The 72,089-nt window shown below is 37.7% G+C and overlaps 3 protein-coding genes across 8 annotated transcripts in view; 2 read left to right on the plus strand and 1 right to left on the minus strand.

Moving 5' to 3' along the window:
- Positions 1-4,175: 4,175 nt before the first annotated feature.
- LOC137093168 (C-terminal binding protein 1) lies at positions 4,176-50,138 on the plus strand. 4 transcript variants are annotated; one of them, XM_067457912.1, is made up of 9 exons: positions 4,176-4,251; positions 23,944-24,098; positions 36,766-36,910; positions 37,037-37,243; positions 41,340-41,554; positions 41,643-41,773; positions 43,635-43,762; positions 43,962-44,076; positions 48,902-50,138. In XM_067457912.1, the coding sequence occupies exons 1-9, from the start codon at positions 4,245-4,247 to the stop codon at positions 49,086-49,088; spliced, it is 1,290 nt and encodes a 429-aa protein (XP_067314013.1). In that variant the 5' UTR covers positions 4,176-4,244; the 3' UTR covers positions 49,089-50,138. The 4 variants fall into 4 exon arrangements, with proteins under 4 accessions (XP_067314013.1, XP_067314014.1, XP_067314012.1 ...); XM_067457913.1 differs by lacking the exon at positions 4,176-4,251 and adding an exon at positions 4,310-4,471; XM_067457911.1 differs by lacking the exon at positions 4,176-4,251 and adding an exon at positions 20,019-20,283.
- A 1,474-nt stretch (positions 50,139-51,612) lies between these two features.
- ppp2r2cb (protein phosphatase 2, regulatory subunit B, gamma b) lies at positions 51,613-63,523 on the minus strand. The gene is made up of 10 exons (XM_067457914.1): positions 63,113-63,523; positions 62,624-62,722; positions 60,478-60,575; positions 57,717-57,858; positions 57,510-57,622; positions 57,262-57,439; positions 55,953-56,117; positions 55,243-55,412; positions 52,834-52,925; positions 51,613-52,721 (listed from the first exon to the last, which is right to left on the minus strand). The coding sequence occupies exons 2-10, from the start codon at positions 62,679-62,681 to the stop codon at positions 52,394-52,396; spliced, it is 1,344 nt and encodes a 447-aa protein (XP_067314015.1). The 5' UTR covers positions 62,682-62,722; positions 63,113-63,523; the 3' UTR covers positions 51,613-52,393.
- A 4,558-nt stretch (positions 63,524-68,081) lies between these two features.
- The window catches only part of si:ch211-175m2.4 (uncharacterized), a 6,592-nt gene continuing 2,584 nt past the window's right edge, over positions 68,082-72,089 (plus strand). For 2 of the 3 annotated variants that reach the window (XM_067457918.1, XM_067457920.1), the window contains exons 1-7: positions 68,082-68,166; positions 70,698-70,793; positions 71,176-71,259; positions 71,338-71,394; positions 71,493-71,573; positions 71,774-71,872; positions 71,956-72,089. The exon at positions 71,956-72,089 is cut by the window's right edge and continues 160 nt beyond it. In XM_067457918.1, coding sequence (XP_067314019.1) covers positions 70,698-70,793; positions 71,176-71,259; positions 71,338-71,394; positions 71,493-71,573; positions 71,774-71,872; positions 71,956-72,089 — 551 coding nt within the window. In that variant the 5' untranslated portion in view covers positions 68,082-68,166. Of the gene's footprint in view, positions 68,167-70,448; positions 70,794-71,175; positions 71,260-71,337; positions 71,395-71,492; positions 71,574-71,773; positions 71,873-71,955 lie in introns of those variants that run through there. The other variant, XM_067457919.1, reaches the window with a different exon arrangement.

Raw genomic sequence — 72,089 nt, forward strand, 5'->3', positions numbered from 1 at the left:
ATAGTATACGAGCAAGACAGTCCAACTAACGAACATATTACAATTATGACAAGATTAGAGTTACAGCAATCACAAAAACACACACAAACCGTTCTCATGAACAACTTGATAGTAAACAAGCACACAGTCCAGCTAACCACATATTACAATTATGACAAGATTAGAGTCATAGCGATCACAAAATCACAAACTGTTCTCATGAACAACTCTATAGCACGAGCCGACAGTCCAACTAACGACATATTACAATTATGACAAAATTAGAGATAGCGATCAAACTGTTCTCATGAACAACTCGATAGAACACGAGCACAACAGTCCAACTAACGACATATTCAAATTATGACTGGATAAGGGTTATATACATCATGAAAAGAGTAAACAAACATATATTAGGAGAGTAGTATCTTACTTGTCGGAGACATTGTGTGAGCTGATGCTTGAAGCACACAGTGATGAGATTTAGATGCTCCATACAGTGTGAAAATGAACGGGTCTTTATCATCGCTGAAGTGAGACACAATACGATCGCAAATGGACTAACAAGTGAACATGACACACGAGCATAGTCAAGCAGCATATATTAGGCTAGTTCTCGGCTAATGTCTGTCATGTGTGACTCGTGTGTTTTGAATAATGATGTGCACAGAGCGAGAGCGAGCGCTCTTCTCACCATCAATAGTAGACACGCCCCTTACCTGCTGATTGGCTACAAGTTTGTTATTCCACTCGGCCCGTGTCCTAGCCTGACAAGCCAGACCCACATCAAGATGTTTGGTCTGGAAACTCACCATAGACAGGGCTCAATCCGAGGGGCGGGATAAACGGTTGTCTTTCAAACTCCCTCTGCACGCGATAGGATAGCGCTAAACCAACCAGAGCAACGAAGGTGAAACAGAGCTTGTTGATAGATTAAACATTCGCCGTATCCGGTCAGCAAAACCCCGAACACATCTTCCCTTTTTAAGAAGGACTTCAGTGCCGTTCTTTGTCTTTTTCTCAGATAAACTCAACTCAAAGTCTTCCAGAGTCGCGGTCAGAGCTGATTCGAAAGACTGCCGTTTGCCAGTTTCTGTGTTTACTAGAAGCACGCAAACGCAACTCGGCCTTAGTCATTATGGCCCCGCCCACCGACTCTATACACAATGTGATTGGGCCGACAAGAGTTAGGGGAATACAGCTCAGAAGGGTATTGAGAGTTGCTAGACGGCACTTGCGGGGCAGATTAAATTTGCTGCCGCTAGGGTGCGTCTAGATTTCTAGGCTACCCGTGTCCTTTTTCTAAAACGGTTTTGAAATAAGACATACCCCACCCTTGGGTAATGAGTGGAGGACAGAGGAGCCTATTAAAGAAGAAGTTACAGGTCTGTGAGAGCCAGAAATCTTGCTTTTTTTGTAGGTTACCAAATACTTATTTTCCACCATAATTGCAAATACATTCTTTAAAAATCAGACAATGTGATTTTCACTTTTTTTTCTTCTCATTCTGTCTCTCGTAGTTGAAGTGTACCTATGATGAAAATTACAGGCCTCTCTTATCTTTTTAAGTTTGAGAACTTGCACAATTGGTAGCTGATTATTTTTTATTTTTGCCCCACTGTATTCTGATGCTTTTGATTGGTTCTCTGGCTTGAATCCAATTACTTCAATCCACATTGCCGCTGAAAGCTTTTAGCTACAACCTATTTGAGAGTTGCCACCATGAGTGATAAAAATGTGTTCCATTGTTGGAAATGTAAAAAATAACTTTAATCCCGAAATCAGAAAATGGCAAAAATATAACCGTTCAGTGCAAAATATGTTTGCTAATTATTAAAATGCTACCGACATCCAAGGCTTAATTGTCGAACCTGAGGAAGGATCTCCTGTGGTGAATGTTAACCTTAAGCACCACCTAGTGGGCAAATCTCTTTATTAGGTTTTCACATGCAAAATAGAGATACTAACACAATGATTGATCTTTGAGTCTAAACAATAAAAATTACTTTATATATATATATATAAAAAATACCATAAAAAATATCGTAATAATACCGGCTTCACTGTTGGGTCTGTTTGGGTTGCCAGTGAGTATGAAACTAGAATCTATTCTTTCTTCTGTTAGTAAGAAAACAATATTAGGCCTTATAGGGTACAATGTTTTCCTTTCACACAAATATAGTGTTAAAAAGAATAGTATGCATATTTTTATCTCTTTTTTATATCAGTAAGAAGAAAAACTATACGTTTTTTTAACTACAGTGTAACAAACTAATTGTGTGTTTTTTCCTAACTATCTCTGTTAATTAGAGCTTAACCTGCCAGGTTTAAATGTTTGAAAATGGTTAACAGTTGAAAACATTCTCAGAAATGAAAAGTAATTAAATGTAATGTTACATTACTTTAATAAAGTAACTGAAATCGTTACACTTATTTCATTTTAACTTGTAATATGTTACATATTACATTTCCAAAGTAACCTTATCAACACTTTACAGGATAGTAACCCAAAAGTAGACCCTTCAACAACCAGGCAAAGCATTTATAAAGGTGACAACCCCAGAGGATGAATCGAAAATGTCAGATGAGACATTTTAAATGTATTAAACCATCGCTTCCAAATAACTTCATATGTGCGATCTTGAGTAAATTTTAGGTGTAAATGTCAGCACATTCTGAAGCTCATATAAAAAGTGACAGAGGACTGCTTGGGCTTCTTATTCTGATTATATGAGGTCTGATTCTTTATAAAGATTTTACCAGAAATTGTCATAATGAAATAATTGCTATTTAAGATTTCAGGTGAATGCCAAATATGATTTATAGCACCACCAAACTGCAAAATCACAATAGGGTTTAGACCTTTTAGACCAAGTTTGAGTGTAGCATTTTGGGACATGTGGTCTTCACCTCACAGCCGGTGGAAAATAGGACTCAGGCAGAAATCATGTTCATGGATGCAGTTATTAAAATTACTTTAGTATGAAGCAGAGCATGACGGAGTGTTGTGGAGCGGAGCACGGTGTGTTTAAAATGGTGTTATGACGTTCCTCTGTGTGTTCGCTCAGCATCTGCTGTGATACTTGTTCACACTGCTAAGAGTAAAGCATTTCTGCCAAATAAAACCGGAAACCGAGGGTAATGCAGATATGACACAATTGACAGACGACTCCCTTAGACACTATGCTTAGACATCTCGGCTTTTTAGTTAATATAGCAATTTTCTCATAATTTACAAATAGTTGAAAAGATTTGGGATAGTACTCAACTGAACAAAATATATAACACTGGCCTGGTGGTTTTGGATATTTTACTGCAAAAATACTACATAGTGAACTTTTAAGGGTGGGGCAACCTCTCACATCAGATCCACCAAGATAAAATCAAGCTCCACCCTATGTTCTTGTTCGAGCAGCCATTTAACTGATATACACCACACTAGGGAAAAAAAATCTATCACAACTTCTGTTTCATGCTGATTTTAAGTACAAAACTGAGGACAAAACGTGTCATAAGAAAATACATTACAAGGGTTTCTGAGACGCAAAATATAAGCGTGAAAAACCCAGCATTGTGTGACCTATGACCTCACTGAGAGTTGTCAAGGCCTTCAAGATAATGCATATCTTTGATTTAGCTAACTTTTTGCAGTTTAATTTTATTTTTGAAAGCTGACAATGTTTGGAAAATGTATGGACATATCTGTGAAATTTTATAAAACATTTAAGTTTAATTAATTAATTAGATTTATTTTAAATATTATGTATGGAGTATTGAGTTATGGTCTGATAACAGCTGGGTTTAAGGGGTGATAATCTAAGTGATATATATATATATATATATATATAATACTTTATGATTTCAAAATGTATTTTTTAAGTAATGGTTGGAAAAGTTGTGCGTCGTGTGTCGTGACGGCATCTCATTCTCAATAGTCTCAATCGGGTCTCAATAATCATGTATTTCAGTTCGATGCGGTATTAAAAAAATCCTTTCCCTTCTTCACCCACTCTTCACCTCCTCCACCCTCACTTTCACCCCCCATCGCGCTCACATTTCTCTTTCCTGCACGAGCATGCGAGTGAACCCTCCCCCACCTCTCTGTGTCCGCTGGAGCAAGGAGTCTTGATATGATTGGCTCTCGTTCAAGCGCAGTCTGCCCTGATTGGTTGCCTCAACGACCACACGTCCCTGATTGGTCACATTTTCGTTGCATGTTTTACCTGAATCCCGGGCACATTCAGGGACTTTAGCCTAAGCGGGTGATGCAAGGTTTGTGATTGTTTTGCTTTTCTCTTCGAGCTGGGTGTGTACTTGTCAGAAGAGGCAAAACGGCGTTGCTATTATCTGTTTATATTTTCGCTTTTTATTTCTGTCGGGCAGATGAAGGCGGCTGTGGACTGGCTTCGGAGGGACTGGCTGTCTTAGCTAACACACTTGCATTTAAGGGCACTTAGTTGTCAACACTGTGGCAGAGTTCGGGTTACTTTGAGTAAGTGTGTTCACAGCCACTTGATATTTTAAATGACTTTAAATAATTTGCGGTAACAAATGAGATACGGAAGCTGGAATTAGGACGTGGTAGATAACTATAAGGGTTTTGCAATCCAGTCTTGCATTAAAGTATATATATATATATATATATATATATATATATATATATATATATATATATATATATATATATATATATATATATATAAACAGTTAACGTTAACGTTACTCTCCAAATTATTTTTGAAACAACTTAAGACACTAACTGTTTGATGTGTAATATGTTTAATATTGTACTGTCTTTTGAATAATTGTCGGTACCACTGATACTAATACAGCTACTGAGGTCTTTATGATCTTTTTTGAAACATTAATGATAGACATTCAATATTACAGAATAAATGAAAGCTATATAAATTTAAACAATTTACATAAACCCATTATAATAAATGTCATCTGTCTGGAAATACATAAATTGAATGAAGTTATTAAACAGTCTTCACTGCATAAATAATAAATTAAATATAGATTAATCATTATTACAGCCATCAGAGCAACTGGTTTATTAGGTTGCTGTAACTTTAAGATAATTTCATTTTGTCGCAACTCTAAATTAATTTAAGATGTTGTTTAACTAATTTAAGAGACTGCTCTTATGAGAATACTTGACAAAACTGTCATTTTGGCACAATTCTGTGTGTTCTTGTTCATTCAAACGTGAAATAGCTCGATTCTGGCACACGTCTTTCTGTGCGTCTCCGTGTGGCAGCTCGTCTTCTTTTGTCTTGTGGTGCTTGAGTGGTGTAAAAGCATGAATAATAGTGTAATCATATTATGAAAGGCCAAACGATGACAGACAAATAAATAAATAAATATATATATACAACATTGCTGTCAACATTGAACATTGAAAATAAGGGAGATTTCCCGGAATCCATCCCCAAAATAAGGGATTTTTTTTTTACACGATTCTTGTCCACAAACAAAAAAAAAGAAAGAAAGAAGCACTAATCATAACAGTCTAAAGAGTTTATAACTACACAATATATATTAAGCATAATGTTATTGACATTATGCCAGAGCTGCCTTGGTCTATTGTCTGTAATGTTTGTTTACTGTAATATTTACCAGTAAAGAGTATAGCTTTTTTTATACATGATTCTTATACATGATCCCACAAACTAAAAAAAAAAAGCACTAATCATTAACAGTCTAGAGTTTATAACTACACAATATCTATTAAAGAATGACAGACCAATGTATATGTTTGAAGTGCTTTATTTAGGAACAAATTAACATTACTCGGTTTTGGTTTTGGTTGGTTAAACCTAGGGATGGGTATCGTTAAGGTTTTAACAGTAGTACTCTTAACGATACTGCTTATCGGTCCGGTACTTTAACGGTATTCTTATCGGTACTTTTTGAGATTATATATATATATATATATATACACACAATTAACAAAGATACACATTATATAGGCCTGCACAGTGCTTTAATTTCAGGAAGAATTCTAGTAGGCTAATCAAACGTAAAATAACACTGCATAGTTTATCATAAATAGCCAAAATAATGCTTATTAAAGCTGGTTATTCATTCAAGAGCTGTGAGTGATTTTATCTTTGCATTTGGTTGTTTAATTCGCAGTAATTCGTCATCATGTTTATTTACACCGCTGCCTCTTTAAGACAGATGTGCAGATCTATAGGCGACTGATAATAGGCAGATACATTACACTTTCTCCCGACTATCCATAATAACCACGTCCATTTTAGACACAAACTTTGTTTAAGAGACTCTCTAAGCCGGTCATTTTGACATAGATGTTTGAGTACATTTGATCGTTTAGACGCGAGTGTGAAACCGAAAGTGTGATTTGCTCGTCTCGTTGCGGCTGTTTCAGAGTGCGCGCGCCGACTTGGGAACAATCTCTTGCACACATGTTTGTGCTTTTAATCGCTCTTTTTATTATTAAACGCGTCCCACAATTTACCAACAGTAGCTAGACTGCATTTTACAACAATCACTGATCGTGCTTATTCTGTCATTGCGTTTGAGTTATATGGAGAAAAAATGACAGCGTAGGCAACTGCTGCAATGGGAATTAAGTTGCGCTAGATATGAATATCAAAATTATAATCTTTGCCAAAGAAGCCAAAATTTAAATTAAATCACATTATCACAATCTAGTGTAAAGTGAAACTAGGCTATTTGAATGTTTAGTTCTGTCCGTGGGCTGTCGTTTTGTTCTCTCTCTCTCTCTCTCTCTCTCTCTCTCTCTCTCTCTCTCTCTCTCTCTCTCTCTCTCTCTCTCTCTCTCTCTCTCTCTCGTCACGTGCATTTTCAAAAGTACCGACAGCAGAACCGATAACGTCCGAGCTTATCGATACAACGGTCTTTCAAAATTCAACCCCGGGGCCCGTTTAATACCGGGTTTCGGTACCCTTTTCCCTCTTTCTCCCGCCCGCCGCTGCAACTGTCTTCTTCTTCGATAGTAAGCTACTGTCTGTATACTGCCACCTGCTTGACTGGAGGTCTAGCAACCCAAGTGCAAAAGCCACTTCACACAGCATAGACCGTTAAAAGCTTCAGACACAGATGTAGTTGCGTGTTCTGAGTTAACACAATCAGAGCGTTAAAAACGGGATATTTTACGGGAAAATACTAAAACGGGAAGACAGCGGGAAAAGAGCTAAAATACGTGAGAAACCCGGGGAAAACGGGAGGGTTGACAGCTATGATATACAGTACAGACAAAATTAGAGAACAATTTAGAAACATTTGATTTGTTTCAGAATTATTGTTGATATTCATTGCTTGAAGATTTAAGGAAGATTCGCTGTGGGTATACCATTGTTCTGCTAGCATGTTTTACCAAATACCAAGGTACTTCAATAAAAAAACAATTTTTGTCAAAAAACACTGCGATCAAAATTAGAGAACAATAACCAATACAGCACAAAAAAAAAACATTACAACTAAAATGTGATGGTTACAGCAGTCAAAAATTTGTAGGAAGTATAGAGGCCCTTGCTTTGATTGAGCTCAGCACATCTGCGGCCACAGGACATCACTATATACTCACACTGCTCCGGTGTGATCTTGGTCCACTCTTCTTCAGTCTCTTCCACAGTTCGGTAACTGTAGTGGGTTTCTTAGCCATAACTGATCTTACATAGATTTTCAATGGGGTTTAGATCAGACTCTGGGCTGGCCATTTCATTATTTCAATGTTCTCACTTTCAAGGAACTGCTTTACCCGTTTTGCAGTGTGATAAGGGGCATTGTTGTCATGTATAAAAATTGCGGGCTGATTGGGAGATGCTCGCAGTGGAGGAACCACATGTTGGCGATGGAGGTTCTGATAAACAGGTTCTGAGGTTCTGCCATGTAGCTGTATAATAGGCCCAACTCCTGCTGCAGAAACATCCCCAAAACCATGCCACTTCCTCCTCCATCTTTCACTGACTTCTTTAGGCACTTTGGGTTCAATCTTTCCCCAGTTTGATGCCGAACATAATGTTTCCCATCAGACACAAATAAATTAAACTTGCATTCATAACTAAAATTTACTTTGGACCAATTCTCCTCTGTCCACACAACATGCTCCTCAGCAAAGGTTAGTCTAGCCTTTTGATTCTTTCTGCTGATGAGAGGCTTGGTCACTGCAGAGTGAGCATCCAGTCTGAATTCTCTTAAATGACAAGACACGAGACAGATCCTTACTGTGTTCAGCTCTGAACTGGCGAGCAATTCCAGCTGCAGTGTTGAACTGATTCCACACTGAAAGTCTCTGCATTGTCCGGTCCTCTCGTGCATTGGTCTTGCGTACCTTTTTGGGTTCTTGAATGAATTAGTGTCTTTGTAAAGCTTCAATATTCTAGAAATTACAGATTTGGAATGACCAACTTCTTTTGCAATCGCTGAAAGGGTCATCCCTTTGGCCTTCATCTGGACAACCTGGTGTCGTAGTAACTTTAGAGTGGCTTGCCATCTTGCAAAGTCAGTGAAAATTAGAAAGTTTGCTTCAAGTTAAATAGGGCTTGCCAGATTATTACTGAAATTAGCACCAAGTGCCAGATTAACACCCGAAGTTTGAAGGTATCTGAAAGTGTTCTCTAATTTTGACCAGCGTTATTTTTCAATTGTCTTATTTAAGTTGTATATAGTATATACTGTTCTTCAGAATATATTTAACTTGTGAAATATGCTTAAAAACTGCCCTTCTGCTCCTGTTAGGATAATTTCAAAAAAGGACTAAGCAGTGACCTTGAAATTTAGGAAATTGTATGTTCTCTAATTTTGATCTCTACTATATATATATATATATATATATATATATATATATATATATATATATATATATATATATATATATATATATATATATATATATATATATATATATTAGGGCCGGGACTTTAACGCGTTAATTAAGAATAATTAATTACGTGACTTTAACGTGTTAATTAATTACGCAAAAAAAAAAAATTAACCACACTTATTTTTGCACCACGGAACGTTTTTCAATGAATGAGTTTCGACGGACCGATTATACTGGAACACCAACTAGCGCTCGCTCCGGAGTCACGACAACAACAAACCATGGGTGCGTCTCAATCAGCTCCCTAGTTCAGTAGTCAGGGCACTGATCAGGGAGTCAGCCCATTGACTTATGTCCTGATCAGTGCCCTGACTAGTGAACTAGGGAGCTGTTTGAGACGCAGGGCATGAGTGAACATGAACGAAGAAGCTGATGAGACTGCTTTGCTTGGCCCCGTGGATGGGAAATTTTGTTTTAAAAAAAACGAAAGAATGGAAGCGTCGTCAATAGCATGGTTGTGTGCAAGCTATACAACAAGGAATTTGCGTATCACCGCAGCACATCGAGCCTCAAATATCACAAATATGCTTTTGCTACACTTAATGGCAAACATTGCACTGGTCGGCTGGACTGAAATAAATAGACAATATTTTGTTGACTAATCTTATGTATTCTGTTATTATTCAATGGTATACTTAAAACACATGTGAAAAATTACTTCTCATTGTTCTCAGGTCAAATATTTATACAATTAAAATGCGATTAATTTCGATTAATTAATTACAAAGCCTCTAATTAATTAGATTAATTTTTTTAATCGAGTCCCGGCCCTAATATATATATATATATATATATATATATATATATATATATATATATATATATATATATATATATATATATATATATATATAGCACTTATTTTCATAAATTCCGTGGTGTGACATAAATTCCGTGGCATTAATTTTAAAAATCACAAATATTTTATATATAGTCTTAATTAATGAGGTCATCAGAATGGCATGAATAAGAATTATACAATAATTACAAAATTATTTTTACAATAGAATGAGGAATTTTGTCATGTTACACCATGTCAACTTCCTCAATGTATTAAATGTCTCATACTCTTCCGTCTGTGCCTCTAGTCCAATTTGATTGGCTGGTCAGTTTTAGGTGTGTTTAATTTGTATTAATTTATTGTCATATATTTATGTATCATTTTTATTTACTATGTGGTGACGTGTGCAGTCTACTTTGGTCATATGTTTAGTATCTGTTTTGTCTAGTTGCAGAGCAGAGCTGAACATCCAGTACTTTCATAGCATCCTGTAGAATTTTGTCTGTTGTTGAGAACATGATTGACTGAAATCACAGCACGAGCTGAGCCAAGACTCCAAGACAGAGAATAATCTTGATCGAATCACTGCCTGTTCTCTGACATTCACCATGTAGATATTCCATAGATACAATCTGTTAATGGACTTTGATCTAATAATGGACTGTTGGGTCTCTGCGGGTTTTTTAATGACATTTTTGTGCATCTGCACTCCCCGATTGCAGCCAAGTTTAATAGGATGCATTCAGTCACACTGAATTTATTTAGGGAAATGTTATCCCTGCACCCTCTTCCCTTCAAGATAGGCGATGTGAGGGAGTTTACCCATTCGCCACGCTGCAGTGTGTGTGTGTGTGTGTGTGTGTGTGTGCTGGCAGGGAGGCGGCAGCAGCAGTGTTTCTGAGGCAGCGTAATCTTTCTCAGGGGCATCTTTCTTATGCTCTTTGCCTCTCCCCACCTCTATTTCCCCATCTTTTATTGTCTTTTTCAATAGGTTTTTTAGGTTTTCACCGGTGCCAGTTGCGATCTTCCTCATTCATCATATATTGTTTTCCTCTGACAGGTTCTTTTCCCAGCTGTCCTCTTACCGTGGCTCAGAATTGATTTGGCTGTGGTGGATGTGCGGTTTGGTGTTGAGATGGTTTTCACCTTGTTATGTCCTTGTGCTGTTTTACAAGGAAAAAATATGCCCAGTTGGTCTTGGAGAAAATATATACCTACTAGGATTTTGCAGTGGCAAATTGACCAGATATTTTTAAAGGCGTCCTATAGTGCCCCATTTTACAAGATGTAAAATAGGTCTCTGATGCCCCCAGTCTTTGTTTGTGAAGTTTTATCTCAAAATACCCATAAGATCATTTTTTATAGCGTGTTAAAATTGTCAAAACTTTTTGTGTGTCCCTTTAATTGCAAATGAGCTGCTGCTTCAAGAGCTTCTATTAGTAGCTCTGATCACCTCATGCAGACACACACCGAAATGTCCAGAACTGTTTAGCCCTTTATGTTCAAACCAGAGTCAGACAATGATGTTGAAACAACACGTAGAATGCAATAGGATGTTTCTGAATGGTTAGTTAATGAATTTATGTAGCTGATGTGGAGTTAACTATCTTCAAGTCATCGATTAGCATATCCTGTCATGATAATCTATAAATCGCTCCTGTGGGAACTGTTGTAAGATCCAGAGCATATATGCTGCATGGAGATAGGACATGTATAGTTTTGTTTAATTACGGTTATGACTTATGTTGTCATCTTACTTTTAATGGCATGCTATTGCATTTGCGTTATTGCAGTACATGTGAAAAGATTGCGACAACTTGAGCAGACTTCTTAATGTGCTCTATATAACAACTCTTCCTCTTCTCAATATTGCTTTTGTTGTGTGTTCCTGGGGGCCGGGTTTATGTATATAATTTATAATAAATAATGCAATATTTCATAAAAAAATAAGAATTGCCCATTTAGATTTTATAGTGACTTTAAAGAATTGGGTAACACTTTACAATAAGGTTTCATTAGTTAACTACATACTTAATAACTTGCATTATTAAAATCAAAAGTTGTGTTTCTTAACATTAGTTAAGGCACTGTGAAATAACATGAACAAACAATGAACAGCTGTACTTTTATTAACTAACATTAACAAAGATTAGCAAATCGGTATGTATTGCTCATAGTTTGTTCATGTTAGTTAACTAATGTTAACAAATGAAACCTTATTGTAAACTGTTATCAAGGCTGGTTTAGAGAACATGTACCACAAGTTTGTTAGGTGTGATGATAATTTTTATTACAGATTTAGGGTGTGTCATAACTCGTTTGATAGCATTTTCTGTCGTCTGGTATCTGGAATGTTATATTAAACAATACAACTATTTACCTAAATTTAATGGGTAGATGAAAGAGAGTTAAACCTGACTTTTCTTGCACAAATCATGGATTTTCCATGAATTTTCCTAATGGATTGATGCACGAGCGGCCGTTTTATGGCACAGGCATGATTAGCCAGCTTATTCAATGTGGCCCGAAGTGCATACGTGAGGCATACTTTGTGCTTAACTTGCCAAAACCAATGGTCCCCTGAGGTCCTGACCATCGCTAATGAATTCACAAAGAATGGGGCTCTTCTGCTTGAGTGCCAATCTGTTTGACTTCTCCACTGGAGCGCACACACGCAAGATACAGTATGTCTGTGTTCCCAGACTGTCTTGTTATTCACATACTGACTATCAGATAGCAGAAATACAGTGCAGTACATGACAGACAACTTACAGTACATAGATGGAGTGAGTGTGAGTTAACTGATAAATGATTGCGAAAACTCAGCGGTTCATTAAATATATGAGAGTAGTATGTTTTAAACTGTCTATGTTAAGGAAAACCTTCATGTGAAACCTTCAAGTTAAGAAACTGAACCTGTGTTAAAGGAATATTCAGCGATTAGTACAAGTAGTTTAGGAAGGCTAAATAATAAGGCTTATTATACAGCGTGTAATGATAATCAAATATTTTGTGCAGTGGAAATCTTGGGGGCAAGATACTGATCTGAGATAACGTTCAAATAAACATTGTTGAAAGTATAGCCACTATAGGGCTAGATCATGTGGTGGTGTATACTTTGAGAGTTTCAGCTGTACCGGTTTTACTACTGGTTTATGTGTGGTGTTATTAATAAATTCCCACACTGAGCACAAAACTATAATCTACTCTGCAAACGCAAGCGACTGCTTCCAGTGTAGGCAGCTTTGTTGATTTTAATGGGAGCGGTTTATAGTTTTGAAGAGTTTTACCACAAATTTTCAAGTAATAATGATGTAAAGGTTGTTTATGGTTGCTGAGCAGAAGTCCAACTTGCATTAATTCAGAATTCCACTGTTGAATGGTCACACCATCATGGGTACGCTTGTATTTACAACAGCCTCTAAGCTCATTTAGTCATATCTATTATGTATTACTGTTTTGTTGTAGATTAACATGTTTCATAATGTAAAGCTGTTTTTGCTGTGATGCCTGGATTATCCTGGATCAGTTATGAAAAATAGTATCTAAAGTGATACTATACATAGTTAATAGGGATGCATGATATATTGGCCACCATATCGGAAACGGTCAATATCATGTTGATTTTTAATGTTATCGTTATCAGCCCGATATGAAAATTTTGCCGGTATATTAAAGCTGATAAATAATGTATAATTTCCTTCAATTGAGACACTGCAAAATGCGCACTGTTTGCCATGATGGTTTTGAATTGCTTGAAATATATTTTTGAAATCATTTTTAAAAAGTACAGTACGAAGTATAAAATACAAAGAGCAACATGCAGCTTGCAAACTTGGTGGTATAGGCTACATAAAATTACAGAACATTATAATTGTGTTCTTGGGACATGGCTTTTAATGGTGAGCCTTTTGTTTTAATAATCAGGCTAGAGCCCTGCATTTATGCCCGAGCCCGACGGGCCCCGACTTTTTTACGCCCCTCGGGCCGGGCTTCGGGCCAATTTTCACATCATACCTAAAACGCGGGCCAGGCTTCGGGCCTTTTTTAGGCTTCTCCTTCTTTTTATATTTATTTTATTAATTAAAAGGAACAATGAGATGTCCTGCGCTGGTGAACACGAGACCATAATAGCTAACGCGACTGTCAAGATGGCTCGCACAGTGTTCAGAGCATGTTCAGAGTCCGCGCCAGCAGCAGCAGCGCGCGTTTCTTCAGCGCAGCTGCTAGAGTTAAGGCCGGAGACACACTGCAAGCGTGGTGTGAGCGTGGCGTTTCTGTTGCGTGTCATCCTCGGGGCGTCTGCTGCTATTAATGAACAGGGCTATCAATGTAGTCCGATCACTAAACAAACCAATTCAGAAGGATGAAAGCATTTCAGACGAAACTGGACAAATGTAAATGTAGCCTATCCGGTTGTTTAAACCACATGTATACATTTTACTCCTGGCAAACGGTTAAAAAATAAACGTGTGAGAGCGTGTTATGGGCTATATGTTGTAGTCAGATAGATATGATGGCGCTGCACGTATCGCCGCAAATGACTAATGCAAGCCAACGCAAATGGCCGAAACTTAAAATAAGTCTTAGATGCTCAAAAACACAATCATCTTCAATAAAAATGAATGAGACTTATGATCTTACCAGTGCGCGCTTTCTTATGTGGTCTTTGAATTTGAAATAAGCTGCTGAATAAAATGCATCTTGAATCTTTTGCTTCGGTTGCTGTAAACTCCGTTAAATGAGCATATACCACGGGAATTGAAGATGGGATTTATATTCGTTTTGCGTAGGTGTAAGGTAGGCTATAAGACAACCTGCATGCTCTTTTTTTCATTATTTGTTTTTAGATTGTTTAGCTCCGTTTGCGAGAGCCGCGAGCAGAATCAGCCTGCCTCAGCTCGTCAAAAATGCCTTTTAGGCTACTGGTGGTAATAGTTGGCGAAATTAACTAACATTGTGATGCTTGAAGTGTTTTATATTTATGGATTTTATTATAGGCAAGACAAGTCAAGAGTTGATTTGAGAGACTAAATAGATTTAATATGCGGTTAACTCACTGTCGGCCGCTGGTCGCTTGGTTGTCACTTAAAAAAAATTAAAACTATAATTTAACAAACAAAAAAATGCTCTAAACATTTTTCTAAATTAACTCAATAAAGAAACGAAACGAAATATAACTACTTTGACATTAAAAACAAAACAGAACTATTTTAATGGCTGAAAGAAAAGAAAAAAGAAAAAAAAAAGAAAAAGAAAAAAAAAACGGGCTCCAGTCGGACTCGGGCCGAGAATTTTGATAAGCTGTCGGACACGGGCCGGGCTAGGGCCTCAGCGTCTCGGGCCAGGGCCGGGCTAGGGCCTAGATTTGAGGCCCGTGCAGGGCTCTAAATCAGGCTATCAAAAATTATATATATGAAATTATATAAAAATTTGGATTTAGATTTATCGGCCAATATATCATTGTCAGCTTTTGGTATACAAAGAATTATCAATATCGGCCAAAATGTTCATATCTGTACATCCCTAGTTATAATAACTACATAGTATCTAAACTATGAATAATTAACAGACTCTTAACAGTTATAACTACATAGTTATGTGCTATGTAAAACGTTTTGGCATCTAATTTTAACAAATACGTTTTAAGATTCCCTTACAGTGAATGACAAAGTCATTGCAACCACCACACTACAAAAGACTTAAGCCCCGTTTCCACCACAGGAACTTTACCCAGGAACCAGGAACTTTGGGTGGTACTTCGTGTGTTTAGACCGCAGGTACCAGGGTCTAAATGAAGTTCCGGGTAAATGAGCTCACGCAGCATTTTAGTTCAACGGGCATTTTTAAAAGTCTTTTGCGAGGTTCGTTCTGCGTTCAGTAAATATCAGTCTTGCTCTCTGTCTGGTGGCGCGGTCGTCTCAGTCATCTCACGTTCAATGTCCGTAATAGCTGATAATAATATACATTGTCATTTTAAATCTAGCTCTTTAATGTCGTTGTTAATTACCTCGTAAACCTATACATAACCAGCAAAAGCAGCACAGCTTGAATCTCTTCCATACTCGTTATACATTTTTTTTCACCATGTAAACGACCTGACCGATTACTTTTAAGTGTGTGTCCTTACATGACGTGACGGCGCGCGCCGCGCTCATGTTGACAAGAGAGGAAAGTAAATTTTTCTGAGGGGTAAACTTTTTATTTCGTGAGTTATGAAGATAATGTTGGAGTAATGACACAGCGTATATTGCCCAAGGCAGTTTTTACTTTAACTGCGCCTGACAGAAGATTTTTTTTATCTGAGATGATTATTACACTTTACAACAAATAGCTATAAATAATACTGTATTAGTCCTGGTGGCCGTTAAGAGTTGCTATGGCTACAGTAAACACACTCAGCTGCTGGAGAGAAAACAGCGGCGACATTTTTGATGCGGCAGACAAACTGCATGTGACAAAATGATCACTTAAAAATGATTACTGTCCTTCACTGATTTGGAGGAGCAGTCGCGCGCAGTCCTACATCACCTAATCTGCCTAATCTTCTCGGAACTTTATCGCGGTCGAAACGCAGACAGCTGCAGGTCTGGGGGGAGAAAAGTTCCTGTAAAAAAGTTCCTGGTACAAATTGTTCCGGGTAATTTTGGTGGAAACGGGGCTTTAGTGTTACTTTTAAAAATGACTAATGTGGTAAAATTGCTTACTAACCTTGCCTTTTATATCAAATCTTTTATCTCATGTAAAGAGCCACTAAATTAACAATAACCATTGCATGATAGCAGAAGTATACCAGAAAGGAAGTGGCCTATGTTTACAATTTTTAATGTTTACAAAAAAAGTGTCTCATAATTACCAAGACTGCATTTATTTGATCAAAATAATAAATCATGTTACTGTTTAAAATAACTGTTTTCATTTTTAGTATTAAAAAAATTATGTATTTAATTTATTCCTGTAATCAAAGCTGACTTTTCAGCTTCATTACTCCAGTCTCCAGTGTCACATGATCCTTCAGAAATATTTCTAATATGCTGATTTGCTACTCAAGAAGCATTTCATATTATTAATAAATGTTGAAAACAGTTCTGCTGCTTTCAACCCCGTAATGACCCAAACTTTTGAACAGTAGTGTAAATGCTTTAACAAAAAATCAAGCATCACATTTCTCCTTTTAAGCCTCCAGAATCTTCCATAGTAAGTTTACATAGTGTAAACATAATGTACTGCAAATGGTGTTAATAGATCTTAAGCTGTATTGAAGCTGTAACATAACATCCTTTGACAAATTTGCATGTGGCCTGTGAGTTGATCATAGCTTTGACAAGGATTGACTTAGTTTACCTAAATTAATCTGCTGACAAATTATGCATGTTGCAGCTGGAGATGCTTAACAGTTTCTGTTCTACCATTTAAAGCAAATTACTTCTTAAGTAAAAGATTAGAACCACTTTTAAAAACAAGTATGGTGTCCGAGAGAGCGCTTGGAACACATGCAAATAGAAAAAACACCATAAAATTAAGAAAATGTTTCTGTATTTGGTTGAGTTGAGTATTTGTCGGTGTTTCTGTATTTGGTTGAGTTGTGAGTATTTGCTGTGTGTTTCTGTATTTGGTTGAGTTGTGAGTATTTTTGGTGTTTCTGTATTTGGTTGAGTTGTGAGTATGTGTTTGTGATTTGGTTGAGTTGTGAGTATGTGTTTGTGATTTGGTTGAGTTGTGAGTATGTGTTTGTGATTTGGTTGAGTTGTGAGTATGTGTTTGTAGCCCCGTTTCCACCACAGGAACTTTACCCAGGAACTAGGAACTTTGGGTGGTACTTCGTGTGTTTAGACCGCAGGAACCAGGGTCTAAATGAAGTTCCGGGTAAATATTTCCCCCTCCAGACGGCCCTGCTCGCGAGGTAGTACTTTTTCAAAGTTCAGGAACTTTCGAGGGCGGGACTTGGGCGCTGAACATGCTGATTGGTTGAGCTCACACAGTTCAACCGGCATTTTTAAAAGTCTTTTGCGAGGTTCGTTCTGCGTTCAGTAAATAGCAGTCTTGCTCTCTGTCTGATGGCGCGCGGTCGTCTCAGCCATCTCACGTTCAATGTCCGTAATAGCTGATAATTATACATTGTCATTTTAAATCTAGCTTTACAAGCTTTCTGAATATGCTGCAGCTGCATGCTGCTGAATCTGCATATTAGTGCTCTTTTCTGTCGTTGTTAATTACCTCTTTAGTAAACCTATACATAACCAGCAAAAGCAGCAAAGCTTGAATCTCTTCCATACTCGTTATTAATTTTTTTTCACCATGTAAACGACCTGACCGATTACTTTTAAGTGTGTGTCCTTACATGACGTGACGGCGCGCGCCGCGCTCATGTTGACAAGAGAGGAAAGTACATTTTTCTGAGGGGGAAACTTTTTATTTCGTAAGTTATGAAGATAATGTTGGAGTAATGACACAGCGTATATTGCCCAAGGCAGTTTTTACTTTAACTGCGCCTGACAGAAGATTTTTTTTTCTGAGATGATTATTACACTTTACAACAAATAGCTATAAATAATACTGTATTAGTCCTGGTGGCCGTTAAGAGTTGCTATGGCTACAGTAAACACACTCCAGCTGCTGGAGAAAACAGCGTTGACATTTTTGGTGCGGCAGACAAACTGCATGTGACAAAATGATTGCGATTGAAGTCATCACATGTAAACACCAGATCGGTTTAGATAACGTCTCATGTAAACAGTTCACTAAATCTTTCAATCGGTACACACACAAATGATTACAGTCCTTCACTGATTTGGAGGAACAGTCGCGCGCAGTCCTACATCACCGGACTAATTTGCCTAATCTTCTCGGAACTTTATCGCGGTCGAAACGCAGACAGCTGCAGGTCTGGGGGGGAGAAAAGTTCCTGTAAAAAAGTTCCTGGTACAAATTGTTCCGGGTAATTTTGGTGGAAACGGGGCTTGTGTTTGTGTTTTTGGTTGAGTTGTGAGTATGTGTTTGTGTATTTGGTTGAGTTGTGAGTATGTGTTTGTGATTTGGTTGAGTTGTGAGTATGTGTTTGTGTTTGTGTATTTGGTTGAGTTGTGAGTATGTGTTTGTGATTTGGTTGAGTTGTGAGTATGTGTTTGTGATTTGGTTGAGTTGTGAGTATGTGTTTGTGTATTTGGTTGAGTTGTGAGTATGTGTTTGTGATTTGGTTGAGTTGTGAGTATGTGTTTGTGATTTGGTTGAGTTGTGAGTATGTGTTTGTGTTTGTGATTTGGTTGAGTTGTGAGTATGTGTTTGTGTATTTGGTTGAGTTGTGAGTATTTGTTTGTGTTTCTGTATTTGGTTGAGTTGTGAGTATTTGTTTGTGTTTGTGTTTTTGGTTGAGTTGTATGTGTTTGTGTATTTGGCTGAGTTGTGAGTATGTGTTTGTGTATTTGGTTGAGTTGTGAGTATGTGTTTGTGTTTCTGTATTTGGTTGAGTTGTGAGTATGTGTTTGTGTTTCTGTATTTAGTTGAGTTGTGAGTATGTTTGTGTTTCTGTATTTGGTTGAGTTGTGAGTATGTTTGTGTTTCTGTATTTGGTTGAGTTGTGAGTATGTGTTTGTGTTTCTGCATTTGGTTGAGTTGTGAGTATTTGTTGGTGTTTTTGTAATTGTTTGAGTTGTGAGTATTTGCAGCACATGTTGTCAAACTGATAAATATTTGTTCTTAATTTTCTGGTGTTTTTTCTATTTGCATGTGTTTTCTTCAGTTGCAGCACATTGAGCTCTCTCGGCCACTACAGGAAAGTCTATTAAAAACAGCGCCACATTTTTTTCCACAAATTTGTGCTGACTTTTAAAACTTTTAAAAACGTTTTGTCTATTTTGCCACAGTTTTTAACGCAAGAGTGTGTCCTGTGTGAATGGCCCCTAACCCTGTTTCTTACTTATTTTTGGAGACGTCTCTGAGCTGCCCATCAGGATTTTATGATTCAGTAATTGGTTTTCTGAGAGCTAAGTAACCCAGAACCATCACTGTCAGAGGCGTTTAATTAACGCTCACTCAGTATGAGTATTCATCTACAATTGGAAGTGACTCCCTCTTTTTGTTACAAATTAATATTATGTTACATTCTAAAAGGCAATCATAAAGAATAACATTTTTAATAATAGGAAATACACATCTGAATTTCCATCCCTTGATGTTGTTTTTTTGTGTGCTATTTTCCATGTCTTTTTTTTTCTTTTTGCTCCCTCTCAGGAAACAAAAGATCAATTTTGTGAGAGGACAGGCTCCACCCCATTCCTCTTCAGTCTTTCTTGTAGCCACCTCACACTCGTTCCTCTCTCTCGCTTTCGCTCTCCCACTCCCATAAATGCAGTGACACTTGCATTCTATGTGTGTGCATGCGTGTTTGTCCGAGTGAGAGAGTCGAAATAGAAAGTGAGGGAGCGGGGGGGGAGAGAGGGAGTTGGAGAGAAAGACAAGGAGGGGTGGGAGCGTGTGTGTGTGTGTTTAAGCTATCTACTCACAGAAAAGAAGGAATAAGAAAATTGAAGTAGCCGCCATATGCTGAGGATTGTGGTGAATGCCTTGCTGAGGAGACACGCTCGTTTTTCCGGCGGATCCTAAGAGATGGGAAGCTCACATTTGCTGAACAAAGGCTTGCCTTTAGGTAAACGTTTACGTTTCCTTCTGCATGGGGCCACACGTGAAAGTGTTGTACGGATATCTGTGCCAATATTTGAGCGTTCGTTCGGCTGTCGTACAGTATTCTGGCTTCCCCTCCCCCTCTTCCTTTCCTCCTCCCCTCCTCTCTGCTCTGCTTTTCCCTCTTTCCTATTATCTTTCATCTCAGCCATTCATCCACGTACAATTGCTTGCTTTCTGTTTCCCGTGCGAAGACTATATTCATCCGAGAGCCAGGGCTATGGACCTCTGATGGCTCGCTTTATTAACTGCATTAATCTTCCTGAGCTTGAAAGATAAAAACACACACACTATCCCCTCTGGAAAATTTGAGGGGTTGGCAAGGACATGACTCTCTCTCCTATGGCCCTCCCGCACATTGTGCAGTGGAAATGTGGCTTCCAGTTCCGGCCTTGACTTACTTCCTAATTTTGCTCTCTTCGAAGGAAATTCTCATTCTAGAAGAGTCCAAAAACAGTAATACTTAGCCGTAGCAAGAATCGTTTTTTTCAGGATTTCACGGAAATAGTTATGCCGTTCTTTTGCATCCAGCTAATGTTCAACTATTTAATCTTAAAATAAACAATTCTGTCTTATTTGATTGGCTGAAATTCCTAATCTGATAGTACAAAATACTTTTTTTGGTCCTATTTTTAGGTTGATTGATTTTAAGAATGTTGGCTAATAAAAGTAAAAATGGTTACAATTTATGGTTACCCTTTTTTCGACCTTTTTTTTTTTAAATTCCCAAGTGCACATTTCCAGGAAATCTTGGATGAGAACAATGCATTGGCTTTCCACAAATTACAAAAACAAGATTCACCCCAGCTCACTCTGTGACGAGCAAAACAGTGTCATTGAAAAACAGGTTTTGTTCTTTTCACACGGTGAACGAGAGGTTGGGATTTGAAATTGGCTTTCATTTTCACCAGAAGACAACAAAGGGGGGGATGTCAGTTTGAATTACCGCCCGTGGGCAGTTGAGGTCTTTAGACGCCATGTGTGACTGACCCTGTTGGTTCTTGTTGCTATGAACTAGCTAATTCAAACAGATCCAGCTCACCCTCGGGGCAGGGCAATATGAACAGAGCGCCGAGGGATTTTGACAGAACGGTGTGGTGCGAGAAACTACCATGTGTTTTTTTTTCTTCCAATGCAGGATTCTTGATTTACCTAGCTGTGATTTTACATGCGAAGACAGAGGATCAAATGTCCTTCTTATGAGCAAAATATGTCATGCTTTTCTTGATTGTAGCATTTGATCCCAGAGCTGTGGGCTTTTTATGTGCGCTTGGAAGCATCTATTGCATGTTGTTGGCAGTTTGTGCTAATCAGAAAAAGGAGATAACAGTGGCTGTGTTACAAGATAAGCGGATCATGCTGGGATAGTTTAGATGTCACTAACACATAATTTATGGTTGTAAAAGTTCAACTTCATTACGAATGGAGAAAACAGCTGGTTCTCTGTGGCAACGGATGTGTGAACGCGAGGGATCTTTTCTCAGAGGTAAACGAGGTCTTGTCTGTGCATAAATGTGTGTTGTGTGTGTGTGTGTGTGTGTGTGTGTGTGTGTGTGTGTGTGTGTGTGTAAGAGTGTGAAAGACTATACTGTAAGCAGGAGTGGGTGGGGTTGATAGAGGTGAGTGTGTCTGTGTCTGTGTCTTTTGGGCATGATTACACCATGTCTGCACTTGCTAGGCTGTACATGGTAAAATTGGGAGAGGTCACAGGTGCACATATTATGATTTTGTCACTATATCATAAATAACTAAATCAAATAACTAAATATCCTGTATTTGAAAGATACAAATTTGGTTAAAAATTATCCAAAATACAATTTTGAGTGAGTACACAACAAGCCAGTGTTCAAAACTCCTTACCTTAGCCCGATTCGCAACGGTAAGCTTATAATAATGTGTTATAATTAGTTACAATTAAATGTTACTTAAATTCGAGCTTCCACTGTTCGTCTTTGCATCATTACATCACATCTGCATACATAGAGAAGGAGACCTGGTTAGGCTACATCGCATGTGTGGATGCTGCAGGTGGTGGATCATTTGTAGCCTTTTCTCACAGCAGCTGGAATAATTAAACGTATAATTTTGATGGTGAATTGATCCAGACAATACAATACAATACATTTCTACAGTTAACTAATACACACTAAATACACACGCAATGCTGATGTTGAGAACAAAGTATAACAATAATAATAATTTGAATGTTTGATGTGATGTGAGCTAAGTGATTATTAGAACTTTTTTCAAAAGCATAAATATTACAGACCTCAAACTTTTGAAAGGCAGTATGCATATATAAATTGATTATCTGTCTAATGGTAGATATTTTTTCACAAATGCTAACTTCTGCTACTCAGCCAAGCTGACTTATCGCATACAGCTCAACAGTGACAGCCCACCTTTTCAGCAGCCTTGGTTCTGGAAGTGTTTTTCCCATTTATTTTCTCCATAGTGATTTGACCCAACAAACAGCTCTGAGATGAATCAACATTACAAATATTTACTGAAAGCAAAAATATGTGAAAATCGGATACAAAGACAAGATTATGTACTATTTTTTTGTATAAGTGAATGAGCTATAATCCCAAAAAGCATTGGAAATACTGTATTTGAAGATGAAAAAACAATGGTTTAGTATAAAATGATTGATTTTATTGTCATTGATAATATACAATTCAGTATATTTAAAGTTTTCTTCAAAATGTTCAAATATATACCCACATATGAGAGAGAGCAGGAAAAATGACTCAATGACTGACCAGTGATAAGCACTTTTGGAGTGGTTTTTATATGGTAGAAGCAACATATGTGGGTCTGAAATGGGAATTTGGCTCAAAATCTATCATCGTGGCCAGCATATATTAGTTTATTACAGTAAAATTAAAACTTAAAACGTTTGAGGTACTGGGATAAGACAGAAATTCAGACACGCATGTCTTTCTTACACATCATCATCTGCGTTGGATCAGCTGCAGTTACACTAAGATCATTCAGTGTTTTTCCTTAAAGCTGATTTCACATGAGCACTTGTGTATTTCATCATGGTGTCATCAGTCAGTCCTCTGATAAAGGGTTTGATGTCAAGTGTCTGGTCGAGTATGTATCAGAGTAAATTCTGTTATCATAATTCTGTTATCAAATTTTATTAGGAAAAATGGCACTGATCAGGAATTGACAAGTACTTCATCAGTGTAACTGTTCATTTGTGCATTGGAATGGAAAGATGACTAGATTTCACTGAATGGCAAGGACATCATCAATACACAATGAACACATTATATGTAAGAAAGGTCTTGCTCTCAGTAAAATAGCAGCGTTAGTCTTTTACGAGAGGATATAAAACCTACAGCAGCTCTCTGTATTACTGTAATAGCAGCTGCAAAACATGAAAAACATTATTAATATTGAGCAATAAAGGTAGGAATCAACCGACTGCTAATACACAATATTGTCTTTTTCTGTGTTTCTGAGTCACTTTATTTTTAGAATCTGAAACTTGCCATTCAAAATTTGTGTTTATCCTTGAGCCAAATCATTTGGAAAGCTTGATGAACGTCAAAATGAAAGTCATCTGAGCACAAGCTCAATACATGTAACATATGTGATTTATTTCTGTCTACAGGCATCAGGCCTCCCATAATGAATGGGCCCATGCACCCTCGTCCTCTGGTGGCACTGCTGGATGGACGGGACTGTACGGTGGAGATGCCTATCCTGAAGGACGTGGCAACCGTGGCCTTCTGTGATGCCCAGTCCACCCAGGAGATCCACGAGAAGGTAAATGTACAGCTGCTCAACTTTCAATTACTTGGTTAGTACCTATGCAGCAGCTTGCACCGCGCTTTCAGAAACCCTCCACCTTCCACATCTCCACCTGTATAGATTCCTTTATGCTATATTATACAGCTGAGCAGCATGTGTTACTTGCTCACAGCAGCGTGTCATGTGTGTATTGGCAGTAGCAAGTCCTGTACTTGCTCTGCAGCAGCAGCGTAGCAGATCTATTCTGCCAAAAACAGACATATCAACATTAGTCAAGTTTCCATCCACTTTTTTTGTTATCGACAAAATGGTCTGCGTAACGACCAGAGAACGTATAAAACAATGGACGTAGTGTTCTGAAAGGGATAGTTCACCCAAAAACTTAAAGGGGTACTTCAGCGCTGGGAAGATGAATCTGTATTTAAACTGGGTCATCAATGCAGTAGAAATGTGAAATTATTTTTGAATTTGGTGTCTTCTAGACTGAGAAAAGACAGAAAATGTATTTTTGTCCAATGGGGATGAAAGACTACAATTCCCAGAATGCTTCACTACCCTGTGAGGCCATTCCCAACACCACCAACTTCATTACTGTGACTGAGTTAGAGAAGACACTACAATTAAAAACTGAACGTGTCTGTTCAATATAATGAGTGAGTCACCGCGTGAGTGTCACAGCCCTGAGCACTAACTGCAGGAGTGCAACTAACTAACTGCGACTACATTCGCGGCATACATTCACAACGCGAGTTCAGTCTGGCACGCATTTCAGATCATGCCTTTGCAAGCTTAACTTTCATAGAAATGAATTTGAGAAGTTAAAAGACTTACATTGCTCACCATAGCTCCGTTTAAATGATCCTGTCTGCAAGCTGAGCTCTCCCTGCCAGCTGAGTGTAATCTCCCATCCCCCATGCGTGGATTCAAAACATGCGGAAATGGCTCCCTCTGCTGGCTGTAGTCTTTAGCCTCTGGGCAAACATTCCTCCTATGATGCAAAAATCGTCATTTTGCATCATAGGAGGAATTTTTCCAGAAATAAAACGCATAAATCTCTTGTCTCAGGGAGATATGAGGGGGGAAAGCACAATAATTTGAATATTCTCCAGGGTTTCTACTGATACAAAGCCATATGCTAATCGCTGAAGTAACCCTTTAAATTTGATGTTTATCTGCTTATCCCCAGGGCATCCAAGATGTAGGTGTGTTTGTTTCTTCAGTAGAACAAAAATTAAGATTTTTAACTCCAACCGTTGCTCCTATTATGCATGCCAATGAGGTCTGATTTTAATTAGTCCCCATTGACATGCATTATACGAGCAACAGTTGGAGTTAAAAATCTTAATTTATAAACATCAAATAAACGTAACATTTTCATTTTTGGATGAACCATCCCTTGAAGAGCATTTTTGAAACCCAAAGTGGAGCCAGCCATCGCCATCTTGTAGCGCGTTACTTCCAGATAACCAACAATGGGCAAAGAGGCGGACATGGGTGGAGCTGACAAATGGCTACTAGTGTCAGCAGCGGCAATCTACCTGTCACTCAAGTGGCCACGCCCTTAATTATGCAAAACAGTTATGCTTAATATAGCTATTGAGTTATAAAAAAGAAAATGCACCCCCCACAGTTGTCATGAAGGGCAAAATTTGCCATAGACCAAAACATCCTTTTGTACCAGGCTGTACTTTTTTTTTTCTGTTGTAAAGTTGGGCATTTTAACATGAGGGTGTCTATGGGATATGTCTCTAGCGGCTAGTCGATGAATAGCAGTTTAAGTCACTTCCATGCTGGATTCAAGAGAGAGAATGGAAGGTTGCCGCTTGGTAATAACATTATACCTAAAAAGGTCAGTGTATATTTTGGCCATTCGATTTTCCTTAAAGAAACGGGTATTCAAAAACAAAAAATGGCTCCTTTTTCGTTTTTTCATTTTTTAAACAAAACGAAAAACAAGAATTCAGCTTGATTTTTCGTTTTTCGTTCTTCGTTCAGAGGTAGAAAATGAATAAACAGCTTGAATATTCGATTTCTACACATGGGCGGTAATTATACGCACGTGTCTGCTGATTGGTCAGCCGAAGATCAAACTGCTCTTCCTCAGTTCAGCACAGCAGAATAAAAGTCCTGTGCTGCTACAGTATACTGCTTCTTAACGAGTGTTTTGCAGCTACATTTTATCTTTTATTAATCAAACAACCAGACTAACGAATGGCTCGACACGACCCATACCCCCAGGGAAAGAGCCTAGACAGGACTTTCCTCTGTGTATAAATTCACATAGGCCTGGGTATGGCAGGATTACAGCTGTCCACCCCGGTTGCCCAGTCTTAAAAAAAAAAAAAAGTAAATTAAGATATAAATTAATATAATTAGTTATTTAATATTTTAAACACTAATACAAAACTGATAACTGACAAACAGAGAACGATAGTTAAATTAATAATAATATAATAATAATTAATAAATAAGTCTTAAATTACGTCGGGTTAAATAAACTAAATAAGCATACAAACATGCCAAACAATCAAGCGAAGACCAGCATGTAGGCTAAAAGTTCAGGAAATACGCAGCAGCTATAGCTACCTTTGTTTTTGAGTTTATTTAATCAATATTAAGTATTAGCCTAATTGATACCGAACGAAATGGTGTGCTATTTTCTTTGCCATGTTGACTTCCAAAGAACAGCATGTGGGTTCTCTCCGCGCTGTTTTGACAGAGAAAATCTGACACACAGATTTTGAGAGTTGCCCATCCAAACAAAACAGAAGTCTACAGGAGATGTGAGGAACATTGTCTACAACACTACATAGCCATAAGTGGATTTTAAATTTAAAAGGACCTAGGGATGGGTACCGAAACCTGGTATTAAACGGGCCCAGGGGGGATTTTTACACAGAAGAAAGCCCTGTCTAGGTTGAGGCTCTGCCCCTGAATGTGTCGAGCCATTCATTAGTCTGGTTGTTTGATTTATAAAAGATTAAATGTAGCTGCAATAAATGCGCTAACAATCCGTACAGCTGTTGCAGTGCAGGACTTTTATAGGAAGAGCAGTTTGATCTTCGGCTGACCAATCAGCAGACACGGGCGTATAATTACCGCCCACGTGTAGAAATCGAATATTCAAGCTGTTTATTCATTTTCTACCTCTAAAAACGAAAAACTAAAAATCAAGCTGAATTCTTGCTTTTCTTTTTGTTTAAAAAATGAAAAAACGAAAAAGGAGCCGTTTTTTGTTTTTGAATACCCGTTTCTTTAAGGAAAACCGAATGGCCAAAATATACACTGACCTAAAAAAACGCATTGTCTCACAAGTTTTGTTGTATCGCTAAAAAAAAAATCTGCCTTTGAGTCGTGTCCATACATAATTTCGGGTATATATACAAATCTTTCGCATCCCAAATATTAAAGCATTTAACTGCTTTTGTGTGACGAAGCCCATGGGTTTGTACACAGGGTTTATTTGTTCCTGTATGCCAAATTTTAGGATCCATAAAATGGATTGATACAGTAAAATGTTTGTATTGCTACAGTAAGCCTTGAACATGCAGTCAAGCCAGCCACTGTTTGACGTGGCAGAGAAAGCATGTATTCAGATCATTCAAACCAAAAAAACGATATTCATCTGGTTTCAGAGGTCAGTAACATCAATTCGATCAAAAATGTGTTTTTTTTTTCTCTCAAAGACGGATGCTTTTTATTTGTGTAGGCCTTAAACTTTTTTAAATGGTCTTTAAAACTGCCGTCTTAACAATTAAAATAAAATCTTTAGAGATTTTGGATACAACCCACCTTATTTTTTTAGATATTACTTAGATAAAATTAGATTACCTATTAATTAATTGTAAAACATTTCTTTTGTCAGTATTGGAAACTAAATTCCTTCGTTTGACAGGCGCCACATCTTTGTTTCATATAGTTCAGCTCATAAATTCTGATGAGCTACACTATATTTTCCTCATTCACTTTGAAACAAAACTTTATTATTTATCATTATATTGTATACATAAAATTGTTTTATTAACAAGTATAATTAAGGTTTTTTGTACTTCATTATAAAGACTATTTAGATCAATAGAAGCAATATTCAGAAACTGGTGCAATTAGCTATTATTTTTCTGGTTAACTTCTATTATATTGTAAAAACAAAATTCCAAAAATAAGGATGAATGATGTTTGAGATGTAACACGTCTTATTGTTACCAATAGTGATAAAATAATTGAATATACAATTTAATAATATGAATTTTAACGGGAGCAACGACCATGAATGCGGACGCTATTGGCTATTTCTGTCATGCGACACCACATTCAAGTGTTTAAAGTTTTTCGCGACATTTGAAGTATCAACATAAAATGTATGCACTAAAGTTAAACAGAAAAAGATCTTTCAATTATCAATAAACGTTTTGATGCACTAACCTTTTTTTCTTTCACCCAAAAAATAAATCTCTGAATGGAATCCTGGCTTTCATATCCATTCCCTCGCTTTAATTAAATCCTGGCCGCGTTGTAATAATTTGTTCCCTTGTTTTAGTTAAATAAAAATTAGGTAACAATTTAGTTAAAAATTCTTAATTCATGGCCACAATATTTTTGTCCGCATCTCATGGTCAAGGCACTGTACACAACAAAGCAAAAAATCAAACAAAAAAAAACATACAAATGTAACTTTCTTTGTTTTTGGTCATTTTTAATTTTATGTTGTTACCAAGGTCATGTGGGCAGAGAAAAATAACATATCACAGCCAATCAAATCCATATGTATAGTATCTCACCATTAATTCCCACTATTTCACTAAGGAATATATCATGTCACAGAAGTAAAATGCGTTTTGAATGCTGTTTATGTGGATTTATTATGACTGTGTAGAATGTTTTTTTTTTCATCACTGGTTCATACAGATAAATATATCATGTAATATATGTTCAAGCATGGCTCTGCTATTCATCATAGATCCCACTGGCTCGACATGATGGAGCCTCTTTTGGCTTTGTTACATGGAAAAAGCACTTCATCTCACAAGCTAAAAAAGTAGATTGCACAATGGGGTAATATTTATGAGGCTGTGAGCGTTTTTGCCAGATATGAGTCAAATGATTCATTAGATGAATTCACTGGGATACGTGATGAAATCTCACAGCCATCCTACCAGCTGTACTTCATGTGATTTATTTATTTCATTCTCAATCTAACTTGCTTGCAGCCATTGATCAGTGCTTTTTCTTTAGCATTTGTAAAACTAGATCTGTCATGTTGTGATGTTTCATTGTGAAAGAACACATTTTTCTTTGTCAATCATTATGAATGGGGTTTGACATGTTTCTCAGCAAGGAACTGTATCTGATTCCAGAAATATGCACCATACATTAAATTTGGCAATACTATAAAATAAGGTTCAGTTATATATGATGAACTAACAACAATTTTACAGCATATTTATTTATTAGCTGGGTAATTATAATAATGTTAATAATTAAAAAGAGACTTCTTCCAAAATAATAATATAATACAAAATAATAAAAACATTTTTGAATGTAGTGTATACTAGTACATTTTTGTTTTTATTTAGAATATATTGTATAGTTAACTATACCGTTGTTCATTGTTAATTAATGTTTGTACATAAGACATTAAATGTTAAATGTTAAAGGTGTTAAAGGTGCCCTAGAATGATTTGAAACATGTTAAATTGTTCTCTAATATCTACACAGAGGGTATGTGGCTTATTTAAGGGAAAAAAATGTCCAGATACAGTTTACAGGTCCATTTACAACCCTATAAATTGTCCCTAGGATGTAATACTCTGTTTTTGCCTTATTAGGAATAGTCATGAATATTAATGTTGAGCTCTGCTCACAGCAGTTCAGTTGTTCAGCTTGTGAGTCCTGACTGTCCTAACACAACACAGAACGACTAAATGACACTTTAAGCAAAACATCTCAAATGGAGATTGCTGAAATGCAGCTTACTTGTTTATTGGTGTTTTCAGATACGCGCGCTTCCGGTTGCCAGATTTCAGTCATTAAATCCCCCAAACAGAGCTTTTCTGTTAAAAGAAACTTGTATACTCTCCGTTTTTTTTTTTACCTAAACATGTCCAATCTGGCAACCATATGCACGTGTGCGTGGATGATCTGAAAACACCAATAAACAAGTAAGCTGCATTTTATCAATCTCCATTTGAGATGTTCTGCTTAAAGTGTCAGTCAGTCTACATTTTATACTTGTCTTTTTCCGTCAACGATATTGCATGTTTATATAACGTAGTCACAATGTAGGCTAACGTTGCGCAGTGACTGTGATGTACTCTGAAAGCATGCAAAAATATACTACCACTTCAGTTCTCAAAAATATAAATATATAACTTATATTTTTACAAAATGAATAGCCTTGTCAAATGACTGTCGTTTTAACTTATATGGTGGAAAAGGTGACATGTGCTAGAAGGATCGAGTGAACGATCTGTAACGTTAAGCAACGTATCTACTCAACTTTTTGTAATAGCCTACAAAATAATATTACCCTTTGTCATTAGACACACTATTTAGTTTTGTGATGTACCTGGAGTTTCCTATTGTTACTCTACTAGCATCTTGCGTTATCTAGACAATGCTGTCTCTCTAAGAAACTTTCAATTTAATCAGAAATGGTTTAAACAGCTAGTCAATAAGTGGATAAAATCGCTACTTAATGCTTGCAGGAATATAGTTGTAATTGCCACTTACTTCAGTTTAAGACGCTGAGCGAAGCTTGCTTGAAATGGGCCGAACAAACGAACGATCTTGAATTAAATTGTTGTGGTATCCGATTATAAACATCAACCATGACTGTTGACATTTTTTATCTGTGGGAAGGGTAGAAAAGTCCTCACGTCTCTTGCACAGTCTGGAACATGAAGTGTGTCCATGAGAGAGGTTTGTTTACCTGCAGTCTCGATGATTTGTCAGTTCCGCCTGACAATGAACATGTTTGGACAGATGCAAATGTTGGGAGCGTGCATATAAATGATCCTCAACGCTTGCATCACGGTTGGCCTTATTTTGAGAATCACTTTTTTTTCTGTGGTGTTTTTGATTTACGAGATTTACATAAGAAGTAGGAGGCAATGATGTTTGAGACTCACAGTATGTGATGTCCATGTACTGAACTCTTATTATTTCACTATGACAAGGTTAATTCAATTTTTCATTCTAGGGCACCTTTAAAATGAATTAGATGATGTAGAAATCAACATTAACTTACACTGTGAAATCCAACAGTTGTTAATTAACACTTTTTTGGTTATTGTCTTAACTTAAAGGAACTGTATGTAAGAAATGTATTTCAATTAATCATAAAATGACCCTTCATGTTAATTTCAAATACTTATATCCCTGACAACAGCAATCCGGCAAGGATATTGTAATTTAAATGTTGTTGTTGCAGCCCTCAACTGATGTTGATGTTGACATGTTGTGTTTCGACCTGAAGCTCCACCCTCCACCTATCGACCAATAACGAAGTCAGTAGTGTTTCTGCATCCGGGTTGCCAGATTTGCTCTAGTTTTCCACAGCTGCAGCTACAAACATTCCTGCTGGATCCTGCAGCATATCTGGCAACCTCGAGTCAGGGGGAGGGGAGCGGGGATAGTGATTGCAGTACCAGTTTTGGCCACAATCTTACACACATTTCCTTTAATTGTAAAAATCGATGAATCTGTAATACACACTGTAAACAAATTACTGCCTTAAATTTTTTAAGTACAATCAACTTGGCTGGACTAAAAAAATTCATTGAATCTCATATAACTCATTCGGTGTATGAATGAGTGAATGAATGAATGTGAGGCAATATGTAAAGCGCTTTGGTGGCCATAGGTCTATTGAAAGTGCTATATAAATGCAGTCCATTTACCATAGCATAAAAAATTAGAGGACATGAGAGCCGTGATATCCCCATAATATAGTCCCAAGTCAAAATCTGCCTAGGAAATCACCTAGTCTTAATCTGCATCGCTATTTGTACTCGTTGTTAATACGCAGGCCACAAGAAGTAATTAGGTGGTGTTTGTTTTTTTAGTTTTTTTATCACTTTTACTCGGGACATGCTAGCTGGCAAGAAAAGATTTCATTCATTATGCTAAGCTAAGCTAGCGGCAAACCTGCCAAACTAAAACAATGCATACACTGAGACAAAAATGCATTTGCCCACATATCAAAATGTAGCAAAGAAGTTGACTAAGCCCTATTTCTAAAAACTGTGGAGTGTTCCTTTAAGGCAGTCGGTTTGCATGCTTTTATTTTATTTTTAAAAGTGCCCCTATTATGTTTTTTCAATTATTCCCTTTCATGCAGTTGTAAAGTCAAAAATGTGCGGTAAATAAAGTTATTGTTAGTTATTTAATCAACTCTAAACCACTTTTACAAGTCGTTTTGAATTTAAATCCCACTGGGTAAATACATTTGCATAATGCCCGCCTATGTTGTGTGTTGTCCACCCGCGAACGACTTGACCCGCCCTCAAACATGTCATTTTACTGATGACTGCTTCTCAAATCTTGAGTTCAACACGGGTTTCGCTGAATGCTTGCTCTGGGCACGTTAAGGAAGTCTAACTAGTTCGATTTTAAAGTGTAGATTAATAAATGCTGAAAAAGATCAAATACAACTGGCTGGAACAAGATCAAGTGCACGGTTTTATAATGTGTTCGCACTCAGAGGAGACCTGATTTGCTGCTGTCAGTATTATTAAGTGATGGTTTTCTCTTTCACACTACCCATGAACCTAAATAAAACTCATTTGCTACATTAACTCTACTGGCTACACACAAAAGACCAGCCATAAATCATTCCCTCTCAACACAATTCGCTTAATTCCATGTCATATAAATATTTACTCGCTCTGAATGCGTTTATGCACATTCAGACATTTTATGTAGCCAAGGGCCCGCATTATTTTCCTGCTGAACTGCCGTTTGCTTTTGGCTTGTTTTGTGTGGTTCTGGGTGGGTGCCAGGTTGATTCTCAAAGAACACTCCCCAGGCCTGCACAGACAGATGGCACTCCCTTTCTGCCCCTTCCCACAAACCTACAAAAACCCTCCTTATTTGACTTATTTAATCGGCCGCTGCTGAATGGACAGTCTCCTCGCATGGAGAAAAGAACTTCTGATAAGATGCAAAATCAATTGTCTGTCTGGGAGAGAAATTATCAGTAGATGATAAAGTGACATGAATATTTTCTACTATAACTGTAAATAAAATGGCTGTAAAAATCTCAATCTGTTGTATTTTATTAGGCTTCAAAAAGTATAACAACTTTTAATTTAAGTTAAAACAATCCTCACAGAACCCATCATGAATGTCATGTTTGCCTGTGCCCTTCCCTGTCTAGCAGGATACTCGACAAAATTTCGACAAGATATTTTGGCATAATTGTTTGTTATTGTTCATTCTAGCGTTAAAGAACTCAATTCTGGCACACATCTTTCTGTGCGTCACATAGACAGGACATTCACAGACAGCGTAATCGCTTTTGTCTTGTCGTGCTTGAATGGTTTAACATTTTTGCATTAATAAGAGCGTGATTATATTATGTAACACTAGCTAAAGGATGATATAAATTTCTAATTATTAATTGGATGCATTCACATGTTAAAGTTGAATGTCACCTGGGCATGTTTTTTAAATATTTTTTATTAATGTGTGATCAGATCTGTCATATCAATGTAGACATTTTTTTCTTCTACAAATAAATTCATTTGAAATCTTTTGTAATGACTGTCGGGTTTAATGTCTACCCATATGAAGGTTTTGAACCTAGAGTCTGGAATTAATTTCATTTCATACTAGCTTAATCTTCTTGGCCAGGGTGAAATTGGCTCAAGCCTGCAATGCTGTGCATGTTAATAATGAGTATTAATATGCACAGGATTGCAGGCTTAAGCCAATTCCATTCAAGTTTCAAATTGCATTGTGAGCACTTGTTCTTGATAAATACAAAATAGTGCAGGGGCTGGCGAGCTATGGCACAGAGGAGAAATTGCTGGCATATGAAGAAGAGCGAGAGGGGTGTATGTATTTAATTCAGATAAAGTATCTCACACCTGCATGAATCATAATGGCACCTAGTTCATTTGTTGGCCAGTGGAACATGGTTTTTACCAAGGTTTTTTCTCCATTCTGTCACCTGATAGAGTTTGGGATCCTTGCCACTTTCTGGCTTGCTTAGTTGGAGACACTCATTATTCAACAGTATTACTGATCTGACTGTACTGACACTGCTGTATGAGAACGGAACTGAACTGGACGATGACACCACTTTTGTCAGCAGAACTGCTTTATAGATGAAATTAACTAGTTTAATAATTGATGATCTTTACAATGGAACTGAATCAACACTGAACTTATTTCAGCTGAACAACAGCCCAAATTAATTATTTTCCTGTAAAGCTGCTTTGTAACAGTCTGTATTGTATAAGGCGCTATATAAATAAAGGTGACTTATTTTTGTATCTACTTTTTGAGGTAATCATTCCTCATTGTAACACAGCTTTTGTTTTATTAAGTTATGAGCTATATACTATTAAAGTGCCAGATTCAAACTGTGCAAGTCAATGAAAGCGAGCAGCTTTGACAAACGGCCGCTGTGCATCACGAGCCGCTGAAAACCTGATGTAGATCAAGACAGTGGATGTGCAGTATCACACACAAGTTAAGCCCATTAGACTGACAGCTTACAGGTTTTTGCGCTTAGCTTTGAGATGTTAATGCAATACATTTCTGAGATATTCAACTAAAACTAACTTGTAGGATTTTGACAAATTTAAAACAGTTTTTATGGAAAATTGCTTCAGAGATATTAATGCCTGGTTTCACAGGCATTGCTTAAAGGCGTACTTCAGCGCTGGGAAGATGAACCTGTATTTAAACTGGGTCATCAATGAAGAAGAAATGTGAAATTATTTTTTAATTTGGTGCCTTCTAGACTGAGAAAAGACAGAAAATGTATTTTTGCCTAATGGGTATGAAAGACTACAATTCCCAGAATGCTTCGTTGCCCAGTGAGGCCATTCCCAAAGCCACCTACTTGTTTACTTTGTGACTGAGTTGAAGAAGACACTACAATTAAAAACTGAACGTGTCTGTTCAATATAATGAGTGAGTCACCATGCGAGTATCACAGCACTAACTGCAGGAGTGAGATAAATTAGCTCTCATGATGAGAGCTGAGGTAATCGCGACTACACTCGAGGCATACATTCACAACACGAGTTCAGTCTGGCGCGTTTCAGTTCATGCCTTTGCAAGCTTAACTTTCATAGAAGTTAATTTGAGTTAAAAGTTAAAAGACTTACATTGCTCACCATAGCTCCGTTTAAATGAGTGCCTGTAGCTGCGAGCTGAGCTCTGAGTGTGTGATCTCCCATCCCCCATGCGCGGGTTCAAAACATGCGGAAATGGCTCCCTCTGCTGGCTGTAGTCTTTAGCCTTTGGGCAAACATTCCTCCTATGATGCAAATATCGTCAATTTGCATCATAGGAGGAATTTTTCCAGAAATAAAATGCAGAAATCTCTTGTCTCAGGGGGATATGAGGGGGGAAAGCACAATCATTTGAATATACTCCAGGGTTTCTACTGATGCAAAGCCATATGCTAATCGCTGAAGTAACCCTTTAAGTCTAGTCCCAGACTAAAATGCATGTTTGAGCTGTTTTAACTTAAAGCAACTTGCACTGATATAGGCATAACATTATGACCTATTATTGTGTTAGCCTCCCTTTTGCTGCCAAAACAGCCATGACCCATCAAGGCATGGACTCCACTAGACCACTGAAGGTGTGCTGTGGTATCTGGCTCCAAGATTTTGGCAGCAGATCCTTTAAGTCCTGTAAGTTGTGAGGTTGGGCCTCCATGGATCGGACTTGTTTGTTCAGCACATCCCACAGATGCTCGATTAGATTGAGATCTGGGGAATTTGGAGGCCAAGTCAACACCTGAACCATTTTTGATCAGACCATGCTGGCCAGCCTTCGCTCCCCATATGCATCAATGAGGCATGGCCGCCCATGACCCTGCCACCGGTTCTCCACTGTTCCGTCCTTGGAGTACTTTTATACTGACCACTGCAGACCGGGAACACCCCACAAGAGCTGCAGTTTTGGAGATGCTCTGACCCAGTCATCTAGCCATCACAATTTGGTCCTTTAAACTCGCTCAAATCCTTACGCTTGCCCATTTTTCTCGATCTAACACATCAACTTTGAGGACAAAATGTTCACTTTCCACCTAATCTATCCCACTCACTAAAAGGTGCCGTGATGAAGAGATAATAATCAGGGGTATTCAATTCACCTGCCTGATCGGTGTATCTTAAAATATATCATTACTATTGTTTTGTCTCTGTATGTTTTTTCTAAGACAAGTTAAGCCCTATCTGTGAAACTAGGTTTTAAATATGTGAGATTGTGATTGAACAAGTTCAGCTGTAAAATTAGTTAATCTATCAGTGATGCATTGTGTGTGGGGGTGGGGGGTTACTTATTGTACTTTCTCTTATTGTACTTATTGTACATGGTTACTTATTGTACTTTCTCTTAGAAAAATTATTTAGACTTTTTGCCCCTCAGTTTTGGAGCTGTTGTACCTGTGTGTATATTCTTTGCACAGACTGACTGTATTTTCTATATATTCTCTCAGGTGTTAAATGAAGCAGTGGGTGCTCTCATGTACCACACCATCACCCTGATGAGGGAGGACCTGGAAAAGTTCAAAGCACTTCGTATAATTGTCCGCATTGGGAGCGGCTTTGATAATATCGACATAAAGTCTGCTGGAGACTTAGGTAATGGTTAAGAAGGTTTTCCATTACATTGCACACGATGCACAACAATGTAAGTGTGTGTGTGTGTGTGTGTTTGTCTGTGTTTGTTGAATGATGAATCTGACTGTAATTCTTCCACACCTGCAGGTATAGCAGTCTGCAACATGCCAGCAGCTTCAGTAGAGGAGACGTCAGACTCCACCATGTGTCACATCCTGAACCTGTACCGACGCACCACCTGGCTACACCAGGCTCTCCGGGAGGGCACGCGGGTCCAGAGTGTGGAACAGATCCGAGAGGTCGCGTCTGGGGCGGCCCGGATCAGAGGAGAGACGCTGGGGATCATTGGCTTAGGTGTGTTGTCTCGCATAGCCGCACATTTGACTCTCGGTATGAAGTCTGATCCACTTTACTGTGTATTCTAGTCAAGAAACGCCCACTGAGACAGAAAGAGATCTTCTGAAGGAGATATAAAGTAACCAGCGGTGGTTTGTTTTGTTTTTATGTGCAGTGTAGGGGTGGGTAAATCTGAATAGACTGGTGCAGACAAAGAAAACATTGACAATTCTGATGAAGGCGCCACCAGTGGCTATAAAGATAACAGGAAACGAACGGTAATGCGTGTAGACTGTGTGATCTGCATTTCTGTCCATCCAGAAGTAATAAGCATTGATTATTTCACAGATCAAAAAGAAAGTGAAAGATACAGTTGTGCTCATTTCAGGGATCAGCCGTAAGGATGATGAAGATTTATTATTTTAGCAATATATAATTTTCATTAAATGTTTATTTTGAAAAATTGTACACACACACATATAGATACACTGTGTTCCAAATTATGATGCAAATGGCATATCAGTAGGATTCTAGTTTTTCAAATAAAGTGTTTTCTTTTTTCGTTTATTTCTCGTATCTTAGATAACTTTGATAACAGTCTCATACAGGTTTGTTAAATAGTTTGCCAGCTCTACTTGGGTAAATGGAAACCGTTCTTACAGAGGCTGTTCCACGTTATTAAGCAACTCACAGTTCTCATGCAGTATGGGGAGGAAGAAAGATCTCTCTGAAGATGAAAAGCATGAAATGGTGCAATGTCTTGCAAAAGGCATAAAAGCAGCTTATATTTTGCAAAAACAGAATATTGTCGAACTGTCAAAAGAATTGTGAGTGATTTACAGCAGAGAACAACCTGGTCAGACAAAGGCTTATTTAAAGGCTTTTAAGTTTATGTAAAAAAAAAAATATAATTGTACTAAAAGGACAGCTATACAAAAAGGGCATTTTAAACTGCTGGTGTCTAGGGAGTCTCAATAACCTCTCTATATGTAAAGTTGTATTTCATTATCTCTAACCAAAGCTCACACTGAATGTTTATCATACTGAAATCCTATTGATATATGTTCATTGACATGAAAATGTTCGTATTTTTAAAATATTAGTTGGTACAAAAGAAATGTACACCTGCTCCCTACCACGTGTAAATGGTGCGTAATGCAGTTTAACGCTCTGTTCTAATTTAAGCAAACTGGGGGCATTGCATTTTGATGGACTATGAACCAGAATAATATTTCACAAGTTCATTGGCCCTGTATTTTTTTTAACAGTTCATCTTTGGGTACAATGCTGCACTCGTCACTGCAGGGACAAAAACTACACAAACCAGTCATCCTACATGTACAAAGACTAAACAATATTGCTGGTTACTGCATTTTTATATTCAGTAATATTTTTAACACAACACTGCCATGGATATTCTGTATCATAGCAACCAAAGTATCTCAGCTGGAAAAACGCTGTGCTTGCAAATCGCTTTCAAGTGCCACCAGATGGCCATTTTCAGAAGAGCACCAGGCATTTCTTAAACGGCTAAAAATGCTTTGGTGGACACACGATTATTTAATATTTATTGCTAGGCATATGTCCAATTAGTCTCTTTAGCATTTATGTAATATACTGGAGTCAAACCTGAGAAGGGAGTCCACACTGTTCCTGGACACATCATTTGCGTAGTTGTAACTAATGGGGGCGGGGATTATGCTAATTATGAATGAGTCCACGTGCACCCTATTTATGAATGTTTGGTATTCGATTAATACCATATTTCCTAAAAAAAATACCTATAGTCAATTAAACGCCGGGCCTCTGATTGTATATATAATAATCTCCTAAATGCCTTTCATTTAATGTGCATTCAAGTTCATCATAATGTACAGGAGGGCTGTCGGCTGTGCCGTGACAGCTGACAGACCGACACGCAACCATCCTGATGCCACGCGCCCATTCTTGCGTGCGACACACACTATCCTATAGTAGTCTCTTCTATAGTTACCTAAAAACTTTATAGGGATGGCTCTGTAAATTAAATTGAGAATATAATTGATGCATTTATGCCATTTTAAATAGGCTATACGGTAGTCTATGAGAGATTCGACGTCTGTGAAAATACTGTGTCAGGCAGGCTACACAAATATCTCATATTTTTTATACGTCTTACTCTGCATTTAAAGCAGCACTAGGTAACTTTTCAACCTTCATAATATATTTTCTAGACTCTTGTGATGATACATTGACTTACAATAGGTTGAACTACAATACACCTTACCACTGAATGTGTGATGTGGTATCTGGCACCAAGATGTTAGCAGCAGATCCTTTAAGTCCTGTAAGTTGTCAGCTGGGGTCTCCATGGATCGGACTTGTTTGTTCAGCACATCCCACAGATGCTCGATTGGATTGAGATTTGGGGAATTTGGAGGCTAAGACAACACCTCAAACTCGTGCTCCTCAAACCATTCCTGAACCATTTTTGCTTTGTGGCAGGGCACATTATCCAGCTGAAAGAGGTCACAGCTACCAGGGAATACCATTTCCATGAAAGGGTGTACATGATCTGCAAAAATGCTTAGGTAAGTGGTATGGGTCAAAATAACATCCACATGGATGGCAGGACCCAAGGTTTCCCAGCAGAACATTGCCCAAAGCATCACACTGCCTCCGTCGGCTTGCCTTCTTCCTATAGTGCATCCTGGTGCCATGTGTTCCCCGGGTAAGCGACGCACACACACCCGGTCATCCACGTGATGTAAAAGGAAACTTACTTGATTAATCAGAACAGGCCACTTTTTTCCATTGCTCCGTATGTCCAGTTCTGATGCTCACTGTTGGTACTTTCGGCAGTGGACGGGTCAGCATGGGCACTCGGACTGGTCTGTGGCTATGTCGCCCCATACACAACAAACGGTGATGCACTGTGTATTCTGGCAACTTTCTGTCAGAACCAGCATTAACTTGTTGAGCAATTTGAGATACAGTAGCTCGTCTGTTTGATCGGACCACACGGGCCAGCATTCGCTCCCCACGTGCATCAATGAGCCTTGGCCGTCCATAACCCTTTTCATGGTTCACCACTGTTCTTTCCTTGGACCACCTTTCATAGATACTGACCACTGCAGACCGGGAACACCCCACAAGATCTGCAGTTTTGGAGATGCTCTGACCCCAATCGTCTAGTCGTCATCACAATTTGTCCCTTATCAAGCTCACTCAAATCCTTACTCTTGCCCATCTTTCCTGCTTTTAACACATCGACTTTAAGGACAAAATGTTCACTAGCTGCTGTTGTGGAAAAAAGAATAATAGATTAATAATTATCATGGTGAAGCTGAAATTGAAAAACACAAGCTAAGTGTCTTAAAAGCTTTTATTCTTGCTAAGAAGGTAAATTCGGACATGTGCAGTCAGAAAAGACAAAAACCAAAGCCCCCGCTCATTCTTTTATACTCTCATTTCAATGGGTGAGGGCTGATAACAAAAACACGATAACAAACTCCTTAATTGGTGTTATATGCAGCTGTCACACCTTGAGTGTAACACAAAACTTTCCAAGAACTTGTTCAAGGCTACATCAGTGTTATTCACTTCACCTGTCATAATGTTATATCATCATAGTGAATGTCATAATGTTTTGCCTGATCTGTGTATATTCAAATAGAAAACAGTCGTTTTAAATTGTAATAATATTCACATATATAACAATTTAAAGTATTTACTCTATGTCAGAATATTGCTGTGTATTTATTTATTTTATCTTTTTTTCAAAGAAGCTTGAAATAATACTATATTACTAAACTATATAGCAATACTATAATAATGCTATAATATAACTCGATTAATTAAATCAATTAAACACACTATTGCTGGAAATTAAGATGCCATTAAAAACACTACTTTACTTTAGCTCATAATATAGGCCTTTAAACACTTTATTGCGTAGTGTGGAGCGTAGGAAAGCAACACAATTACACACCATTTTATTGGAGCCTTTTTTTGTCGTATAGCTGTCATTTTACCATGACAGTGACAGACATTATTAAATAATAATAATAATAATAATAATAAAACAATCCTGAAGGCTCTTCATTCATGTCTAAAGTGATATGTTTGCTCTCAGGTCGTGTTGGACAGGCGGTGGCGCTGAGAGCCAAAGCGTTCGGTTTCAACGTGATCTTCTACGACCCATACCTGTCGGACGGGATGGAGCGCGCCCTGGGGCTTCAGAGAGTCAACACCCTACAGGACCTGCTCTTCCACAGCGACTGCGTCACCTTACACTGCAGTCTCAATGAGCACAACCACCATCTCATCAATGACTTCACCATCAAACAGGTACGGCCCACAACGATTCACAAACACAAGGAACACACATGCGCTGTTGTCGCATTTGTGTACGATCACCATTTTGTGTCGACTGTAGATGCGGCAGGGCGCCTTCCTAGTGAACACTGCGCGTGGTGGTCTGGTGGATGAGAAGGCTTTGGCCCAGGCTCTTAAAGAGGGCAGAATACGGGGAGCAGCTCTGGACGTCCATGAGACAGAGCCGTTCAGGTGAACAACAACAACAACAATTGATGTTGAAGTATTGTCTTGTTTTGACATTTGGTTCGAAGACCCATTCCTATTCCACCCCTTGCAGTTATTTTTTTACATTGTATTATTTGGCTCCGAACCACACGGATAAAACATGCCTCTGTTTACTACAAAGGCATTACAAGGAATGTAAAGAATTCAAACTGCTTCCCGAAGGCAGTTTCTAAGGAGACAAATAGCACTGAGAAATACTGTAATTAAAACATCATCAATAGTTGTTAACTTTTACATTTACACTTACATGTATGCATTTAGGAAACACTTTTGTCCAAACTGACTTACAAAAGCAAAAATGATTTGCCAAGGAGCCAACAATATGCATGAACAGTGCCATGTTCGTTAGAGAACCAGATGTTGAACACTTCTGTAAATAAGGGTCAAATTGCTTTCCAGTACCAATTGTGAAGTCTAATGTTATTTTAGTATAATTTATAAACTGTTATTTTTCTTATTAATATTTAGAATTAGCTTTTATTTTTATATTTCAGAAAATAAAAATATTTCATAATGTAAGTTTCCCCTCACTTTCAGTGGCTTTACTTCAGTGAAAGGTTATCATTTTGTAAATTTTATGAATGAAAAATCAGATTTATTTGCCTTTGCACATATTTACCAAGACTGCCAATATTAGTGGAAGGACCTGTATATACACACTACTGGTCAAAAGTTTTAGAACGGTACGATTTTTTAATGTTTTTAAAGAATTCTCACCAAGGCTGCATTTATGTTATTAGAAATACAAAAAAAAATCTGTTATATTGTGAAATATTATTTAAATATATATATATTTTAGGATTATTTAATGAATAGAATGTTCAAAAGAAACATAAAGCATTTCAGCATTTATCTGAAACATAAAGCTTTTGCAACATTATAAATGTCTATATTGTCACTTGATCAATTTATTGCATCCCTGCTAAATAAATGTATTAATTTCTTTACTTTCCCCCCAAAAAATACATTAAAAAATTCTTACTGACCCAAAACATTTAAAGGAAGTGTGTGTAAGATTGTGGCCAAAACTGGTACTGCAATCACTATCCCCTCTCCCCCTCCCCCTGACTCGAGGATGCCAGATATGCTGCAGGATCCAGCAAGAACGTTTGTAGCTGCGGCTGTGGTAACTAGAGCAGATCTGGCAACCCGGATGCAGAAACACTACAGACTTCGTGATTGGTCGATAGGTGGAGGGCGGAGCTTCAGGTCGAAACACAACATGTCAACATCAACATCAGTTGAGGGCTGCAACAACAACTTTTAAATGACAATATCCTGGCCGGACTGCTGTTGTCAGTGATATAAGTATTTGAAATTAACATGATTTCTTAATGTCTAGTGACATATCAGGGCCATTTTATGATTAATTGAAATACATTTCTTACACACACTTCCTTTTATTGGTAGTACAATATTAAAAAAGCTTTTTATTTCAGATAAATACTGTTCTTTTGAAGTTTCTATTCATCAAAGAAAAAAGTTTCTTGAGCAGTAAATTATCATATTAGAATGATTTCTGAAGGATCATGTGACACTGAAGACTGGAGGAATGATTCCCAAAATTCAGCTTTGCATCATAGGAATAAATTACATTTTAAAATATATTCAAATAGAAAAGTTATTTTACATTTTAATAATATTTCACAATATAACAGCTTTTTTTGTATTTCTAATAACATAAAATGCAGCCTTGGTGAGCAGAAGAGACTTTAAAAACATAAAAAGATCATACCGTTCTAAAACGTTTGACTGGTAATGTATGTGTGCGTGTTTTTACTCTATGGGTGCGTGAGACTCTTATACAGCTGCATGTGTGTGTCAGTTTCAGCCAAGGTCCTCTTAAAGACGCCCCCAACCTGATCTGCACCCCTCACGCGGCCTGGTACAGCGAGCAGGCCTCCATTGAGATGCGGGAGGAGGCGGCGCGGGAGATCCGTCGAGCTATTACCGGTACATCGACACATGACGCTATCAGTCCCACTTCATAATGCCTCAGACATTTGTCAAATGATGTGAGAGCACTGGGTGTCGGATCTCTTTCATCATTTTAGTGAAAACAGCATGCTTTAATTGCAGCTGTGCAGGCTTGATGTGCTGTGATCAATGACTCAGGTTTTCCCTGTAATCACGCTTTTTTTTCCTCCTCCAGGTCGCATTCCAGACAGCCTGAAGAACTGCGTGAACAAAGAGTTCCTCACACAGACCACGCATTGGGCTGGCATGGACCCTGCTGTTGTTCATCCAGAACTCAATGGCACCTATAGGTACAACAATCCATTGAGAAATGCATTCCTCTTTACTGAATACAGCATATAGATGATGCTGTTCTGTTGTTATTCTACCAGGACTTGTAGAAAAAAAATATACAACTGGCAATGCAAGATTGCCTTTACTGTGGTTAAAATCAACATAATGTCAGAATAGACCATTTTGGACTTCTTAACACATGTTCCTAGTCTTATTGCACACAAGTGCATGTTATTAGAAAAGTCTTGACAATCTTTCATCAAAATGTCATAACTTGTAACTGCCTCTGAAATGCCTATTCCATTTGTGTGGGGAAAAGAATTGGTGGTCGACTGAAGTGGGTTCATTTGAAGTGGGAGAGAACAAGAGCTAGTATTAATTATGATATATACAATTCAATTTATTGACAGCAAATGAGATGAGACACAGAATTGCTTATATAAGCTGTGCATATTTAAAAAAAAAAAAACTAACAAACAAAAAAACAAGAAATTGAAAACAGAAGTTGTTTAATACTGGCCAAGTTATTACATTTTGAAATTGTATGTAAAGGGATCCCACAGTTTTTTAGCAGTGAATTTCTGTGACCTTCCCAGTCATTTGTGATAAATGAATAGGATTGTTGAAATAATTTTGATTAAGACTGATTTGCTAATGATTCATTCAGACCCATGTGAATCTGTATGACTAGTTCATTGAAAAGAACCGATTTATGCGGATGATTTGTTCATTGATCAAACATTACTAGTATAACTAGAAAGTATATTCGCTAGCCTTTAAGGAAAACTACTTTATCCTTTCCATGCCATTATAAAATCACTGTAACACATGACCTGGAGTTGCTTAATACTGCTTAATGATTAAATTAAAAATACATCATTAAAAAAGTAGGGTTGGGGATCGCAAATCGATTCTAGAATTGAATTCCAGAATATTTAAGGTTAGATACATATTGATATTTTTGTGTGGATTTTAATATAACTTTAAACCATTAAGCGGTTTAGACATAGACCCGCCAGCGCGCTTAAAACATAATTTAAAGGAACACTTCACTATTTTTGAAAATAAGCTCATTTTCCAATTCCCCTAGAGTTGAATAGTTGAGTTTTACCATTTTCAAATCCATTCAGCCGATCTCCAGGTCTGGCGGTAGCACTTTTAGCATAGCTTAGCATAATTCATTGATTCTGATTAGACCGTTAGCATCGCGCTCAAAAATGACCAAAAACGTTCCATATTTGTCCTATTTAAAACTTGACTCTTCTGTAGTTGCGTCGTACTAAGACTGAAATGAAAAGTTGTGATTTTCTAGACTGATATGGCTAGGGACTATACTCTCATTCCTGTGTAATAATCCAGAAACTTTGCTGCTGTACCAATGATATTACACAGCGCCTGAAAATAGGCTAATTTCCTTCAACATAACCAACGTGATAACCTGTTGGCACACAGTGTGCATTGTAACCATGGAGACATTTGTACGAGACGATTCAGACGATATTTACTTTGGTGCAGATCCTGAACCATATCTGTTCGAACCAAAATACCTTAAATTCTGCAGCTACACAAACTTATTGCCGGTCAAGTTGGAAGTTTCCTAGCTGGGGACTATTTTCAGGCGCTGTGTAATATCATTGCGCCGCTGCACCCGTGGTACAGCAGCAAAATTCCTGGATTATTATGCCTTTTTTGTTGGTCTTGGTACACAATGTAACTACAGAAGAGTCGAGTTTTGAATTTTTAAAATTTTTGAAAGTCTTTGGTCATTTTTGAGTGAGATGCTAATGGACTAATATGATTCAAAGATATATGCTAAGCTATGCTAAAAGTGCTACCACCAGATACAGAGATCGGCTGAATGGATTCAAAAATGGTAAAACTCCACTGTTGAACTCTAGGGGAGTTGGAAGATAATTTCCAAAAATAGTGGAGTATTCCTTTAATTTTATTTTAAGCCATAGACTCACTCTCTGTTTTCTGTGTTGCACACACATTCAAAACAACATGCGCACAGAAATTTGCCTCTGCTACTGAACCGAGTTCTCTTCCGTGTATTTTTTGCACTTAGACAGACACAAAATGCACACGACGTCAAAATATCGTCGTAAACACAGTCTTTTATGTCTTAAGGGAATGTAAACAAAGAAGTTGACAAAGAAAGCGCATCTGAAACAGTATATAGGATCCGTGCAGCTCTTAAAGGGACAGCAGTCTAATATTCCTGCTTTATAATAACGTTAATCAAACAACAAAAGGCAAAGCTGTTCTTGACTGTATAACTTTTGTAACTATATTTGTAATGTATACTGTATATTTTATTCATAAAGTGCAGTGTTATTCTACATTTGATTACATTTTCTGTACCAGAATACCTGAAAATCTTAAAACTGTTTATTTCAATCATATCTTTGTTGAGTTGTATTTATTTGTGCGATTGCTAATTTTTATATATTCATTTTAAATGACTTGAGTGTTTACTTGTCTTTAAATTGATATAAGTTAGGCTAGTTGTTTTTGCTAGGGTATTTTTAAACCATAGGCAAAAGATCGTTGTGTAAATGTTCTTTAGCCTGTTGATGTTTGTGCATGTAATTTAGCCACAATGAAATGTATTGCAGTAAGACTCAGAATAAATGTCAATGATATATATATTTTTTACCTTATTGGGGTCGGCATTAGGAATCCATAAGCGAAATCGGAATCGTTAAAATTCAAACGATACCCAACCCTATTAAAAATAATAATCCAATTGTATTGTAATATAGTAATGTACAAAGCCCCTAAAGGGACCTTTGCAAAAATAAAAATTATAACGAATTTTGTGGTTTGGGTGCGCACAAGGAATTATTGCAAAAATAATAATTAATTTTTTAATTGGCAGTTACATTTTTTATGGGACAATATAAATATACTGGCCATTATTTTTATTTTTTTTAAGATAATAGGTTATACATAAACTGGAAATTTTAACTTATTAACACTGTGCTCTTGTGAAAAGTTTCTCAAAAGCCTGTATATTTTTTCTATTTAGTCCATTTATGCCATATGGTCCATTTAATTACTACTAAATATAGTAATGTTAAATAATGTAGTTAATGTTTTTGAAAGAAGTCTCTTATGCTTATCAAAGCTGCATTTATTTGATCAGAAATACAGTAAAAAAATTATATTGTGAAATATTATTGCGATTTAAAATAACTTTTTTATATTTTAATATTATTTTAAAATGTAATGAATTACTGTAATGAATATTTTCATGATTATTTGATGAGTACCAAAGCATTTAAAAAAAAAAAAAAAACTGAAATCTTATCTATCATTATAATTATGTGACTTTTGATCAGTTTAATGCATCCTTGATAAATAAAACTATTAATTTCTTAAAAAGTATATATTAAGTATATATTATTAACATATTATGTATCAAGATGCATGTACATTTCAACTTGGCTCATCCAACACGATCTCCTAGTACAGCGTATCTATAGCACGCATATTTGTCATGCAATTTACACATAGAATTGACTTTTTACGTGCTTATGATATGCACTCTTTAGTAGGATTAGTGGTGTTGTTTAAAGGGTTAGTTTACCCAAAAATTAGAATTCTGTCATTAATTCCTCACCCTCATGTTGTTCCAAACCTGTAAGACCTTCGTTCATCTTCAGAACACTAATTAAGATATTTTTGATGAAATCTGAGAGCTCTCTGTCCCTGACAGCCATTTAATTTACACTTTCAATGTCCAGAAAGGTAGTAAAGATATTAAAATAGTCCATGCAACTCCAGTGGTTCAGCTTTAATTTAATGAAGCGACGGAACACAAAAACAACAAAAATAACGACTTTACTCTACAATTTAGTTCTAGCCTGTGCCAGTCTCCCACGCAGTTTATGTTGTAAACCGTGCAGCGCTTTCGTGTTGTACAGCAGCCGATACTGGTCACGTGAACGCCACGACGCATGTGTGTGATGATGCAGGAGCTGGACTGTCTTTACAACCTAAACTGCGTAGGAGACTGACACAGGCTAGAAGGAAATTGTTGAATAAAGTTGTTAATAAGTATTTTCGTTGCTTCATAAAGTTCCCCCAAAAAGGAAAATTAATCATTTACCCTCATTAATTACTTACCCTCATGTCGTTCGTCACCCGTAAGACAGCCGTTCATCTTCGGAACACAAGTGAAGATATTTTTGTTGAAATTCGATGGATTTCATTGACACCAATGTCATTTCCTCTCTCAAGACCCATAAAAGGCACTAAAGATGTCGTTAAAAAGTCCAATGAAGGCCTTTCTGAACCATCGGGTTTCAACAAAAATATCTTCATTTGTGTTCCGAAGATGTCTTACCGGTGTCGAACGACATGAGGGTAAGTAATTAATGAGAGAATTTTCATTTTTGGGTGAGCTAACCCTTTAAAGTTGAACCACATGGACTATTTTACAACCTTTCTGGACCTTGAAAGTGTTAATTAAATTGCTGTCAATGGAGGGTAAGAGAGCTCTTAGATTTCATCAAGAAATATCTTAAACTGTGTTCTGAAGATGAACGAAGGTCTTACAAGTTGGAACGACATGAGGGTAAGTAATTAATGACAGAATTTTCATTTTAGGGTGAGGTAACTATCCATTTTTTAATCAACAATTACCCAGAGAGCAACATAGTGTCTGCCCAGATCTGGTACCAATCGTGGCCCGGATCAGGGCCGACTCTACGTTGGTGTCTAGGTACGCACTAACATAGTAGTGTCATAGAGACATGGAAGGCTTCACTGCAGGGACAGTTGCTCTATTGCAGGTGTTGCTAACAACTGCTGTTTAATATTATTCCACTTCCGCAGGTACCCCCCAGGCGTAGTGAGCCTCGCTTCAGGGGGTCTACCTCCGCCAGTGGAGGGCATCATGCCAAGTGCCGTGCCCATAACCCACAGCCTGCCCACTGTAGCCCACCCACCACACGCCCCCTCACCCGGCCAAACCGGCAAACCCGAACCCGATAGAGAGCAGCACCCCAACGAACAGTTGTAGCCCCCCTCTTCAAAGGCTCTCCGTACCACTATAGAACTCTCCTGGTCCTTCTTTACCCCAAAGAAGAGGAGCGGAAACCAGCCCCCGGGGCTCAGAACCAGCCACTAAAAACAACCACGACTCAGAAGTAGCCAACTCTTTGACTGAAGCTGGTGGACTGCGCTCTTTGAAGTATCTAGTGGGGACAAGAAAACAACAACAAAAAAGAGAAAACGTGTGGATTTCAAACAAAGTTAACTTCTCCCTGATGCAAAATCCTGCTGTTTTAGATTGTAGTCTGTCCAAGTGCAGTGGGCGATCTTTATTTTGTCTGTCTAATGGGTTTCATTGTTAAAACAACAGTAGCTATTACATGAATGTAATCTGTTTGTGTACAGTTTTTAGGACATGATTAATGGTTTGTAGATGAGAAAAAAAACTGAAACCACATCCCAGGAGGCATCTCACCACCTGATAATAGATCCAATAAAAAGCATATTCGTTTCGCTCGTTTGATTTTATAAGCCCCGAAAGAGGCGGGATTTGCACACCCTCTCAGGAAAATTTATTTCCCCCCTTCCTTCCTTCCTTTCTTTCTTTTAAATTAAACCACATAGTACATTGTTTTTGTACCCATTTGTCTTTTTGTAGTCAAAATTCAGTACAGTACTTTAAAGATCTACACTCAGTATGTTTTTATTTTTGGAGCATGTATTTCCTTATGTGTTAAAGGTTAAAAAAGAAAACAGAAAATGTTCATATTTTGAACAAAAAGTAAAAAAAACAACTAATTTGTCTTGTGCAAAGCTGGCGTAATGCTTGCCTGTTTGTGTGTGACTTGATTGTACCGTGTTTTTCGAGGATGCCGGGATAGTTGCAGCTCTCCATCGCCTACATAGTTTCCTTCCTGGTAAAGTGGTAGGCTAGCAATATACATACTATATATACTATGAGATATTAATATTTTTTGTTAAACAGAATCCAAAAAGAAATGTTTGTGACTGTATGCATTTGTATGAATTATTTTAAATGAAATAAAAGTCCGAGTTAAACGACACAACAACAATTTTCGCCATGGTGTGGACATTCGTTTTCTCATATAATTGATGCAGGTGCCAACCAGGCATGCTGAAGATAGTTTGTATGCAGCAGGGGAATTGGGGTCGAAGCTCAAAGCTGTAAATTAGCTCGCTCTGACCTATCTGACATTATATATATATATATATATATATATATATATATATATATATATATATATATATATATATATATATATATATATATATATATATATATATATATATATATATATATATATATAAATGAAGCTTAAAGGGATACGCCACCACCACGTTTCATATTAAACTATGTTATTCCCTTAACTAAGACGGGTTGATACATACCTCTCTCGTCTCAGTGCGTGCACTTAAATCTCTCTGACGTGCGGTGACGATCTGATAGCATTTACCTTAGCCCACTAAGCCCAGTTCATTCACTATGGAACCAAACAGAGATCAAGTTAGAAGCGACCAAACACCTCCACGTTTCCCCTATTTAAATACAGTTACACGAATAGCTAAACGACGAAGTATGGTGACAAAATAAAACGTGGCGCTTTTATTAACAGGTTAAAAAGGATAACTATAATGTATGGCGGAAAAGCACTTTTCAATAATTCAGTAACATTAGGCAGTTGTGATTTTATATGCTGTTAAATGTTGATGATGTAATGTTACATTTGCATAAGCAATATCCCATCACTTGTTTCTGCTTCTTCTTCACTTGTGTTTTGATCCAGCGATTCTGTAATCTTTCAGAAGATGTGTTATAGTGCCCCCTACTGTATAACAGTGAATTTGAATAAAAGTACACTACACTAGTAGCCCACAAACAAAATCAGATTATAAATTAAATACTATAAATCAATATTTTTTTTTATAAGACCATATGTATAACTATGTGAAAAAAAGAGTTTAATATGCTACTAAATCAAAAGTGTACAAAAAGAGTTTAATATGCTACTAAATCAAAAGTGTACAAGACAACACAACTACAAGCCAAGTATATTTAGAATACTTAATTATACTTTTCTGTCAGTATGTGTCAAGTATACTTAAGTGCATTTTTAAAGTATATTTCTGAGAAGTACATAAAATAGACTAAAAGTATACTTTCTTATTGATTAGTTTAAAATAAGTATTCTAATAGCAACTTGAATAAGCTTATTTTTTGTAAGGGCAGTCCATGATTGGTGCTGAAGATTTTTGTAATATGTTTTCGCCTTTCTAGCAGCCAAGATTAAAAAAAAAAAGAAATTGTATCAGTTTGTGAATTACTACCCCTTTAAGTTGTCTAGGTTTGCTGAAAAGGATCTCGAAACTGAGCCAATTTTGAAAAACGGAGAATCGCTATTACGTTTAAGAGACACTGAAGAGCTACTGTACATGTTTTCATATTGTGTGGAAAAGAGCAGCATGAACATCCCACTGAATTTCTCTTTTTGTGTTCCTCAGAAGGAAGAAAATCAAACAGATTTGGAATGACATGAGGGTAGGAATTTCTTTTTCATTTTTGGCTGAGCTGTTTCTTCAACACATCAAATAAAATTGCTAGCAAATGCCTGTAAGTATGCGGTCAAAAGCGTTGAATTGGGAATGTTCTTTACACATTGAGATGGGGGGTGGTGATGGCTCAGCATTGAAACTGATCCCTGCACATGCTGTTTTCCTTCCAGCAATATCTCTCAGCAGACCTCCATAATTCCTGCATCCTGTCCTCTGCTTGTTCTGGATTTCGTTTTGGTGAGTTTTGCCATTGAACATAGGAAGAGGCCTTAGAGAGTCCCTGAGCAGTTTGTCAAACCAAAGAAAACGGAAGAAAACTCAAGCCTGAGAAGAAGAAAGAACAGACACAAAATTCTATAGAAGCACTGCAGAGCGTTATAAAGCATTGTAAAGGCTCTGATTCGCTTACAATCATCATTGTTAAATAAGCCCTGTTCATGAGCAAACAGCTTTGTAAACATGCATGTGCGATCTGTATGTTTCAGGGTAGCCGAACATTATCTAACCCGAGTGTTCATACTGCATGCCATGCTATAGCACTGAATCTGAGCGACACATTCTCATTCAGGACCAGTTATAGCTTCTGTTTTTCAATTGTTGGGGTTATATATGTTAATAGTTTTTGAGATTGTTCTGATACTGGTGACACTGAATGCACATGGGAAATGTGATAAAGGGCAATTGAGTGGATCAAATCTAGCACGTGTTTTGTTCCACAGGAGCGTGTAAATTGACAGAAGAACGTAGAGTCAGGTTTTGGTGTCATTTGGGAGGTGCACTTTGTATTTCCGGTGTGTTGTGATGTCCGTTGGACATCAGCCTGTCTTGAAAAATGTAAAGGTTGTTGCTGGCGGCAATGGCGATGATATTTTCTTTGGGATGCCAGGCAGTGTGGAGGATTTTCTTCCTGAAGTCCAGACTGTCCACACTGACGTCCGTCTCTTTCCGTTTCTTCCCCACACACACGCGCCGCGGCTGCAGGACGGCACGCCGCTTACACATCTCCCGACTGGCCTCCAGAGTCACGTCACGCCGGCTCGCCCGGTCAAACATTCGGAAGTAGTTGTTGTAAGCCCCCGTCATTATCACGCTGCACAGGAAGAGAGGGATTGAGAGAGAACAGGTGTACAACAACTGGATCCGCTCGAGTTATATTTCAGAGGTCAAAGGTGATGGTGCATAGGTTATGGGTAGGGCCTCACCTGTCCGTTCCATTCCAAGCACATTCAAACTTGTCAAAAATACAATCACTTTCATACAAAGAGCACAGTTTGGTTCGCAAGTAGTCGTGGACCTAAAAAGACAAGCAAAAAGGAGATAGAAAAAGCCAGAGAATTCTGTAGGTTAGTCATGTTTATTGCATGATAAATGCAGAGGCATCATGATATGCTACTAATAGATACACAGACGCGCTGCTGTGAGCATGTAAGACATGCTGCTGCTGCACAAATAGCATATATGAAACTACCCACAGCAGATCTATACAGGTGGAGCTGGGGGAGGTGGAGGGTAACTCTAAAACTGTGCTGCTAATTGCTACAGCAAACACTGACCAACTATTTAAATGTTGAGCAGCAAGACCACTGATGCAGATGCAACAGCTTGTAGTTAATAATGTAATTGTCCGCAGGTTGCGTTAACCCTTAAATGCATACCTCGGGTCGTTAGCGACCCGAGACGTCATTAACTACAATGCTCCTCATTATTTTTTTAAAGTTAGACATCAACTTTCTTAGTATTCCTCAATCAATCCATTTTAAATAATATAACAAGAAAAAAATAATATAATTATAATTGAATGCCTGTTTTTTCACTAGTTTTTTGTCAAAATTGTATAGGGTCGCTAACGACCCCGAGGTGTGTAGGATTGTACGTATATTTTGTTTGCACAATGATTAATCTATAATGACGAAATAGGGCGCAATTCACCTTTATTCACGCAATGTCTGATACGCAATGATGAAGTGACGTTTCACTCATAGTTACCTCTGACAGAAAACGAAACAATAATAATTATAATCTGTAAAACTTGAAATGCCTTAGTGATTTACTGCAGAGAGGAAGTACTAAACACAATCAAATATTAGTGTCACTGTCTCTTGATGATGGATGTGCTCAAGAAGCTGTCAGTGATCAAAATATTGATTTTGAAGACGTTGAAAAAGAGTTTGGAGAATATGCTCGAGATCGCGAATATGAGGCAGATGCTGAATATACTGGTAATCGAACTCTGACAAGGACAGATGATGATGGTATTAAACATCTGCTCAAACTGAATCCTTCCAAGCTCCAAAAGGTAACAAAATAGGTTTTATTTTATTCTTCTGTAAGTGTTACTCTAACATCAGGAGTTTTATATATTATCACAACAGGTAGAGGTCTATCCATGTTTAATATAGATCCGGGTCGCTAACGACCCGCATATGTAAGAATGTTTGGCGAAACAGGCATGCATTTAAGGGTTAAGGACCCATGAGCCAGTGGCATCAAGGGTTTCATGATAGAACTTGGGCTGTGTCCGAAATCTCCACATATAAACTTAAATAAGGCACTATTTAAAGGGGCAGCCATTTGTAGTGGTGTCCAAAACCACAGTGGACCCCATCAAGTGCACTCATTCAATCCCTTAATGCACCGAAAAAACTAGTGCGCAACTGTTGTATGCTCAACAGCTAGAGAATACCCATATTGCATTGTGAGAGTCGCATGCCCGAATGAACTCCCTTGTCTGCCCAGAAAAACTGCTGTATCAATGCTTGCTACAATATCATACAAGCATAAATTCCTTTTTAATTGAACATTAAATAAGGCTTATGCATAAAAGAGTATTAAGGTTTCCATGACAAAGTTCAAAATAACGTTCATTTTCATTACTACTGGAGCTTTTAGTTTGCTACGTTTTAAATTATTAAACTATGCAAAAGCTGGCAGGCCTACCGGCACACTCAGTGTCTGAATTCACTATTTTCATTCACTCCTTCAAGTGCACTATTAGTGGAGTAGGGAATAGTGAAGGGGGCAAAGGGGATGATTTCCAACATAGCCTTGGCTTTTTTATTATATAGTCATGGTAAATGTACTTAATTTTACATTATTACTGTTTCATTCTGCTTTCTAAAGACAAATGTGCATTTAGTTGTGTATAGGTCAGTGTTATTTTTTACATGTATTTATTAATATTGTGAAATATATTTTATTTTTATATTTTCATTGATTTTTTATCAAGTTAAATGTGTATTATTTTTTTCTCATTAAAAAAAAAACAGTGTTAGTCCTTTTATTACTTAAATTTAAACTGAATTTTTATTTTAATCAGTTGCCAAGACAACATTTCCAATTTTAGTCTTTTGTCTATTTATATTCTTTTATTTCAGCTAATTATATAATAATTATATATATATATATATATATATATATATATATATATATATATATATATATATATATATATATATATATATATATATATATATATATATATATATACACACACATATATATACATATATATATAGTATTAGTAAGCTTCATAGCCTTGGATCCCTTCTAGCTGAAACATTGTGAGTTTGTGTATATGTTTGAGTGAGTGAGTGAGTGAGTGGGTGAGAGACCTGGTATGTTTCCAAAGGTTTATTTTCCATGTTTAGATCCCAGACTTTAGCAGTGAGGTAATCTCTAGTGAGCAGGTATCGGCCGCTGTGACTGAACTTCACATCTGACACAGAGGAAACAATCTCTGAGAAGAACGATCGGCGGGTTGGATCCACTGCCTCTTCAAACACTATAATAGAGTGAGCACACAGTGTTAACATTGATTGCTCTAACCATTGAGTGTAAACACGCATCACCTTAAATATGGTAAATATGGACAATGGCTAATTGAGTTTTGAATCTGAAAGTTTAAGTATTCTACAAGGAAGTCTTGATCTGTAAATAGGTTACTATTAGGCAGCGGCGTAGCACCAAATTTTGCCCCATACAATGTATGTGTATGTATAGAAAACTGACTTCTAAGGGCCCCTCCCTGCCTCGGGCCCTGGTTACTCGGTACCCTTTATCCCCCCAGTCCAACACCCCTGCTATTAGGTGACTCGGTGGATATGTCCCTACAGTATATCAACATCCTTGTAAGTCTTGGAACAACATTACTGCCAACCATAAGGTTTAGTGGTTTAGGACTGGGGAATTTCCTCTGATTTCAGGGGTAGTTACAGGTTATGTTTGACAGGAATGCTTTTGTTTCAAGACCAACAGTATAAGTGCCAGGAAAATGTCTTACTTAGCAGTATCATCTTGCATTAAATACAAATGCGGGGCTTACATTTGGCATGCTGGTCGCAGAGCGCGCGAGCTCTCATGTCACAGAGCCGTGTGGTTCCTGTGCTGCTGCTGAAGGCCAGCAGGTGGCAGTGGTGAGGGTGAAACTCTGCCACAGTGATCACCTCACTGAGGTCCTCCATGTTTTCCGGCTTTAAATCTACAATATCTGGCAGAAACTCACTGAGGAAACTATGAACTGTAATTCATAGAAACATTTCTAACAGTAATCACTAATAAAAAGTCCCTCCGCAAAATGCTTTCTTCTGGATTCCTGTAGGGTTACACCAGCCATTTGTAAGTTTTTGCTTAAATTGGAAGGCCACACTAACTAGGGTACTAGCATTTTCTTTAATTTGTTCTTTAATGGGTTGGTGGAGGGTTGGCAGAGGAACTAGAGATGTAATATACAAAACTGTTTAGCCTAAGGACTTTTTTAGAGTGTCTCATCCAAGATGTTCATGTACTTCTTTCTTCAGTCGAAAAGAAATTACGATTTTTCTCCACATAAGGGACTTCTATGGCAACCAACTGCTGAAGGTCCAAATTAATGCAGTTTCAAAGGAAGGGCTTCAGAGGCTCTGCACGATCCCAGACCAGGAAAAGAGTCTTATCTGGTGAAAAAGTTTGATATGCTCATCTTGCGCTGCTCTGCGACGTGCCACGGATTACGTAATAATCTGTGTATATAATATATATACTAAGTATATAATATACTTCTTTTTTTTAATAACCTATCATTTAGCTTGATAACTAGACCCTATTCCTCGTCTGGGATTGTGCAGCGCCTCTGAGGCCCTTCCTTTGAAACGGCATTGATTGTTGGTTGCCATAGAAGTCCCTTATCTGGAGAAAAATCCTGGAATGTTTTCCTCAAATTTTTTTTATTTATTTTCTGCTAAAGAAAGAAAGACATGAACGTCTTTGATGGGGCTGAGTAAATTATCGTAACATTTTCATTTTGAAGTGAACTAATACTTTAAGGTTTAAATATTTTGACTATAAATAGTTGCATAACAACTAAGTTTAATGGTGCAATGCAAACAAAATATTTAGTAGTGCTTAAGTTGTAACTTACTGAACTTTAACGTCATAACTGGGCTAAGTTGTAACTGGTTCCAGCTGAAAGATTGATCTCCATGTTGTTTGGTGCCCAGAAACATGCAGAAGCAGATGCTTATAGCAATGCCCTGTTAGCCACTCAGAATCAGAACACACTAACATCACATTTTCAAAATCTAGTTTTGCCTAAATGGCACAATAACACAACCCTATATCTCTATCTCTGTGCAGTTCTCAGATGAGGAGGATACTGAAGCTGCGGTCCGTGATGCTGAGATGCCACAGGTTAATTCTCAGGTCATCAGCTGACAGGTACGTCTCACAGTCACTGTTAACACTGATGGAGTTGATGTGATATGCATGTGCGTTAGCAAAAACCCGACGGGGGGACGCCTCCACCAGCAGATCCATCGGCCGCAGGACAGGGACCTACACCAGCAGAAACTCACATCAGACCATGAGAAGAAACAGAAAAGCAGAAAGGAGAAATAGCACACACTTGTAGAGTGGTGACTGTTGAGAGGTCCTTGAGTCTGCCTTCCTCATCTCTGAGATTATAGCCTTCTGCTCGCTTGTCTCTCTCACTCACCTTCCACAGCTTTATGGTCTTATCTGACAAGAAACACAACAGGAATGTAATTCTTAAAGATTCATCATCACTGTGTTTTGGCATTGTGTGACATAAAGCTAGCGTTTGAGTGGTTACCATTGGTGCTGAGGAGGAAGTGGGCAGGGTTATGAGGAGGCAGCCAGCGAATCTTATTGATTTTCTCCTCAATCTCCAAACTTTTCAGATAATCAAACTCAGGCTCATGACTCTGAAATGTACTATAAACATTGTATTCGCCCTAAAAGAGAGAGATAACGTGACAAGAAGATAATAAACAGTTATTTTCACGAAATTTGCTGCTTACTTTCTGTTAAGATATCTATGTAGAGTCAATGTTAAAAAAAAGCTTAAACTAGGTAAATATTACATTAAAATATTTATTTGCAAATTAGAGTCTGTACGATTTTGGGTCATCTGTATGCAAAAAGTTGGCAAAAAATGTAATTGGGCCTCATTCTTAAAATATGAGCCGATATACACTAGAATGATTTTATGAGACATTTAATGAGACTGCTCTTGTTTCATTCATCGTTTGGACAAATGTATAAAAAAATATACATTTATATATAAATATACAAATATAGGCCTACATATTAAAGTTTGATGGTCTTTAGACATTCTCCTAACTATAAGTAACTTTGCAACCGTGTAAACTAACCCTCAATGGAGTATTAGTAGACTGTTAGGGTCTGGGTTTAGTATACTTTAATATGTAGTAAGTATATTAAAATCAATTTACTAGTAGTAAACTTGTAAGTGTACTGTGTGTACCAGTATTTTCAAACAATGTAAGTTTATAAGACAGCATGTACAACAATGTGGGGGAAAAATGATAGGCTACTAATACTCAATCAAAAAGTAAACACAACTACAAGCCAAATATACTTAGAATACTTCAATACACTTTTAAGTGTATATTGATCAAAAGATTGAGTACAAGTATAGGCCAAATATTCACCGATCAGCCATAACATTACGACCACTTACAGGTGAAGTGAATAACACTGATAATCTCTTCATCATGGCACCTGCTAGTATGTGGGATATATTAGGCATCAAGTGAAAATTTTACCCTCAAAGTTGATGTGTTAGAAGCATTAAAAATGGGCAAGTGTAAGGATTTGAGCGAGTTCGACAAGGTCCAAAGTGTGATGGCTAGCTAGGGTCAGAGCATCTCAAAACCTGCAGCTCTTGTGGGGTGTTCCCGGTCTGCAGTGGTCAGTACACTCTAAAAAATGCTGGGTTAAAAACAACCCAAGTTGGGTTGAAAATGGACAAATCAAGCAATTGGGTTGTTTTAACCAAGTGGTTGGGTTAAATGTTTGGGTTTGGGTTAATTTTTTGTCCATCTTCAACCTTACTTGGGTTGTTTTCAACCTAGCATTTTTTACAGTCAGTGTATCTATCAAAAGTGGCCAAAGGAAGGAACAGTGGTGAACTGGAAACAGGGTCATGGGTGGCCAAGGCTCATTGATGCACGTGAGTAGCGAAGGCTGGCCCGTGTGGTCCGATCAAACAGACTAGTTACTGTAGCTCAAGAAGTTAATGCTGATTCTGATAGAAATGTGTCAGAATACACAGTGCATTGCAGTTTTGCAAATGGGGCTGCATAGCCGCAGACCAGTCAGGGTGCCCATGCTGACCCCTGTGAGAACCAACTGGACTATAGAGCAATGGAGGAAGGTGGTATGATCTGATGAATCACATTTTCTTTTACATCACGTGGATGGCCGGGTCCGTGTGCGTCGCTTACTTGGCGAACACATGGCACCAGGATGCACTATAGGAAGAAGGCAAGCCGGTCGAATCAGTGTAATGCTTTGGCAAATGTTCTGCTGGGAAACCTTGGGTCCTGCCATCCATGTTATTTTGACACATACCACCTAATTAAGCATTGTTGCAGATCATGTACACCCTTTCATGGAAACGGTATTCCCTGGTGGCTATAACCTCTTTCAGCTGGATAATGTGCCCATACCACAAAGCAAAAATGGTTCAGGAATGGTTTGAGGAGCACAACAACAAGTTTGAGGTGTTGTCTTGGCCTCCAAATTCCCCAGATCTCAATCCAATCGAGCATCTGTGGGATGTGCTGAACAAACAAGTCCGATCCATGGAGACCCCACCTCACAACCTACATGACTTAAAGGATCTGCTGCTAACATCTTGGTGCCAGATACCACAGCACACCTTCAGTGGTCTAGTGAAGTCCATACCTCGACAGGTCCGGGCTGTTTTGGCAGCAAAAGGGGAACCAACACAATATTAGGAATGGTCGGTGTACTTGAAAAAGTATATTTGGCCTATACTTGTACTCAATTTTAAAAATATTTCTGAGAAGTACTTAAAAAGTAGACTGAAAGTATACTTATTTTTAGTTTAAAAGACTAATAGCACACTTGAATAAACATATTTTTTGTAAGGGGTCTGTTTGGGGCCCATCAAAATAAAGCAGACAGTCTAATAATACTCTAATGACTGGTAGAAGTTGACATAGTTGCAAAGTTAATTATAGTTAGTACAATGTCTAAAATGGACCATCAAAAATAAAGTGTTGCCAAAAAATACTAGTTATTTTGCACTGAGGGGTGTATAGAACATTTTGTCCAATAAAATGATCACTAGAATGAGAATGTCTCTTCCCACTACATTATAAATACCACCTGCCATCGACTCACAATACAAAGAAAATCATGGTGTTACTGTGATGTGAACTAAAACCTACACTAACTAAAACCTACTGACTTTTAAAATCCAACTATAGTGCTTCAAAATGTCCCACCCCAACTTCCTGTTTCAATAGGATGTTAGTCAAAAGTGGTTACATGAAAAGCGAGTTTGTCAGAGATATCTCTACCTGTGGTTCTCTCTGAAAGATGACAACCCTCCCACCCTTATCACCCGTGGCCAAGAACTCTCCAGTCTGGTTGAACTCCACCGTAGAGATGACATCCGCTGAAACACAGACACGATTGAAAAGGAAACTGTCATTTGGTTGATTTGAGAAAGGAATCACATTTTACACAGGCCTCTATTAATTGAAATGTGCTGTCAATAAATATGCAGATTTGCTCAGTCAAATATCAGAAGTTAAGGATTCAAATGGAGACTAACATTGCTTTGCCAAAGTAAACTATTGTAATGTTTGTATTTGAATACGGATCCAAAAACCAAAAAATTCACTATGTGAACACCAATACAAAGGTTGAAAAGTGTCTCTGTCTAGTTAAAGGGTCAGTTCACCCAAACATGAAACAATTTGGTAATTAATCACTCACGCTCATGTCGTTCCAAACCCGTGAGATCGTCGTAACACTAATGAAGATATTTTTTGATGAAATCCAAGAGCTTTTTGAACCCCACATAGACACTAAAAATTTATTACCACTTTCAAGACCCAGAAAAGCAGTGAAGACATCATTAAAATAGTCCATGATGTGACTACAGTGCTTCAACCTTAATGTTATGAAGTGACGAGAATAAAAAAAAAAAAAAACTTTATTCAACAAGTTGTTCTCTTCGGTGTCAGTCTCTGACGCAGGAGCCGGCCAATAGTGAGCCGGCGTTCTGACGTAGAACCCGGAAGTGCTACACTGTATCTCACTGTATCTACTAACTACGCCAACAGCGTCAGACACTGACACAGAATGTCTTTAGTACATTTCTGGACGATGAAAGTGGTAATAATGTTGCAGAAAGCTCTCTGATTTCATCAAAGATATCCTAATGTGTGTTCCGGATTTAGAACGACATGAGGGTGAGCAATTAATGGCAGAATTTTCATTTTTGGGTGAACTATCCCTTTAAAATACCAATCAAAAGTTTGGACACTTTTTATTATGAAAATAATGGGAAGGTCATCAAAACCATGAAATAACACAAATGGAAATATGGAAATTATGTAGTAACCAAAATGATCTTATATTTGAGCTTTTCTGTCGAGATTCCAGTTCTGCACACAGGGTTATTATTTTTAAAAAGGTCTTACTTGAAATAAACATTAAAAAAAAAAATATATATATATATATATATATATATATATATATATATATATATATATATATATATATATATATATATATATATATATATATATATATATATATATATATAATTTCAGCTAGTTGCCAAGGTAACATTTCTAATTTTTTATTTTTCATTTAATTTAACTTGATGTACTAAAATAACCTAAAAAGGAAATCCACTAAATAAAAACTATAGAAATCCCTAGTCAAAAAAACCTATACTAAAATGATTTTAAAATGTTTATTTCATATCAAGTATACTACAAAGCCATTAACATATTTACTGACATATTGCTTGAGAATTACTTGCACACAAATATAATTACATTTTATTTGGAGTACTTCTTTATTGCATAATGCACATTTCTTAATATTAAGCCTAAAATGTATTTTAATATGACTATTAGTAAGGACAGTATAATCTCTGTGTAATATCAGTCTTTAAATGCAAGATATTTAAAGTGTGCCTAAAGTACACTTGCAACAGCTCCACATATAATAATTAACTATAGTATATCTTTAGTTGAACCCCAGCGCTATTTCTGTACAAAATTGGCAGACTTTATATACTTAGTATACTTAGCATAAAATAAATGTATTTCAAATTAATATATTTACAATAAAATGCATAATACATATATCTAAATGACTAAAACATTAACTACAATTAAAATAAAAACAAAATCAAAATGAATAAAAACTATAGTAGTATCGCAATGATACTAATATAACACTGGTGCACACTCATTCTTTCAAAAACTTCCCAAGGTGCATCCTGGGATGCTTTTAAACAGTATTGAAGAAGTTCCCACTTGTTTACTGCTTCATATAAAGACATTTATCTTTGTCTACAAAATCAATTCAAGTATTTCAGCAAAGCCTTTATGAGTTATAAACATGAGTGTGTCCAAACTTTTGACTGGTAGTGTAAATCTGTGAGAGTTTGTAGTGTATGATTGTGTGTGTGTGTGTGTGTACCCTCTGTGTACTCTGGCTCCAAGGCTGCGAGGTCTGAACAGAGAACTGGGCTCAGCATTCTGGGACGGAACCAAGGGCTGGGCTGCAGCTCTACCAATCCTGCAAAGAGGCGGAGTTTCATGATGAGCGTTAAAATGTGAGTAGAAGGGTTTAGAATGTGCTACCGGTGTTTAATGTCTGCCAGAGCAATCTTCGAACGGAGCAGATATCTACACGACGGTTTTGATGTGCTGAAATGGGCCTAGATTTCAGATTATTGGATGTAATCTTGTTCCACATCAATCATAACAGATTATCAGGAAAGGGAAATCCCAGATCTGCCACACGTAAACATAAACATCTCCATCTGGTCTGAAAGCATTAAATGGCTCACTTTTATAAAAGTGATAAAGAGGATCACATGGCTCACTTTTGCTTGTAAACATTCAGACAGCAAAACAAGACTGACAATTAAAATGAAACAAGACGTTCGTAGACAAACACTCTTACCTTCTGTCACATCGCTGTGCTAGCCGTCGCGTTCAGATACTGATATATTCATTTAGTTTCATTGCCGAGTTGGTGTGTACAAAGGGTGTCTGTGAAGGTGTGTGTGTGCTTGATGAATGAGCAACACACCATCCATTTTTCATCCATCAGCATCAAGGTCTGCTGCAAAGCGACATGGGGTATATGAGGGGTACGTCCATGCGAAGAGACTGCTGACTCTCTGCAGAATGTGATCTCCACAAAAAAGATGGGATCTCAGATGGGATGCATCTCCACCCAGAGGACCCTTCCGGTCAATTCATTCCTTTTGGGTTTTCCTGAAATCAGAGGTAAACACATGACAGCTGGACTTGTGCGTAGGCATACTGATGTTTGTGCAAAAGAATGAGGGAGGGGTAAATTCTGCCTATTCTGCTGCATAGACTCCTCCTCCAAAGCATATCACAGAGAGGAAGACACAAAGATGCTGAGTGGCATGCACTCGTCCAATCAGGCCACTGGTCAGGGGGCTGTGGCCAATGGGAGAGCGGCTCAGCATCACAGTGAGCAGCAACCCCCCACTACAGCCTCATACTGATACAGCTACAAGAGCGGTTGCCTGGTAACCGCATCTGTCCGGGAGAGCAGAGCACGAGTCTGGGAGGAAACATGAGGCATTGCAATGGTTACATAAAGATGTGAGAAACCTTATATGATACACTGTCAGAAAACAAAGTGTATTTAGGGGTACAACAGCTTATCACTGGGGGAGTTCCCTTAAATAATGACTCTGTATCTACCTCCAAAAGGTGCATTTTAATAATAATATTTACAATCGTTAAAACTCTTGAAATTTTATCTTGTTTCAATGTTGGTGGAGAGGATCTCTTTCTGTTACACTGATGCTGCTGTAGAGCAAGTATGGACTTGCTACTGCTAAATACACAGACACTGCTGTGAGAATGTAAGGCCCTGTTTACAGCTGATATTAAAGGTGCCCTAGAATGAAAAATTGAATTAACCTTGCCATGGTGAAATAATACGTTTGAGTTCAGTACATGGACATCACATACTGTGAGTCTCAAACATCATTGCCTCCTACTTCTTATGTAAATCTTGTGAATCTAAAACTCCACCGAGAAAAAAAAAAGTGCTTCTCAACATAGGGCCAACCGTAACGCAAGCGTTGGGGATCATTTATATGCACACCCCCAACATTTGCATCTGTCCAAACATGTTTATTGTCAAGCCGGAAATGGAGCGAATCATCAGGTACAAGCCTCTCGCATATTATGAACACACTTCATGTTCCAGACTGTGCAAGAGACGTGAGGACTTTTCTACCCTTCCCACTGATAAAAAATGTCAACAGTCATGGTTGATGTTTATAATCGGATACCACAACAATTTAATTCAAGATCGTTCGTTTGTTCGGCCCATTTCAAGCAAGCTTCGCTCAGCATCTTAAACTGAAGAAAGTGGCAATTACAACTATATTCCTGCAAGCATTAAGTAGCGATTTATCCACTTATTGACTGTTTAAACTATTTCTGATTCAATTTAAAGTTTCTTCAATTGGAAGTTAGAGAGACAGCATTGAAAACGCATGAAAGCCTGTGTTTCAAAATCAGGGTTATTCCACCAAATATTGATTTCTGAACTCTTCCTAAATTAAAACATTAGTATTGTGTATTTTCTGTCCATTATTCGAGGTCTGACAACGCTGTATCTTTTTGGTTATTTTGACCAGTTGTTGCTTTCGGCAAGTGCTCTAAAATGCACTTAGCCAAATGTTGCTTGATTTAATGTGTTTTTAGTATGTTTGGGACTTGGTGGCATATTTTATTGCGCTTCTAGGAGTGAATTTCAGTGTAAAGCATGACATTTCCTGTTGCTAGCAGGTGGTGCTATGATTAACTAATATTGCCATATATATGTCTTCAGGCCAGGACTCTTATCAAACACGTGAAGTTCGAAGCATATTGAACATTGTATGCCTGAGTTACAACAACTTCCTGTCTCAAAGGGAAACATCAGACTTTCTGAGGGTCCCACGGACACGCCCTTCAGCGAAACTCAAGACCTTTACAATTTAAAGGAGAACTCTTTAAAGGATAACTTTAAGTTTATCTTGATCGTTATACCTTTGTGAGTATACAGTCTATAGAAAAAAATGCACCGGATTGGTCCTTGCAGCACGGAGCTATTACAGTTGAGTTAATGCCCAGAGCCCCCACTCAGCTAAAACGGAAGCTTTGGGGGCATAAACGTAGAGTGTATTTGTGCCTCTTAACAGACACAAAATGCAATTAAAATGTCTGTCCAACATGAACAGGTCCCTTACATGACAACGAGATGAGTTTAGCCACTTAGTTATTGTTTAAATTCACCTAATGGGTCCTGCACACTGTGCGATTTTTCAAAATCCTTTGCGAATGTCCCTTGTCAGACTGTACGAACATGATCCCCGTGTCACACTGTAAGATCTCAGTTGTCATTAATGTCAGACTGCACGATAGTTTAGGCGCGCTAAAAACGGACGCGCGCAAGAAATCTCACCCGGAGCTTTATATCATCAATGAATGACACGTTCAGTGACAGTGAGCTGCATTACACGCGGGACTGAAATGCTGGCTACAAATAAGTTTCTAGCTCTCGTTTTGGTCATAGTTGGTCTTGAAAAACCGAGATATTTGACTGTTGTCGTAGGAGAAGTCACACTGCAGGATTCTGTGCCAAATCTTCTGACACTGCCAGAATTTCGTCTGAGGTAAAATTTGATCGCAGAGCTCATTAATCGGCTGCCGGTGAACATGTCAAACTAACGATCAAAGACGTCAGATTTTAGCCTAGGATCTGAGGAATCTTTTAGGATTTCCTAAATTTGTCTCAGACGGCCAAATCGTGGCCAAAATCGCACAGTGTGCACCTGGCTTAAATAGTGTTTTAGACGGCTACCATCTCTCGATGAAGTCCCGTGGGAATGCAGTTGTAGCCGGAAAAAAAGGCAAATAGTCCAGACTCCAGTTGTTATTCTTCTTCTCCCGAATTAATCACATTTTTGAGGCCCTAAACACGCTCGGAAACTCACGAAGCTTTGCACACGCGTCAGAAGTGGTGAAAATTTACGTCTGATATGGGTACTTCACTCTCCCGGTGCCCGAACGCGTCACTGAAATTTGTCCGCACAGACTTGAAATCTGGGCTGCGCGCGGACGGGGTGTGCGGGCGGCCCCGAGCCCTCCGCATGACGAAAATTACGTCATACGGACGGTACACGAACGCGGATGGCCGAAGTGTACCCGGGGCTATACTCATGCGTAGCTCGCAATGCGTTTAATAGAAATTTTGTAGGTGGCGCTATCGAGGCATTTTGCCACGTCTATTTCTGAAACCCATATCAGACGTAAATTTTCACCACTTCTGACGTGTGTGCAAAGTTTTGTGAGTTTCTGAGCGTGTTTAGGGCCTCAAAAATGCGATTCATTTGGGAGAAGAAGAATAGGCTGAGCAATTCCATTAGGGTCCTCACACCATTGCTCCTTGGGCCCTAATGAATAATTTCCAAATAATTATTATTATAATATTTTTTTTCAATAAGTTTGTTTCAGTGTAAATGCAACAAAACATGCATAAAAAAACCTTTACAAACCCATTGCAAATGTTTTTTTGTTTTTTTTTAAAGTAAAGTAAGTCGAATGCAATCAACAAATCATCTAATAAGATTAAATATCAAGTGCCAGTGCAATACATTTTTAGGGATTGTTTTGTTTGTTTCATGGATGGATCAGTGAAACAGTCCAATAAGAGGCTAAACTACTATTAGCCTATGTAACCCCTACTGTTCGGACCGGGGTTCGAACCTGAGTCTGCCGGCATTAGAGTCCTCTATCAATCACGCTTTATCAAGGAGGCTAAAGGCTGCAACCTCTAGCGCCGGTCGCTAGAGCGTCTTTTGAGGTCAGAGAAGTAAGGTTTACTCGCACAACAACTACTACTAGCTGGCCTCTGTTACACCTATTCATTTTAATGTCTCATTAAAACATCTATAAATGTATAAAACTTGAACATAGAGACTTGTTCAATGTTTCTGCATAATTCATGGTTCACACAGAGATCATCGGCCACCATCAGTTAACCACTGAAATCTAGAAATGTTTTGAAAGTTCAACGTCAAAAAAACACAAAGCCATGTTTACTGAAATCACATGATGTTGGCAGTTTGATACACACTCCGAACCACTGATTGAAACAAAATATCCACAAAGGTTTCGAAACTTCATGCAGCAGTGTTTCGAAATCGCCCGTCATTAGAGAGAACATTGTGCTTGGTACGTTTTTCATCTTCAAACTAAATCTGGGTCTCCAGCCGACACATCCTGTCTTGATAGCGTGCTTCCCATAATGTTTACATATGTCTACATTTGCTATTGCTGCTTGAATAGACATAAATTCAACAGCAGATCTGGCAGGTGGAGCTGGGGGAGGTGGAGGGTATCAGAGTAAATCTAAAAGACTATCCTACAGCAAACACGGAATCAGACCGTTTAAATGCTGGGGAAGCAGCCAATCTCATTGGCTGTAGGAATCGCTTATCAGTTTACAACATGTGGTAATGATGTGATTGCTTGCAGATTGCTTGTAAATGACCTATCAGTCTGCGCCATTGAGTCTAATGAACAGTGTAAGTATTTCATGGCCCATCCAGGATTAATAATGAAGACTGTTTGAATTAAATTCTGTCTTTGAGGCAGCTTTAAGACTTCAGGCCAGAGAGCATCAGGTGTTGATGCGAGTGCAGGGTGTGAAAAGATAAAAGCAGACTGAGCTTAATCCACTTCCTGACCTGTAGAAATAGCACATATATAGCGTGTTAACATACTGATTTTATAGATTTTGTTAACATGTTAACTATATTTGTTGTTTTGTGCTGTTTTAGACATGTTTGCTGCCGGAGGGAGGGAGGGAGGGAGGGAGGGAGGGAGGGAGGAGTCTCTTCACACAGACATAAGCTGTCTGAATGAAAGTGAAAATGAAAATTGGAAGACCAAAGAAAGGAGCGACACCAACATTAGGTAAAGCATGCAATCTCTCAGTATTATGGATTAATTTGCTCAGACATGTTTCATTTAATTACCACGTAAGGGAGTATAGAATGATATTTGAGCACTATTCTTAAAGAATAGTTATAAAGTTGGTACTGGGTTGGCAGAGGAACTAGAGATGTGAGGTACAACACTGTTTAGCCTATAACTTTTACTGAATCATTCCCTCAAGTGATTAGTTTAACCATACTGATTTATTCAGCAATGAAACACCAGGAATGGTTGATTTGATTCAGCTTTGATGGGAACTGAAGCAAAGACAAATTGTTTAGAAGACAAATGCTAAACTATGGTTTAGGGACTCAACATATATATATATATATATATATATATATATATATATATATATATATATATATATATATATATATATATATATATATATATATATATATATATATATACATATATATATATATATATATATATATATATATATATAAAATCATAATTAACTGAAATACTGATAGTAGGCTAAAAAAACACTATAAGTGCCATGGAGAGATTGAAATCAGTGACTCTTTTTGTAATCGGTTAATTTACAAGAACATAGCAACTGGTCTGGTAGAGCACGGTTTTTCAAAGTTACAATTGAGAGTGAGGACTGTTTAGTATTATTTGGTGTGTTCTGCGTTTTTTACTGGCCGCCGAGAGTTGAAGAATCATGTTCAACTTTGAATAAAACGCTGCGTTTTATTCAAAGTTGAACATGATTCTTCAACTCTCATCACTGTCACTCTTCACCCGGCCGTCCAATCACAGTGGAGGAGGGGGCAGGACAAATACAACACAGACCAACCGCCACATTCTGCTTGTACAACGTCAACAGAACAGATGAAAACAAGCAGCATAATAACGGAAAACATCGTTTAAAACAGGAACCAGAGCAAATACTTTACATTGTATCTGCATTTTTATATAGCTTCAATACAAAAACAAACTGAGACGCTACACTGTACATTTTTTTGTTGGTTTAACTTAAAAAAGTAAGTAACCTGGTTGCCTTAAAAATTTTAATTTATTGAAATTAAAAATTTGAGTTGATACAATGAAGGAAATTTGTTTAATAAATAGAAACTCAAAATATTATTGTATCTGAACCACATAACAATTTTGATAAATCATGAAAATAGCACAATTTGGCATGTTGCACTGCGTCATCAAAAATAAAACACACTTTTAATAATATTTTAATAAAGGTTATCGAATCTCAAAAAATGTTCATTGTATTAACGCAAAATTTTAATTTCAATGAACTCAATTTTAAGGCAGCCAAGTAACTTGTTTTCAAAATAATCTTTTACAGTGTAGTAACACTTCCGCAGATATTCCATATCATGCCGACAAAGAGTCTCAAATGAAAAAAACACTGCGCTGCCAAAACGCTCTCAAGCGCGCACAACGAGGCGTTTTCAGCTAAAGCGCTTTGGTGGACACACGACCTTATTAATGGGAGAAAGTGTAACACCCAATATGGTGAATAAACCCCGCCTTCCAAATTAAAGAGCCAATCGTTGATTAGTAAAATCATCGCATCACTGCAGCTGCTGTCAGAAACTCCTGTGCGCAATGCACATTAGCTTTGCAGGCTGAAAAATGTGTTTATTTGTCATAATGTAAGCGTTTGAGACAGTTATTGTCAGATTTCATTGGTGATTTCAAACATGAAATTTAATCGTACGCTTGGCAAAGTATCTTTGAAGACTTTGAATGTTTCACTTGCATGGTGTTTTAAAGATGGCCGCTGAATGAAATGACTTGTCTTAAAGGGACTTTGTTTATTTTCCCTGTCATCCATTTACTTTGCAGAAAGAAATAATCACTCAAAAAGTAAGTCAGATCTGCACAGTGTGAATGAATTATGTGCTGAGATCAGCGACGATGCCATTCACTGACCTTTGAGAACTAAGCAGATTCGTTGCAGGTGTAAATTAATGTGCACTTTATAAACCATGTGCACAGCTATTTTGCCAGACCATTAGTACATTCTGCTATTGTTGTTTGGGTGGGCAAGCCCCAACTAGGCCTGTGGCATTGAGCCTGGTTTAACTATGGGCACTTTTGGCCCTGTAGTCTGTAAGCTCAAAATACACTTCTCAAAGTTCTAATGTGAAAAAACTTCAAATCTGGTTTAACAAAAAATGAACCCCTGGGACACAGAAGCATCCAAAGTTAAACACACAGTTACTCTATCTTCAACTTAATCGATTTAGTAGTGAGTAAAATACAGCTCTGCTGATATTCAGACCAGCACTCTTTGATCATGTGAAACTGGATAACTACAAGCCGTCACTGTGATTGACAGAATAATTTCGCACGCCTCAACATTCTTTCATTCCATAGTTACTCTTTCACATTGTTGGCAAGCAACTCTTCAGGTAAATCTTGATTCCTAGCTTTAGGAATGAAAGCGTGATCAGTGACGCCGGGTTTCCAGGCACTTAGATTTGGCTGCTGAGAAGGAGAAGACGTGTAAAGAGATACTCTCTGTGTGTTTAAAGATGCCAAAACCCGCTGGTGTGATGATAACCTCGGCAGTGTACCAGCAGCAGAATGATGTCTTACAGTTCCTGAAGATCAAGCCAATGGCTTTGGGGGTAAAACACACTTTTCTGTTTTTTATCATGTGTTTAGTTCCAGTTTCCTTTGTTACTCTTGTTCACTTGGGCCTTGTTTAAGTCCTCCTTTACCTTTGTATTTAATGACCTCAGGTTTCTGTCAAGTGTTGTCTTTAATGTTGGGTTGTAAAGCCGTTCTTACAATAGAAATTACAATAATGTAAAAATGTGTGCCTTGAATGCAATGTAAGTCGCTTTGGATAAAAGCGTCTGCCAAATGCATAAATGTAAATGTAAATGTTCTTGCCTTCTCCAGAGTTAATATTTGTTATTTTGGTAATGAACCTGCATATAGACCCATATTTTCTCACCTGTTTATTGTGAATTAACAGGCATTATAACTAATGTTTTTCTTTCACAGATATTGGAAATCGTGATAGCATTATTTGGACTCTGTTTGACGATCTGGATTAATAGGCTTTTTCTTCTCTGGCCACCAATTGTTGTAAGTCAAACATTTCAGTATCAGTACAACATTATCCAATGAACAAACACTGAATTCTGTTCCATTTCTATTCGGCAGTTCATCATAATCGGATCGCTAACAGTCTTGGCTGCGCACACATGTAAACTACGTCTGGTGAGTGTCAACTTTACTACTCTATACTCTCGAGAAGAAAAATAATTTTTCATAATATGGCATAAGGGAAATTTAGTAAGTGTTTTTTTGTCTTGTAGGTGAAGTCTTCACAAATACTCAGCTATGTGAATTTTGCAGTTGCTGTTTTCTCCCTCCGCTCTCACTTTTTTTTCACTTCGGTGAGTGGTTAAAGTGTGTGTGTCTAAATGATTTACTCTAAATTCTTAGATGAAAATGCTTAGATAGTGTGATGCTGATTGTCTACAGCAGTGTAACAGCAGTAAACAAATCCACCCTTTGTACTGTTTAGATAGATATCACAACCGGTTTTTGATTCATATTCATATTTGAGTTATATCTGTCTTTATTATTCACTCAGGGTGTGTCCTGCTTTCTCCTAATGTCATGTGATGTTTTGATCCTCCTCTTCTCCGTTGCTGTCGCCGCAACCTTCTGTCCCTGCTGTTGCAAACCAAAGGTAAACATCATCAAGAGCCTAAAACATTCATCTCAAGAAAAGGATCTGATTAAATAATAAATGTGATGTTGGTTCTCTCTTAGTCAAGACCTGCCATGGTCAGCTATATGAATTCGGATTTGCCTGTCAACCATATTGTTTTGATGGGCCAGCCGGACCCCTCTGGAATGGCGCAGCCCGTTAGTTCAGTCCTGTACATGCTGCCATCAGCAGACGG

Source organism: Pseudorasbora parva, chromosome 11 (assembly GCF_024679245.1).
Source record: "Pseudorasbora parva isolate DD20220531a chromosome 11, ASM2467924v1, whole genome shotgun sequence".
In the NCBI taxonomy this organism is placed as follows: domain Eukaryota; kingdom Metazoa; phylum Chordata; class Actinopteri; order Cypriniformes; family Gobionidae; genus Pseudorasbora; species Pseudorasbora parva.

Coding starts and splice junctions, on each gene's coding strand:
- LOC137093168 (XM_067457910.1), top strand. CDS start 21,741: ATGGAGAAAACAGCTGGTTCTCTGTGGCAACGGATGTGTGAACGCGAG. Junction 43,763..43,961: donor GATCCGTCGAGCTATTACCG/GTACATCGACAC, acceptor TTCCTCCTCCAG/GTCGCATTCCAGACAGCCTG. Junction 44,077..48,901: donor GAACTCAATGGCACCTATAG/GTACAACAATCC, acceptor CCACTTCCGCAG/GTACCCCCCAGGCGTAGTGA.
- ppp2r2cb (XM_067457914.1), bottom strand. CDS start 62,681: ATGCTGAGCCCAGTTCTCTGTTCAGACCTCGCAGCCTTGGAGCCAGAG. Junction 56,118..57,261: donor CATCACGGACCGCAGCTTCA/GTATCCTCCTCA, acceptor AGTTTCTGCCAG/ATATTGTAGATTTAAAGCCG. Junction 52,722..52,833: donor GCTTGGAATGGAACGGACAG/GTGAGGCCCTAC, acceptor CTTCCTGTGCAG/CGTGATAATGACGGGGGCTT.